Below are 70,801 nucleotides of genomic sequence, written 5' to 3'. Positions count from 1 at the left end.
ACCCTCTGCTCCAATGCTGAGATCCTCATCGCTAGCCCCACTCCAGAGCCTGCACCCCCCGCCGGAGCCCTCACATCACGGCGCCCCAACCCCCGAGCCTCTCACACTCCAAACCTTTCAGCCTCACCCCTGCCACACACCATCCATCAGAATAAAGTGCCCTCTAGTGAGCTAGATACCAACAGTGGTTCATAGTAATTATTCAGCAAGTATTTTAGAAGACCTAGGACATTATTGAAAATCATGACCTGACAAGAGACAATTAATGGAGAGAAGCAGCCAGATTAATTCCATACATTGGATTGGTTGTGACTTATTTGCCTGATTTGAAAAGAGACCAAACTGACCTGAGTCTCCTTGGTGTCGATAGCCCCCTGCTCAGCCAATCAGCACTGAGACTCTGAGGGGCGGGCGGCTGAGGGGTCTCACCAGATGTCCCAAAGGACGGCCCAGGACACCATCAGAGGGGATCACTCTCAGACCCAGACCCACCTCTTGGTGAGGACCTCCCGCAATGAGAGCAATACCCCTCCCCTGCCCGCACTCCAGACCCGTCCTCCTAGGTAGAGGAGGAAGCTGGAAAAGGGAAAAAAGAAGCAAGAGAAGAGGAGAAAGGAAGGAGGAAAGAGGAAAAGATAAACCAAAAAGGATACACCCCAATGTCCCCAGGGATTCCAATCATCAAAACCTAGGGAGGAAATCAAATTCTGCCACCTGAAGCCAGTGCTGTCTGGGCCTAGAATGCTGCCTGTGCCAGGTGGATCAGACTGAACAGGTTCCAAACGTCTCTGAGCCTCTTACCTTCTCAAAGGGAAGTTTCTTTTCAGCACAATCCATGGTAGGAAAGGAGAAAACTCCACAGTCTTTCCTCCTCATGCTCACATCCATGAATCTGAATTCTCTCTCAGCCCTCGAGGAGAGACCTCCCGAAGGAGACTTGCGGCAGCAGAGCTGGGGGCTCTCAGAGACAGACCTGGCCCTGCACCTCTGTCCTGCCGGCTGATGTCGGGGTCTCTCTCTCTCTGAGGTCACCCCCTCCCCACCACCTTTGCCCAATAGGCCGCGGTCCTGCAAAAGGCCTTTGTGATGTCACTGCCACACACACCCCTCCCCTCAAAGCTGATGTCCTGCCCCTGGCCAGACTCGTTGGGTCTTTGAGTTGTTTCCCCTGGATCTGGGGTTGCCAACTTTCTGACCCAACAAAACTGAACACCCTCATCCCGCCCCTTCGCAGAGGTCCCAGCCCGCTCAATCCATCTCCCTCCGTCGCTCGCTGTCCCCCACGCTCACTCACTCGCTCCTTTTCATCGGGCTGAGGAGGGCTGGGGAGGGTCCCTTTTCAACTGGCTGTTGTCGGGACAGACCTGGGAAGGAGGCTGCCTGCCAAACACCTTTGAGAGGTGCCGTCACTCCCTGTCAGAAAATCATCTCCCGCCTTCACTTCAGTGATGGCTTCAATTGTTCCTTATCCCGGCAGAGCCGGAGGATTGAAAGCAGCAACATCAAACCCCTGTGCAGCTAGCAGGAATGGACACACACACTCCCTTGTATCTCAACAGATATTTAGTTTCACTCTTGGTAAACTACAAGGCTAAAGGGACGGGCGGTGGCACCACATCTAAGGAATGAAACACAACACAATCATCATCCTTATGCCCATCGGTGCCTCTTGATTCTTCCTTTGTCTCTCTCTGACCACCGTCGCCCTCTGTCGGTTCACTGAGAGTGCCACACTCACTGCTTCCGACACACAAAGACTCACACACACATCTTGCATGCAAAACCTCACCAAGGAGTCAGATGCACCTGCTGGTTCCCTGCACCCCTGTTCTACAGAATCCAATCCCAGGAAAGCTTGTCAGGCCCACAGCTGGTGGGGAGTCCTGGGCTGGAGGATTTAACCTACAGTGACGGCACTGAGGAAAGATGCTGAACGAGTGCAAGTTAAACATTGGGAGCTCCGCTCCAGTCCCCTCACAGCTCAGTCCATCTCTCCAGGAAAGGGGCACATCTGAATTCGCAGCTGACACAGTCTACCTGAGTAGTTCTTGTTTACACCCAGTCAGCTCTGAGGCCTGTTTCGCACACTGGGTTTGAGGAGACCGTCAGAACTGACTCTCTGCAATAGCAAAAGCAGGAGGCCGTGTTACATTGATTCTGCCCCAGCACAGACAGACAACGAGGGAAATGGTCTGTGTTGGAGGGTGGGGCTCCCTGCCCTTGGCTAAAGACCAGCACCTCCCTTTTCCCTTTGTCACTCGTGAAGCTTTCTTCAGCAGCGAGCCCTAGAGCTCAGTTGCTGGAGCGCTGCGTTGTCACTGGCGCTCGGGGAGCTGCACCATCACTGGGCTCTTCTGCCAGCAAGTCCAACGAAAGGACTGATTTCCTATGTAGCCTGCTCCGGGACCGTCAAAAGGATCTTGTCCCATTCTTCTTCATGGAAGGCCATCTTGTAGCCTGCAACAACATCCATGGTGTGATGGCAGCCCTCAACATCGTTCACAGTCCACATGAGTGGAGACTGTTCGTTGATTCATCGAAGACGAGTCTTAAAGATGTTTTACTGCATAATGGCAATGTTTTGCCATCAATTCCACTTGGTCATGCAGTCCATATGAAGGAAACCTATGACAACATGAAACAACAACATGAAACCTCTCTGAGGCTCTTCTCTGCTCCACAGGACTTCTGTCTTCTCACCAATTAGCAGGGGAAGGGAAAACCCCTGAGGCTCCTCCTCGCGCTCACAGGCGTGACCCTGTATTCTCTCTCACCCTCAAGGGGAGACCTTGAGAAGGAGACTCCCTGCAGCAAAGCCATTTCCACCCTGCAGCCTCTTTACCTGCCCCTGCTCATAGACTCTCTGTGAGGTCACCGCCCCAACCTCCTTTGACCAATCAGCCCAGCTCCTGTAAAGGCTAGTGTGATGTCACCGCCCTGGACAGCCCCTTTGCATCTTTGAGCTGCTCCTGCTGTGTCACACCCACCCCCACTCACTCAGTGTTACTTCTGGACACGAAGCAGGTGACACATGAAAACATCAGAGGCTGCTCAATGGCCCATACTTAGTTTTGCAGAGATTTGTAGACATTAAGGCAGTAAAGACCTTTGGATCATAGAATCATAGGACTGGAAGGACCCTAAGAGGTCATCGAGTCCAGTCGCCTGCACTCAAGGCAAGACTAAGTATTATATAGATCATCTCTGACAGGGCTTTGTCTAACCTGTTCTTAAAAATCTCCAAGGATGGAGAGTCAACAACCTCCTAGGCAATTTATTCCACTGCTTAACCACCCTGACTCTTAGCAAGTTTTTCCTAATGTCTAACCTAAACCTCCCTTGCTGTAATTTAAGCCTCTTGATTCTTGTCCTATCATGAGAGGTTAAGGAGAATAATTTTCTCCCGCCTCCTTGTAACAACCTTTTAGGTACTTGAAAACTGTAATGTCCCCTCTCAGTCTTCTCTTCTCCAGACTTAACAAATCCAATTCTTTCAATCTTCCTCATAGGTCATGTTTTCTAGACTTTCATCATTCTTGTTGCTCTTCTCTGACTTTCTCAATTTCTCTGCATCTTTCCAAAAATGTGATGCCCAGAACTGTACACAAGAATCCAGTGGAGGCCTAATCAGCACGGACCTAGGCTGGGGAGACCTACAGAAGGAGACTCTCTGCAGCAAAGCCCGGGGTCTCTGAGATGGCCCCAGCCCTGCAGCCTGTCCTACCTGGCTGTTGTCATGACGCCTGTGAGGTCACCGCCTCCCAACCTCCTTTCACCAATCAGCTGAGGTGCTGCACAAGGCCCTTGTGATGTCACCGCCTCACCCACCCCTGCCCTGCAGGGCTAATGTCCTGCCCCTGGCCAGCCCCTTTGCATGTTTGAGCTGCTTTCCTGTGACACCCCACGCACTCAGGGTTAGTGCTGGGGATCAAGCAGGCAGCACATGGAAACCTCAGAGGCTCTCAATGTGCCACACTCAGTTTTGCTGAGATTTGGAGACTAAGGCCACAAGAGACACTTAGATCATCTCATCTGACCCCTCTGCACAGCCCAGGCCTCCTGTATGGCACTCTAGCAAGTTTTGGACCAAAGCAGACTCCACAAAGGCACCTCATCAAGGGATGGATGGAGAAAGCACCACTTCCCTTGGTGGTCTGGAGGAAATTGATGCTGTCAGGGGCAGGGAATTCACCCCAAGGCCACGCTTGGGAGTCTGTATCATAACACGCATGCACAACAGCACTGCACAAAGTTTGTACACGTCACCTTAACTCTGATGGTTCCTAATGTTTAAAGGCCCCAGGTGCAACTTGAGCTGGGGTACCGCTGAGCCTCTGTCTCCCAGCCTGGGCTCCCTCTCACACAGCTGCTGGGAGAAGATGCATCTCGCTCCCAGCCCTGCACTCACACAAACCTTTGCACAGGCAGGGACACACCCAGCTGCAGGGACTAGGAAGCTTCTCCCCAGCTCCCCAGCCTAGGTCCCCGGTGCTGCAGTGTCTTGCCCTGGCCAAAAGCCTGACGGGATCAGTTTATTCCCCAGTCTGCTCCTCCCTCCAAGTGGAGAGGATCATGCACCAGTCTCTGGTCCTGAGCAGGTGCCCCAAGCACATCTAGCAAAACACAGAGTTTTAGGGGGAAATAGAACACACATTGATTAACTACGCAAAGATAGGCTTGAAGGGATTGTAAGCAATGAGCGTACAGCTCAATGCAGGTTAGCCAAGAACTGACCCAAAAGAACCCTCTGCTTTGGCCCCAGCGGCAGATCTGGCCCAGAGCTGAGGGCAGGTGCTTCCCTGGGGCTGTGAGAGCTGAAGCTCCAGACTCACTTTCCTGCTCAGCCCCAGCCCTTTCCCCAGGTCTCTCCTCACCGGCAGGCTCCGGCTCAGGGGCTGGCTCCAGCCACCGCAAAGAGTCTGAACCCTCCCGCCCCGCAGAGCTGGGCACAAAGGGGCTAATGCAGATCTCTCCCCATACAGACCCAGCTGGGGCAGCAGCAGCAGCCCAGGCACCCACCGACCCCAGCAGCTGATTTGTGCAGCCCCCAGACTCCCAATGTCCTGCACCGGACACACCCGCCGGGCTCACAGCTCCTCCCCACCCTCCCAGGGTGTGATGGGCTCATGCAGGAGTCTGACTCCTACCAGCTCAGTTCAACTCTCCGTGGGACCACCTGGTACCCTGTTGGCTTGTGGCCAAGCCCTGGAATCTCTGCTTCTTTCTCTGGAGTTGTGCAAGAGTAAGTCTTTCCCCTCCTGCCGGTGAGTTGATCCCACTGGAGCCAGGCCTCAGTCTGGCCGGCTTGACGCAATGGCCGCAATGGGCCGGGCCCTAGAACTTGACACCCTGTGTGACGTTATTGATATAAATGGGGACCATATAGAACATGGGTTGCAACCAAGGTCCTGTAGTGGCACCAAATCTTAGGTAAAGGGGGTCATATAAGGTGTCTAAGACCAGGTTATGGGTTGCTGGTTATGATTATGCTGTCTGTGTGCATGTGTCATTTTTAGTTGAAGTTATGTATATTGGCTCTATACTGTCTGTATTTCAAGTTGGTGATGTGCTTCTGGGTGATATCCCAGACAAGTTGGTGTCAGCTCTGCTTAGCCTGCTTGATGGCTCATTAAGGACCATCAGCTACACAATTGACCCATGGAGAGAAGGCAGACACGCCTTATGACTCAGCGAAGTATGCAGGGACTGGCCCATGTGACTCCAGACTCCATTTTGCTGTAATTTTCCACAGTGGGGACAAAGAGATTCTTACACCTGGAAAAGCCTATATAAGGCGGATGCATCATCTCCATCTTGTCTTCAACCCTGCTAACCTCTGGAGAGACTTTGCTACAAGCTGAAGCTCTGCACAAAGGACTGAGGACCCATCCAAGCGGGTGATGTACTCCAGAGACTTGATTTGAACCTGCAGTTTACTCCATCACTGCTGCAAGCCTGAACTAAGAACTTTGCCATTACTGTATGTAATTGATTCCATTTAACCAATTCTAACTCTCATCTCTATCTTTTTCCCTTTGTAAATAAACCTTTAGATTTTAGATTCTAAAGGATTGGCAACAGAGTGATTTGTGGGTAAGATCTGACGTGTATATTGACCTGGGTCTGGGGCTTGGTCCTTTGGGATCAAGAGAACCTTTTTATTTTATAGGGGTGTTGGTTTTCATAACCATTCATCCCCAGGACGAGTGCACTGGGTGGTGATACTGGGAAACTGGAGTGTCTAAGGAAATTGCTTGGGTGACTTGTGGTTAGCCAGTGGGTGAAACCAAAGTCCTTTTTGTCCGGCTGGTTTGGTTTGCCTTAGAGGTGGAAAAACCCCAGCCTAGGGCTGTGACTGTCCTGTTTGAGTAATTGGTCCTGATTTGGCACTCTCAGTTGGGTCCCGCCAGAATCGCTCCGTCACAGTGGCGTAGTCGTGCTTGGATCCACAGAACCAGGTCAATTAAGCTTTGGGTCAGAACCCCACGCTATCCAAATTCAAATTTTGGGTTTGAGAGTTTGGTTGGTTAAAGATCAGTGACCATGAGACAGAAAGCATCAGGAAAAGCAAGGAAACTGCAAGCCTTGAGAGACAGCCTGCAGTTTGAATATGAGCAAAACTGGCAGAAATTGAATGGAAGAGAAGGGAAGCCTTGGCCCAGCTGGAGAAAGAAGCTGCTAAGAGAGAAGAAAAGCTCGTAAGGGGCATCTGGAGCTGCTGGCTGCTGAGGAGGAAACTCGACAGATGCAGCAGGAAACTGCCAGACTTCAGCTCCAAGTCAAAAAAGCAAGGGAAGAACGGCAGAAACTGTATCCTCTTGAAAATCCAGTTTATAACTGTGTTGATATGTGGTGTCACTCTGGGCAGTTTTCTGTGTTTAACCAGTTTTGCTATGGCTGGGGAGAGGGGAGTTCTAACCTGGAGAGAAATATCTGTTTGTCTGTGCAAGAAAGCAGTGTGTCTGTAAATGAAGTTTCTGAATGTCTGTCTGATGTCTCAGAAGTAAATTCAGTTAGATCAAGAGCAGAAAGATCTCATTGGTGAGGAAAAATGTTTCTCAGAAGCAGATTAAAGTAGATGGTCAGGTTAAAGCCCTAACTGAGGAAGGAGAGGGTAGATTTGTGATGGGTAATGGATTGTTGGCTAGTACAGCTTGTAAAAGTGAACCTGAAATGAGTAAATGTGATTTGCTGGAAGTAGCTCAGTGTAGTGAAAAGCAGCAGCTTATCCATTGGGAGGGCAATGTGCCTGATAGGGAAAGTTTGGAGGAGCCTAGGCAGCCTTGTGAGCTGATGGCTTTGTCTAATCAGGAGTTTGGGAAGGGAGGGATAGTGGAAGATGAGTGTCCATATCCCTTACCTGTGTCCTGTGGGGAGAAATGTGACAGTGAAGGAATGTGCCTATGTCTGTCAGGGTATTGACTTGCCTTATGGAGGGAAGTTACCCCCAATCTCCAAGCAGTTGTTGGCGTGAACAGCCCTGTGTGCTGGGACAAGGGGAATGAGATCCCAAGCTGTGTGTCTGGTGAAAGAGAATGTGTCTCTGGCTCTTCGGTGTCTGTGGAGCAGACTAGAAGGGGCCTTTCAGCCTGTGATGGTTGAGGGTGATCTCAGTTGTCTCAGAGTTGGTTGTAAATACAGCTAAAGCCCAGGAAGGGAATGGTCCTGAGTTTGTGTCTGCTGGGGAGAATGGGCATACTGTGACTAGGTTGCATCCAGTTAGTGTCATAGCAAAATCCCAGAGAACAGACAATTTGGTGCGTGTAGTTTGCCAGTTGCTAATGTGTGGTTGGAAAAGGGTGTTGCAACTCTGTCTGATCAGAGGTGATACTCTCAGCCAGGGCACAAGGAGAGCATGAAGGTGATTTAATCTGTGTTACCTACTGACAGTTTGACAACTTGTAGCAAGAAGGAAAAGATTCCCTGAACTTGTTCCAGGCCAGGGAAAGGAGATTGTTTCTAACCTGTTATCTAGGAAGTCTATAAGTTTGGTTCCTGAGAAGGGATTGTGTAGGAAATCTGCCTGATGGGCCTAAGGTGATTATGAATGTAAGTAAGAACCAGAAAGAATCTGTGATTGCTCAGGAAAATGTTCCTTTAGAGCAAGCCCTAGGTAAAGCTTAGGGAAGGGCAGAATTTCTGTGAGGAGGTGAAATGCTGCTTAGAAAAGCTCCTGGGAAAGGAATCCTCATGGTAGCCTGTGCAAGCGGTTTACTGCAACTGAAGGGGTGTAAAAGTGATTTAATCAAGGAAGTTTCAGTTCCTAACAGCCAGAAATTTTCTGTTGTGAATGGATCCACTGACTTTCCTTTTGAGAGATCCAGTGTGGGCAGCTTTGGAAAGGTCTCAGATGGAGTAGGAGCTGTAACAAAGTTGAACAGCTCCTATAACCACGAGGCTGTGTGTGGCCAGCCTGTTGGGAAGACAATGGTGTTGGAACAGGACTGTCTCCATGCTGATTCTGTGAGTAAGCAGTCTGTGCTTTAGGTCTGAGGACAGATTCAGCTACTGGTGTTTCTGGAGCAGAACAGTTTTATGGCTGAATGCTTAAGGATGCAGGGGAGAGCAAGCCAGCTCTCACCCTCAGACCCTTTGGATTTGTGTGTGGTATCTCTGTAAGACAAAGTCCAGCCTTGGAATCCATAGCAGCTAAGGAGTTAAAAGCTAGTGTCTGTGTTAATGCAAATTACTTGGCTGGCAGGGGAGAAGAAAGACTTGCTAATAGCTGTTAGCACAGAGAGCCCACCCCATCAGCCAGTGAATTCTGTTAAGCAAGAGAAATCAGGGTCTCATCCTGCAGGACAAGAAGGAAAGAGAAGACTAGAATTTTGCAAAGGGAAGCCACAGGTTAACCCTAAAATGCCCAAACTCCAATGGTATTAAGTTGCAAGGGGTGTGCAGCATGACAAACATGATTGTAAATGGACACTTGCCAATGAATTTGTTGTTATTGCTAATGCTAATTTTTGTAACTAATGTATTTACTATATTGCCAGAGAACTGTAACAATGTACAATGTGCCTAATCTTTTGGAAAATCCATTGAACATAGTTGAAAGAAGATACATGGAAACACACTTTATGTTAAAGGGACCTTCATATACTGATGTTTCACAGTTAATGCCTGTAAACAGTATTGAAACTTTTCACAGGGAAAATACATTCCAGACCTGATGTGCTGCATATGAAAGGGGAAACTGAGGCACGCTACCATATTGCTTTCATGAAGCTGAAATGCCAAGATTCCTGTACTATGAACAACCTCAATATCTACATTGGTTTAATGTTAATTGGGTTCCAAACATTGGCCAAAGCTGGTATGGATAAAGTAGCTGTTTTCTTTAGCTCTTGGCAAAATCACATGAAACATACAGAACCATGCTGCAAAAAGTTAACCAAGTTATACCTTGAGTTTTGTAAAGAAATTCAATCAAGTGTTATTGAACATGACTTTGATAAACCATTTCTGTTATACGCTGGTACTGGCCTCTAGCCCAACACTAGCTGTAGTGAGACAGACCCAAGGAAAGGGGGTTTGGGATGCAGTCAGCGATGTTTGTGACATCCCTTCCTGTATCAATTTTGCGTTGGGGGTGTGACGTTATTGATATAAATTGGGACCATATAGAACATGGGTTGCAACCAAGGTCCTGTAGTGGCACCAAATCTTAGGTAAAGGGGTCATATAAGGTGTCTAAGACCAGGTTATGGGTTGCTGGTTATGATTATGCTGTCTGTGTGCATGTGTCATTTTAGTTGAAGTTATGTATATTGGCTCTATACTGTCTGTATTTCAAGTTGGTCATGTGCTTCTGGGTGATATCCCAGACAAGTTGGTGTCAGCTCTGCTTAGCCTGCTTGATGGCCCATTAAGGTCCATCAGCTACACAATTGACCCATGGAGACAAGGCAGACACGCCTTATGACTCAGCAAGTATGCAGGGACTGGCCCATGTGACTCCAGACTCCATTTTGCTGTAATTTTCCACAGTGGGGACAAAGAGGTTCTTACACCTGGAAAAGCCTATATAAGGCTGATGCATCATCTCCATCTTGTCTTCAACCCTGCTTCTTACCTCTGGAGAGACTTTGCTACAAGCTGAAGCTCTGCACAAAGGACTGAGGACCCATCCCAGCGGGGGATGTACTCCAGAGACTTGATTTGAACCTGCAGTTTACTCCATCACTGCTGCAAGCCTGAACTAAAACTTTGCCATTACTGTATGTAATTGATTCCATTTAACCAATTCTACCTCTCATCTCTATCTTTTCCTTTGTAAATAAACCTTTAGATTTTAGATTCTAAAGGATTGGCAACAGCGTGATTTGTGGGTAAGATCTGACGTGTATATTGACCTGGGTCTGGGGCTTGGTCCTTTGGGATCAAGAGAACCTTTTCTTTTATTGGGGTGTTGGTTTTCATAACCATTCATCCCCAGGACGAGTGCACTGGGTGGTGATACTGGGAAACTGGAGTGTCTAAGGAAATTGCTTGGGTGACTTGTGGTTAGCCAGTGGGGTGAACCCAAAGTCCTTTTTGTCCGGCTGGTTTGGTTTGCCTTAGAGGTGGAAACCCCAGCCTAGGGCTGTGACTGTCCTGTTTGAGCAATTGGTCCTGATTTGGCACTCTCAGTTGGGTCCCTTAGAATCGCTCCGTCACAGTGGCGTAGTCGTGCTTGGATCCACAGAACCAGGTCAATTAAGCTTTGGGTCAGAACCCCATGCTATCCAAATTCAAATTTTGGGTTTGAGAGTTTGGTTGGTTAAAGATCAGTGACCATGAGACAGAAAGCATCAGGAAAAGCAAGGAAACTGCAAGCCTTGAGAGACAGCCTGCAGTTTGAATATGAGCAAAAACTGGCAGAAATTCGAATGGAAGAGAAGGAAGCCTTGGCCCAGCTGGAGAAAGAAGCTGCTAAGAGAGAAGAAAAAGCTCGTAAGGAGCATCTGGAGCTGCTGGCTGCTGAGGAGGAAACTCTACAGATGCAGCAGGAAACTGCCAGACTTCAGCTCCAAGTCAAAAAAGCAAGGGAAGAACGGCAGAAACTGTATCCTCTTGAAAATCCAGTTTATAACTGTGTTGATATGTGGTGTCACTCTGGGCAGTTTTCTGTGTTTAACCAGTTTTGCTATGGCTGGGGAGAGGGGAGTTCTAACCTGGAGAGAAATATCTGTTTGTCTGTGCAAGAAAGCAGTGTGTCTGTAAATGAAGTTTCTGAATGTCTGTCTGATGTCTCAGAAGGAAATCTGAAGTTAGATCAAGAGCAGAAAGATCTCATTGGTGAGGAAAATGTTTCTCAGAAGCAGATTAAAGTAGATGGTCAGGTTAAAGCCCTAACTGATAACCATTTATCCCCAGGACGAGTGCACTGGTGGTGATACTGGGAGACTGGAGTGTCTAAGGAAATTGCTCGGGTGACTTGTGGTTAGCCAGTGGGGTGAGACCGATGTCCTTTTTGTCCGGCTAGTTTGGTTTGCCTTAGAGGTGGAAAAACCCCAGCCTAGGGCTGTGACTGCCCTGTTTGAGCAATTGGTCCTGATTTGGCACTCTCAGTTGGGTCCCGCCAGAATCGCTCCGTCACACCCCGGCTAGAGATGCTGCCGTCCTGTGGGGTGACCTGAGGGCTGCAATTCTCGCAGCTTCACCTGATGCCCACGGGTTTGGCCCTTGCACTTGCTGCCGCGCTTTGGCTCTTGCCCACACGGCGCGTAACGAAAGGAGGGCCAGGCCCAGGCTTGATAGCCAGGGACAGGCAGGAGGGAGGAAGAGCCCCAGGCTGGAGCCCAGCACAACTTCCTCCTCTGGGCCCCTCGAGCAGAGGCAGCTGGTGCTGACAGCGCCAAGGGAAGCTTAAAAGTCACAGAGCAACCGAGGGTGGGGCAAGAGGAGGGGAGGACCATGCCCACGTGTGGGCTGCAGACAGCCCCAAAGACACCACAGCCAGCCTGCTCCCTGGCACACCAGACACCCACTGAAAGGCACCCGCAGACCAGCATGGGGGCAGCTGCTGATGCTCTGTGGCCAACAGCAGAAGACGGTAGGAAAGCAGGGCCTGCCCCGCTGCGGGGGCCTCTTACCGTTCCCGCTCCAAGGTTGCTCATTTTGGCAGTGGGGCAGGAGATTTTACCCCAAGAGGCTTTTCCCCAGCTGGCGGGAAGCAGAGAAACACACAGGCTCCAAAGGTGGCATTTAGCAAGCCCCTCAGCGGCGGGACAGGCGCACACTTGGGAGAGGAAACTGCTCTGCACGCCAGCCTGGGTGTGTGCCCATTTCTCTGGCACATCAGGAATGGCAAAGGCTGGTCTGGAAGCCACTAAGGCTCACGCTCTAGCCTTTGGGACGCCCTACGCCCCAGGTCCATCCCGGGGCTCTAGCTGAAACCAGAGCATGGGCCTGAGAGGCCAAGAAGAGGCTCCAGTCCTGAAGAAAGCAGGAATTTCTGCACAAAGGGAAAACTAAGCCAGCACAACCATGGAGGGACTTGACCCCTCAACTGCCAAGTCCTTTGGAATCAGGAGAGAGGAGCAGGCCCAGGAAGCCCCGTCTCCAGCTGACCACAAGCACTGTGGGGCCAGGTGCTGGGAAAGCCAAGGGGAGCAGAGACAGCAGAGGAGAGAGAGGGAGAAGCAAAGGGTCCAAGTGTAAAGGGGGGCATGGTCCCTATATTGTGGCTCATTTTTCTGGCTTATACACACCCCCAGTGGAATGGGCCAGCTAGGATGTGAGTCCTCACTCCCACTCCCTTTACCCAGAGGCCTCCCTGACCTCAAGGACTCTCCTTCTACTCTGTGTGTGGCAAAGTCCTCGTAACCCTGGTAAGGCTGGGCCCAGGGTGTCTGGGGTTCAACCTCCAATCTTGTTGTGGTCACTACAACAGGGGCTAGGGTGTCCCCACTTTGGGGTTCTCTCTCTGCTCTGGCCGCTCCTGACCAGTGGAGCTGCTGCATCTGCACCTGGATCCAACCTCTAACCAGGATCCTAGATAATTTCAGCTACTACTGGCTGCGATGGGAATTGAGACAGCACAGCTAAAGGCTCCAAAGCACACGGGTTCACATTAAAACATGAACCAAGATTACTAACTACAGAAACCAGAAGTGAAGTGATATCAAACAGATCCAAGCAGATTACCTAGTAAATAAACAAAATTGCAAACAAAGCCTAAAAGACTAGGAAGATTGGGTCTGATTTAGCAAGTACTCACCCTGACTGATGACCCACACAGGCTTGCAGATGCTGAAGGCACAAGCTGCACTCGCTTTCCAGCTTGGGCTCCCCACCCCCGCGCCAAGTCATTTTCTTTCGGAGCTTCTCTCAGGTGTTCAGCAATGGGAGAGTATCCAACAACCGATGATGTCACTCCCTGCCATAGAGAGCTGTTCTATGTGGCTGATACTCGTTCTTCCAAACTTGGTTCCCAGCCCAGTTTGTGGAGAAACACGGGTACCCAAAATGGAGCTCAGTGTCATGTGGTCCGGTCACATGCCCTTGCCCACCTTGCCGAGCCCATGGCTCAGAGGCTGCCTGGAGCATTCTCCAGCAGGCTCACCAGCTCGGGGATAAGATTCTCCTAAGGCCTATTGTTTCCCCTGCTGGCCCTTCCCAACCAGCTGTCTACACTGGAAGCATCTTTCCTAGTGGCTGTCACCAGGTGTAACCACATTTGAAATTAAGATACAGAGTCAATATTCATAACTTCAGCTACCAAACTGATACATGCATACAGACAGGATTCTCATATTCAGCAAATCAGAACTTTGCCAATGATACCTTACACGACCCATCTTGTACTAAATGCATCATCATGACGATGAATCTGGGGTGTAGTATCAAAAGCAGGTTCTCTCTCCCTTCCCCCAGCAGGTTGGCAGGAAGGCCCAGCAGTTCAGCAGCCAGGGCTGTGGCAGGGAGGAGGGACTGACCAGGACTTCTCCTCTGCCTGGCCTTTGCTGAGACCAGGCAAAACCAGAGAGTCACTGATCAGCTCAGGGTCAGCTGCTGGTGGAACCTGCTCCCAGACATGGACAACTGGATATCTGGGAACCAAATGTGCCTGCTGCATGTGGGGATTAGGAAATGGACGTTTTACTATGGCCAGCCCTAGTCAGGGCACTGAGAGAATTTCCCTCCTGTGTGGAGGAGTCTCTGATGTCCAGTGTGGTGTTAGCTCCAAGGGAAGCATTTTCCACGCTAAGGACATCTGAGAGGCTCTTCCTGTGTGGCTCTGCTGATGCTTGATGCCATGTGAGCACCAAATGAAGCTTCCTCACATTCAAGCTCCTCCTCCTCCTCTGAATTATGTGATGGGGAATAATGTGAGCTCAGATTGAATCTTTTCCTGCATTTATTGAAGGTTCTCTTGTGTGGACTGTCTGGTGTGAAGCAAGGTTTGATCGTCAAATGAAACTTTGATGTTTATGAAGTTACGAGCTGGGAGCGTAACCCTTCTGCCCCTCTGAGTTGGCAGCAACAAGAGCCGGGTTCAGTATCCAGCAGTGCCGTTTCAATAATGCAATACAAAAACCAACTCGAGCCCCCATCCAGTGACCTGGGACAATTACATACTACACCCCCCGGGCGCCTCTAGGAGGCAATACTTCCTCTCGCAAGCACAGAGTCTGAGTGTAGCAAAATCCTTTTAATAAAGGAGGGAAACAATGTGGCATCATGTTGGGGAAACACCACAAAGAGGATTCATAACATAAACCATGAGCAAAAGACCCACCAAGTAAGTTTTGGCAGTGTCCTGTTCCCCTTTTCCCCTCAGGGTCTTAAGTCCAATCACCCCAAAGTCCAATAACCCAAACGTCTCTGTCTCTGGTCAGTGCCGCCCAGAGTTCAAAAGTTTATCAGCAGAGTTTTACTGCCCCCCCAGCCTGGGTGGAGATGGGGGGGCACACAGGGTGTTAAGAGGCGCCTTACGTGGTCCAAGGCTGACTGCCCTGCCTCTCCATGGGGTTCTGCTGCAGCCTTCACCACAAACAGCTCCACTCCACCAGCCGCTCTGTTTCTCCAGCCGACCCGTGAGCCGCTCCAACCGTCCCCGCAAACCACTCCCCTCCGCTCGCTCGCTGTTCCATGGGCTGCTCCAATCATTCTGCAACTTTGCAATATATCTTCAGGCTCCCCCACTAGTTAACACAGCACCCAGTAAGTTCAGCAAGTTTAGCTCATTTATTGATTTCAGCTTCTAATAGGGGAGCCCCAGTGCTGGTGCATAATTGGCCCAAAGTGAAGTCAGTTCAGCAGTCTCTAGCTAGATTCTTAACAGAATCAAACCCAGCTCTACTATTCAACAGTGGAGAGAGAAAAAGATGCAATTGGTGCTCTAGACTCTTAAAGAGGCCCCATCCCACCAGGTACACATGCTTGTCCCCTACCTCTATCAATTTCCTGGGTTTTGGAACCCATGTCCCTTGTCTAGTGAGTGTTACTTAGACGAAGGTGAGACCTTCTGTCATAAAACAGTTTCATAGTCCCTCATTCACATACTCAGGGTAACAACACTTTATTCCTCCTGCCCCAGTAACAGAGAAATTGGGGATCCCAGCTGTCAACGTGACCATTTTGGGTTGCCGTGGGCTCATGCTAGGCAGGGTGGGTGTGCCTATGCAAACATGATCAGCCCCTGAAATTCTGTTCCACACTCGCCATAATTCACCACCAGATGTCAGGGTAGAGCTCATCCTGACTCTGCTTACACAAGCATTCATGGGGTTTCTCTCTTGTGTGGATTCTCCCATGCTTAATGAGGCTTGAGCGCTGACTGAAACTGTTCCCACAGTCCAAGTATTTAGAGAGTTTCTTTCCCGTGTGGATTCTCCTGTGGCAAATAAGGCCTGAGTGCTGACTGAAGCTTTCCACACTCAAAGCATTGATAGGGTGGCTCTCCTGTGTGGATTCCCCCATGCTAAATAAGGCTTGCTCTCACTGAAACTTTTCCCACAGTCCAAACATTTAAAGAGTTTCTCTCCCGTGTGGATTCTCTTATGCTTAAGAAGGCTTGAGCGCTGACTGAAAGGGCTGATGGTGCACTGAAACTTTTCCCCACAATATATGGCCTCTCGCCTGTGTGGATTCTCCTGTGGCAAATAAGGCCTGAGAGCTGACTGAAGGTTTTCCTACAATTTATGCATTCAGAAGGTCTCTCTCCTGTGTGGATTCTCCCATGCTTTAGAAAAGCCAGACTGCCGACTGAAACTTTTCCCACACTCCGAGCATTTCTAGGGTTTCTTTTCTTTATGATTTGTCTGCTGGGCTGTGGTTTCCTGGGCACCATTGCCTCCTCTCCCACATTCAATGGATTCATCCACTTTCTTCCATGGGCTGTTTCCCAGCTTCCTCTCTGACCTGTGCCAATGACTCCAGGCTTTTCTCTGTTCCCAGCACTGGGAAAAGTTCCCTTCAGCTCCTCTCAGAAACCTCCCCCGCTGTTCCACTTCCTCAGGGCCTTCCTGCTGTGGATTCCTCCTCGTTCTCACTCATTGTCTCCTCACCTGCTGGGGAGAGAGGGAATCAGGCAGGAGTCAGTGCCTGGGAGGGTAGAAAGGACACAAAGGGAGTAGCAAAGAGGGAAAACACAACGCAATCACTGAAGGGGCTTATAGCACATTTGGGGATTTTCAGATTTTTCCTTCACTTGCCAGATAGTTTCTGTGTCAGTGTCACTGACTCCTCACCTGTGCAGGTGCCTCTTTGGGATGTTAATTTCCTCGGAGGCCTGGAGATCCAGGACGGAGGGCCAGCTCCAGGCATCAGCACAGCAAGCAGGTGCTTGGGGCGGCCAACGGAAAGGGGTGGCGCGTGTGGGGCTTTGGTGGCAATTCGGCGGTGGGTCCCTCAGTCCCTCTCGGAAGGAAAGACCTGCTGCCAAATTGCCACAGAAGAATAAAGCAGTGGTGGTAGAGCTGCCGCCGAATTGCCGCTGATCGCAGCTTATTTTTTCCCTATCGCTTGGGGCAGCAAAAACGCTGGAGCCAGGACCCACGGCTCCCCTGCTTCCAGCTGGGTAATCAGGGCAGGTTTGGGAATGGGGAGTCCTGCTCAGGGGGTGAAATCAGGTATGAGCACAGTGCACTGAGGACTGGGGCAGTATTTGTCACAAAGGGTGCGTCTTGAGTTTAGGGTTTGCTGGGGAGTTGTGGGATGTGAACAGATGGGAACGTGGTCACTGAGTCCCCGTGGGACAGGCTGATGTCTGGAGGGAACGGGAAGTTCTCACAGCGTTACTGGGAGCGTTCAGGGTGTGTGGGCTCTGGGGGACTTGCTGAGGCACACACAGCTCTGGTGTTAAACCCCTGCCTGTGTCTGAACCCCCAGAGGCCCCCCCACACCTGGAGCCAGTCCCAGGAAGGGAGGTGCGCAGAGATGCTGTGTGTGAGTGAGAATTAATGCAGAGAGGCTAAGACACTGCTCCTGCCCCCGCGACAGCTGGAGGGACGGGGATGAATTAGCATGTCCGTTAGGTCCATGACTCCCCTATCCCACTGGAGGGGGTTGGACGTGAACGCCTCTCTCACACTGGCGCTGCGGACTATGCGACCCATTCCTCTAATGTCACTGACCCGCTGCAGAAATGCAGACCCCGTGGCTTCACATAGCTGAGGGACAGGAACCCTTACCCAGCGAGGTCACAGTCCCATAGTTCTCCTGCAGGACGTCCCTGTAGAGGGCTCTCTGAGCGGGGTCCAGCAGAGCCCCCTGCCCCGTGGGGAAATACACAGCCACCTCCTCGAAGCTCACCGGCCCCTGAAATAACAGGTGCCCCCCACTCAGTGCCTGCTGCCCCAGCCACAGCCCCACCATTCATGGGGGAAGCAGCACAATAGGACGGGTCTGGGAAGGCCAGAGGAGCAGAATCCCACCCCACCCTGCCCAGAGTGGCCAGCAGGCTGCAGGGAACAGAGAGAAGGGGAGAGCTCCTTGTCCCTCCCAGCAGGCGGAGGAGGGCAGGGTCTTCCCATTTCCCACCCACCTGCTAGGCACAGGCTGAGGTGGGAGGCAGGGAACAGGGACAGGAATCCCAGCCCCTCCCTTTGTATTTCATCGCAGTCTCTGCCCGGGGCTTCAGGCTCCAGTGCTCTGCTCTGGTTTCCCAGCTGCCCAGGGGTGTTTCCAGCTTCAGAAATGGGGGAATGTTCACACACTCCCAATGGGTCTGTTCAAAACCAGGCCCTAGGCTGGGCATGTCCCAGCAGGTTTATCAGTCTCTGTCCCCCCCACCTCACCCTGAGTGTTTCCTGACTCTCCTCAACAACAACCCTCCCAGCAGCTCCCCCAAATCCCCTACCTCAGCTGGATGCACCACAGCCATTTCCCTGGCCCGGCTCCTGGGAAGATGGGACGCTCTGGAGAAAAACGGGGTCGTTATTCTGCAGCCTGTCAGGGTGAGAAGGGAAATTCGGGAGGTTTCTGAATTAGTGTTAGTCCATGTCACACCCGACCCCAGGCTCTGTCCCTGCAGACAGACACTCTAGACTCTGCCAGGCTGGGAGAAGCCTCAGTGACGCTATTACAGCACAGACCCGACCTCTCCCACCGGGACTAAACCCACCAGACGCTGTTACACTCTCCCAGGAACAGAGTTTCTGAGCCAAACGCCAGACAAGAGCAGAACCAAAGGAGCCACTTTGGGGGATCCCCCGACACTGTCCCCAGCAGCACATTTCCCCAGCAGTTGGGGCACCCGGCAGCGGCAGGACCGGGCTTTTCCTCTCCTGCCCCTCCCCTCTTCCAGGCAAGTCAGTCTGCCCGGGGGGGGGGGGCTGCAGGGCAAGGCTGGGTGCCCGGCACCTCCCTCCCCACTGATTGCTCCAGCTGCCCCTTCCAGGCTCCCCCCCCCTGCATGAGGAGCCGCTCACTGTCCTGCATTCCCGGGGGCGTTTCCTCCCCAGCAGCTACAGCCCCTGCTAACGGGGGGAGCCTGGGGGCGCTGGGGCAGCAGCTCTGCACCGCGCAGACACTCAGGGGCAGAGCAGGAGCCATTGCTGCAGAGTCACTTTCCAGCCTGGCCCCAGCACTTTCCCCGGATCTCTCTCATCACCTGCAGCCTCTGGCTCAGGAGCTGATGCCAGCACAGCCCAGGGCTGCCCCAGGGGGATAGTTCCAGAGCCAGGAGAAAGTCCCCCCTTGGCTGGGCAGAGCTGCTCTGGGATCACAGTGATGGTCTGTCCCAGCGCAGACCCCACTCGGCAGCAGCACCTGCTCAGCCCAGGCCCCCAGATCCCAGCAGAGGCAGCAGCATCTGCCCCAGGAAGCCCAGCGAGCTCCAGGGCTCCAGTATCCTGAGCTCAGAGAGAGACAGACACCGACTCCTCGGCCTGAGCAATGCCCAGAGCCTCTGCTGGGGGCAGCTAATGACCGAGCCTCCCTGCGCTGCCCCCGCAGCCCCCAGGGACAGTCAGGCCGATGCTGATCTCATTTCCCCTCTGGACCCATAGCGGAACCGGAGACCCAGTTCAACTCGGGATTTCGTACATAAACCAGAACCGAATCTCACCCCTGCATTTGTGTTACCGCGTGAACCAGAACTGAACCAAAAAAAGTGTGGGTGGGTGGGGGGTTGTTACTAGTTAAAATAAAGATTCAACATTTTTAAAGCAGACAGGGCTGGAGCCACTCCGCGCGGCTCTGTCCGGGATCCTGCCTGCCCACCGGCATGGGCTGTCCCCAGCCCCTTCGGCCGGGCTCCTCCGGCCCAGGGGCTGGCTGGCGGCGGGGTTAACTGGCAAGGTCTGGTTAACAAACCAGTAAACCCAGTACTTCCCGTTCTACCCCTCCCATATCCCCTTCCCCTCCTACCCCTTCCACATCCCTGGTCACCCTCCTGCCCCTCCGGCATCCCTGTTCCCCAGTTCCTGCCCCTCCTGCCCCTGCATCAATGTTCCCCAATTCCTGCCCCTCCCATATCCATGTTCCCCAATTCTTGCCCCTTCCCACATCCCTGGTCACCCCCAATGCCCTCTGGCTCAGAGCCCCTGCCTCTCTTCAACCCCCTTCCAACTCCCCAGCCCCGACTCCCCACATGTCGCTGCCCACCCCACCCCTCCCACTCCTGCAAACCCTGGGAGCTGCAGCAGCTTCCTCTGCCCGGGAGAGTCTCCGGGAATGGGGCAGCAGTGGGAATGTCCTCCCCTGCCTGCAGCCAGGGCTCGGGGCCCCAGCGGCAGCAGCCGAGGCCCGGAGGGCTGGCAAGGCAGCACCCACAATTCCTCCTGCTGCCGGGCTGGGCCCCGGGCTTGCTCCACCCGACACCTCCTGGGCCACCCCTGCTGTGCCACCCCAACCCCTCCCCACAACCTCCCATCTGGGGCTGCTGCTGCCCTTATTGCCTCCCACCCCAACAGCCAAAGCCAGGCCATTGCCCTGAGCCCCAGCCCGTCCCCTACAGCCTCCCGCTCCCAGTCTCCATCCCTGCAAGCCAACCACCCCTGCCATCAGGGGCTCTAGCAATGCCGCCCCAAGCACAGCAGCACGCCACAGTGGCGCTCTGCCGGTCGCCGGTCCCGCGGCCCGGTGGACCTCCTGCAGGAGCCGCCTGACGCCTCCCGGCGACCAGCAGAGCGCCCCGTGGCATGCCGCCCCAAGCAGGCGCTGGCGTGCTGGGGCCTGGAGCCGCCCCTGCCTGCCATCTCCTCCTCCCACAGCACAGCCCCAGCCATTCACCCATCCATCCCCGGCCCCCACAGCCCCTCCACCTCCCAGCTGTGCCACCCCAGCCCTCCCCACAACCCCAGCCAGCCTGGGTCCCCACCTCGCTGGGCACCACACCACCAGAGACGCCCCCATGGCGACCAAAAACTGTGGCACAGTGACACCCCACAACCCCCCCACCTTGCAGTGTTCCCTGGGGGGGGACATGCTGCTGCACCTCTTAGCCCCCCAGCCTTGCCACTGTCCCTTCCCCTATAGCCTCCCCCAAATCACTCCCAGTCCCCATCCGTGCCACCCCATCCCCTCTCACCGACAGCTCCATCGCCATCCCCTGCTCCCCACAGCCCCCGTCCCCACACCTCCCAGCTGTGCCATCCCTTGCCCAGGCCCAACCCTAACACCACCAGCCCCAGATAGACCTCTCCCTGCTGGTGCCACCACCAGAGATGCCCCAGGCCCAACCAACAACCGTGATATGGTGTCACCCCACTACCCTCCTCAGCCCCATGGGACTTCCCCACAACCCTCAGGCCCAGTGTGGCTCTACCACTCCACAATCCCTCACCGACTGTCCTCCTCTCCCCAAGCCAGGTGCAGCTGCCCCACCCAGCTGTGCCACCCCACATCCTCCCCACAGCCCCCACAACCCCACAGCCATTCTGTGTCCCCTGGGGCGGCCATGGTGCTCCCCTGCACTACCTCCCAGCCCAACACCCACAGCCAGGCCACTGACCCAAGCCCCCGATCCAAGTCCCCCATAGCCTCTCCCTCCCCCAGACCCCTCCCAGACCCAGTGCCCTTCCGTACAACCCAATCGCCTCCTGCCAACAACCCTCCTCTCACAGCACCAATCCCTCCCCTACCCTCCCACCGCCCCCCCCACACAGACCCCACCTCCCAGCTGTGCCCCCCTGCCCCCCAGCCAGACCACCAACCCTGTCAGACACCCTCCCTCGCTGGTGCACCAGGGTCTCCCCCAGACTGACAACAGCTATGAATTAAAACCCCACAGTGTTTGTTGGGGCTACTGGAGCCGTGGGATCGGCCTGGAGATGCTGAAATCTCACCCTTGCCTCTCTCCTCCTGCCTCCACCTCCGAGCCAGGCACTGGGCAGTTCAGTGGGAAGGGATGAACTGATGACAGTGGAGGAAAAAAATCAAAAACCAAAAGTGAAGCCAAAAGCGCAAGCCGGGCAGGCAAGGCAAATCGCAGGCTTCTGCCATAGACTAGTCCTCCCCGCTCCTCCAATAACCCACCCAAACCGCGACACCACAGACCCCACGTTCCTGGTGTAGCTCCACCTTCCAGTGGGGAAGTGGGGAACCAATTACTAACACACACAGCATATTCCTGAGGCGCAGTGCTGGGAGCTGGGGGGATCTGGTGGGCACCTCACTGTGGGATTCACGAGTGGCTCCGGGAGCATCCATGCAATCAAGCCGCTCCACATGCCGTTGTGCCGAGGGATAACAGCGCCTGGAGGGGTTGCTGCTGGTCACTAGCAGGGCATTGTGGGAGACAGCCCAGGCTGGAGAGGGTTCGGGGGCACAGCGGATCCCATCACAGCGTGTCCCCCCAGCACCCACAGGGAATATCGTGCCCCTAGGCGGAGCGTTTGGGCTTTGCTGTGATGTGTCACTTTCCAGCCTGTGCTCTGTCTCTTCTCCTGTGCACACCCATGTCAATCAGGCATTGCTCAGCTGGGCTCTGCAGAGACCGGACTGGCTACACCCCGTGACGGGACTGAGAGGGGGCAGTGCGGAGCGTCACAGGACCTGGTTTCAACGGCGAGAAAATGCAGGAACAACCGAATTGTTGTTTCACCCACGAAAGCTCATGCTGCAAAAATGTCTGTTAGTCTATAAGGTGCCACAGGATTCTTTGCTGCTTTTACAGGAACAACCCAGTGATCCACTAAGCGGAGTTAGGGGCCTGAACTCCCTGTACGATGCACGGGTGACACAGGCACCTTACAACACAACTCACAACCACCAGCTCCCCAGGCAGGGAGCCAGCCAAGCCCGCCCAGGGAGACACTGACAACGGGGAGGTGTCCTAGCCCTGCCCCTCTCTCACAGATAGGTCCTGTGCTCCCAGCACCCACCTGCCATGTGGGAGAGCCAGGTTCAATTCCCTCTGTCCAGCTGCAGAGAGTAGCTCAGGGACGTGAGTACCAAGCTCAGGGCAGACTGTTACACACCAGGGCACCCCCCATGGGGACTGGGAGCTTCCACCCCCCGAGAGCGAACTCCCCAGGCACACGAACAGCCTGAGCAGGGAGTCACAGACAGTCCCCTTGGGCACTCGGGGCTATCCTGCCACCTAGGCAAGTCTGCCTTTGGGCTAGATCTGTGCCTCAGGGAGGCCTGAGGCCACAGGCATGAGCTTGGGCTGCCAGCATCACCCCCGCCACTGTCCACAAGGGAGAAAGGATTTGAACCAGGGTCCCCCATGTTTCGGGTCAGTGCACGAAGCAGTGTGCCGTGGTGGGGCTCTGTCCAGCTCTCCCTTTGAAGGGGGTTCATTGGGGCTAACTAATGAGCGCGAGTGGGGCAGGGGGATCAGCTCCCCGGTGTGTCCTAATTCCTGCCTCTCAGCTGGGTGCCTGAACTACTGGACACTGTCATCCAAATACCATTGCTAGAAATAAACAATGAAAAGGTGCAGAACTCCAGGAGCTCAGGACAGGAGACTACCTCAGGCAATCAGAGCAGCAGATAAGACAAATCTTGAGCTACTCTGAGGCTCCAAGCAGACATGTTACCGAGACGGAAACTGGCCAGGAATTCTTTGAAACGGCGTAAACACGTCTAAAAGTATCAGTTTGCTTTATGATGAGGGGAGGGAGGTTTAAACTATTTCCCTGAATCACATCTCCCTTGGCAGCTCAGTCACCATTTCAGCTAGAGCAGAGCGGTGGAGCCTGGGCACTGGGCCACTCGGGGCCTTTAACACCACAGCCCTGGGGAGGGGGGGCTGAGATGGACCATCCTGCAAGGAACACGAGTCCTTCTACCATCCACCACACCCTAGTTTGGAACTGCTGCTGCTGGCTCACCCCATCTGTGGGGACTTCTATCCCCTCTGCCTCCCTCTAGCTGGGGGTTTTCCCTTCTGCACCTACTTGGCAGGGCAGCCCCCGTCTGAACCCCTGATCCTGTCCCAGTTTTGTCCATCTGCCCATCCTGCCCCTCCGATTCCCCCCTTCAGGGGGATTTTCCGGCCTTTGATTGCAGGGAGCAGATTCTGATGGCGCGTGAGGGCAGCAGCTTGCAGCTGTTACTGAGCATGTGAGAAGAGCATTAGAAGGGAAGACCGGCCAGACTGGGTCACACCAAAGCTCCATCTAGCCCAGTGTCCTGTCGGCCGATAGCAGCCGGTGCCAGGTGCCCCAGAGGGAATGAACAGACAGGATCATCCAGTGACCCACCCCCTGTCGCCCAATTCCCAGCTTCTGACAGACAGAGGTTAGGGGCACCATCCCTGCCCACCCTGGCCAACAGCCATTGATGGACCTGTCCTCCACAGAAACACAGAATCCTAGACAATGAGGGTTGGAAGAGACCCCAGGAGGTCATCCAGCCTAAGCCCCTGCTGAAAGCAGGACCACGAATCTCGCTAGTTTCCTTTTCATCACAGGACCCTGCTCAGGAACAGTGAAGTTGCAAGATCTAACAGGAAACAGCTTCAGTAAGAAGGGCAGCTCCTCTTCCTCCTCCCCTCCCGTGGGGACGAGCAGCCCCCCAACTGCCTCTCTGCCCCGGCCTCCTTCAACCCATTGCCCCTTCAGCCTCCCAACTGCCCCATCACCCCTTCAGCCTCCCACAACTGCCCCATCACCCCTTCAGCCTCCCCAACTGCCCCCATCACCCTCTTCAGCCTCCCACAACTGCCCCATCGCCCCTTCTGCCTCCCACAACTGCCCCCATCACCCTCTTCAGCCTCCCCAACTGCCCCATCACCCCTTCAGCCTCCCCAACTGCCCCCATCACCCCTTCAGCCTCCCACAACTGCCCCCATTGCCCCTTCTGCCTCCCACAACTGCCCCCATCACCCCTTCTGCCTCCCACAACTGCCCCGGTCCCTTCCCTCATTGGCCCCCTCAGCTTTCCCCTGCCCCCAGGCTCCTCCCCAGCTGCTCTTTCAGTCTCCCCTACATCCAACTGCCTCCTTCCGCCTCCCCCCAAAACCCTAACCCAGCTGCCTGTCCTGACCCCTTTAGCCTCCCTTCACCCCGACTGCCCCTTCCCCCCTCACACACTCCCCTCCCTCTGCCTCGCCCCAAGTTCCCGACTCCACCACTCGCAGATCCCCTTCCCCACAACCATCTGCTTCTCCATCATGGGGAACAGGGGCAGAAAATGCTTTTTAAAAAACCTTTTGCAAAGTAAAAAGTAAAACAAGCCAAGCAACCCCCTCCCTGGCTTTGTGCTGGGCGCCCAGCTGTGGGCTTGTGGCAGGTGTGTGTGTGTGGGGGGGGCTGTTCTGAGCACACTCCAGTCAGGGAAGGGGTGGAGTTGGCCAAAGGGGCAGGTTGAATCTTTAGCAGAGAATTCCTTTCTCCATTGTGTTAGCTAAGCGTTGCTGTTAAATGTCAGCCGACGGATGCAGCATTTGAAACAATCTGACTCTAAATCCCCTGCCCTCTCAGTTGCTGCAGTTCTCACACCCTCTGCTCTTGTGATGTCACCACATGACATGGTGTCTTCTTCCCAGAGCGTCTTGCAGATTAGACAGGACTTAAGTTTATGAGGTAAACACTGATGCATAACTTCTTCCCTTCCCGCTTTTGACTTAGGAAAAATAAATCCTGTTCCCTCGCCCTGCCCCAACCCGACCCAGCCCAGCCCCACAGTAGCTGCTGTGGCCAGGAGACACGTGCCCGCACCCCTGGCCCAGATCTGCTGTGGGGAGAGAGAGCTGGGAGTCCTCTCCCTGGGGCAACCTGCACCCCAAACCCCTCATTCCCAGCCCCACCCCAGAGCCCGCACCCCCTGCCAGAACTCTCACACCCCTGCACCCCCACCCTCTGCCCTAACCCCGAGACCCTCATCCCTAGCCCCACTCCAGAGCGTGCTCCCCAATTCGGATCCTCACCACCCCTTGCACCCCAACCTCTGCCCCACCAGAGCCCCCGCCACACTCCGAACCCTTCAGCCTGACCCCGCCACACACTGTCCATGTGCAGAATGAATTTTGTTATGTGCACCAATAGACAGGAAAGGTGTCACACCTCACCTCCATATTGGTCCACACAACACAATTCCTTCTGCACATGGGGACATAACAAATTAGAGGAAACACTGCTCCTGACTTTCAACCTACCTGTCACATCTTGAATTTCATACATTGACTGATCAGAAGAAAGTGCTCTCAAGTGAGCTACAGACCAACAGTGGTTCATTGTAATTATTCAGCAAGTATTTTAGAAAACCTAGAACATTAGAGGAAATCATGACCTGCCAAGAGACAATTAATGGAGAGAAGCAGCAAGATTAAGCCCGTACATTGGCTTGGTTGTGACTTATTTGCCTGATCTGAAAAAAGATCAAAAGGACCTGAGTCTCCTCACTGTCGATAGCCCCCTGCTCGGCCAATCAGCATTGAGACTCTGAGGGGCGAGAGGCTGAGGGTCTCACCAGATGTGCCAAAGGACGGCCCAGGTCACCATCAGAGGATCACCTCAGTTCCAGCCCCACCTCTTGGTGATGTTACCGAAATATTGGGTCCGTTTAGCTGAGAGCCAATAACAGCCTGACAGGGATAAGGAAAGATTGCTTTATTCTGCAGAAAAAAGGAGAGTTCTGTACTCAGGTACAAAGAACTCTGCTTCATACAAATTTTAGAAACTTTTTATACACTTTCAGACAAAGACCATGCCGTGTTAACACTTCATTGGTGGTTGCCAGACCCCGTGAAACCGTTATTTGGTTAGTGAAAACCAGTTTGGAGCTAGTTCCTTCTGCTTCAAGGCAGAGGAGGAAAGACAGTTTAAAAGTTCAGGTTACTGTGTACGTGAGGCTTTTCCTTTTTTTTACTGGCTGCCTGCTAGTTATTAAGAGGGGTCACCAGTAACTTTTACAGTCCCCGCTTCGGGCCTGACAAGCCCACATTGTCAGGCCCGTTACACAATTTGCGGTTTAATTGGAGGGAAAGGAGCTGTTTTTTTTTTTGGACAGCAGAGCTTTTGGTTATAGCATTATACAGATATTTTGCGCATTGAATTATTATTTAAATAACATATAAAAAGAAAAGGAGGAAAATAATTTATTTAACAATTGTTTGGAAGAGCCCCATAAACCATGACCCAAGGTTTGGGAGGAGGTTTTTAAAACTAAATGTGAGATTAAGAGATACAGCATGAAATACAACAGCAGCATTTTTAATAGCTTGTAAAATTTTTTTAATTAGGCCAGAATGATTAACATAAAAACAATATTTTTTTTATGCAAGCGCAAGCCCTTTTTATTTTAGCATTTATGGCATTTAGCACACGTTTATTTTGCAAAGCTATTTTTGCTATTTTATTAATTTTTTGTTGCAACTTTTGGAAAGCATTTATTGATGCATTAGCTGTTTTCTTAAGCTTTGCAGAAATATTTACTATTGCTTTTTTGAGCTTAGCTATTTTTAACCCAGGAATAAGTGCAGGGACAAAGGAATGGAATTCTGTTTGTTTGACAAGCTACCTTCCCCTTAAGGCCTCCGGACCTCCTGCAATGAGAGCAACCTCCTCCTGCCCACACTCCACACCCCTCCTTGGTAGAGGGAGGGAATCTGGGAAAAGAGGGGAAAGAAGCAAGAGAAGAGGAGAAAGGAGGGAGGAAAGAGGAAAAGGGAAACCAAAAAGGACAACCCCCAATGTCCCCAGGGATTCCAACCATCAAACCCTAGGTAGGAAATCAAATTCTGCCACCTGAAGCCAGTGTTTCCTGGGCCTAGAACGCTGCCTGCGCCAGGTGGATCAGACTGAACAGGTTCCAAACCTCTCTCAGCCTCTTACCTTGTCAAAGGGAAGTTTGTTTTCGGCACAGTCAGTGGCAGGAAAGGAGAAAACTCCACAGAGGTTCCTCCTCATGCTCACAGCCGTGAATCCTAATTCTCTCTCAGCCCTCGAGGAGAGACAACGCGAAGGAGACTTGCGGCAGCAAAGCCGGGGAGGGGGTCTCAAAGACTGGCCTGGTCCTGCACCTCTGTCCTGCCCGGCTGATGTCGGGGTCTCTCTGTGAGGTCACCTCCTCCCCACCACCTTTGCCCAATAGGCCGCGGTCCTGCAAAAGGCCTTTGTGATTTCACTGCCACACCCACCCTCCTCAAAGATGATGTCCTGCCCCTGGCCAGCCTGGATCTGGGGTTGCCAACTTTCTGACCCCACAAAACTGAACACCCTCATACCGCCCCTTCGCCGAGGTCCCGGCCCGCTCAATCCATCTCCCTCCGTCGCTCGCTCTCCCCCACGCTCACTCACTCGCTCGTTTTCACCAGGCTGAGGAGGGCTGGGGAGGGTCCCTTTTCAACCAAGTGTTGTCGGGACAGACCTGGGAAGGAGGCTGCCTGCCAAACACCTTTAAGAGGAGCCGTCCCTCCCTGTCAGAAAATAATCTCCCTCCTTCAGTTCAGTAACGGCCTGAATTGTTCCTTATCCCGGCCGAGCTGGAGGATTGAAAGCAGCAACATCAAACCCCTGTGCAGCTAGCAGGAATGGACACAGACACTGTCGGTTCAGTGACAGTGCCACACTCATTGCTTCCAACACACAAAGACTCACACACACACCTTGCACGCAAAACCTCACCAAGGAGTCAGATGCGCCTGCTGGTTCCCTGCACCCCTGCTGTACAGAATCCAATCCCAGGGAAAGATTGTCAGGCCCAGAGCTGGCTGGGAGCCCGGGGCTGGAGTATTTAACCTTCAGTGACGGCACTCGGAGGAAAGATGCGAACGAGTGCAAGTTAAACATTGGTAGCTCTGGTTCCAGCCCCTCACAGGTCAGTCCATCCCTCCAGGAAAGGGGCACATCTGAATTCCCAGCTGGCTCAGTCTAGCTGCGTAGTTCTTCTTTACACCCAGTCAGGTCTGAGGCCTGTTCCGCACCCTGTGTTTGAGGAGACCGTCATAACCGACTCTCTGCAATAGCAAAAGCAGGAGGCCGTGTTATTGCTCCTGCCCCAGCACAGACAGACAACGAGGGAAATGGTCCTTGTTGGAGGGTGGGGCTCCCTGCCCTTGGCCAAAGACCAGCACCTCCCTTTGCCCTTTGTCACTCATGAAGCTTTTCTTTCAGCAGCGAGCCCTAGAGCTCAGTTGCTGGAGCGCTGCGTTTGTCACTGACGGTCGGGGAGCTGCAACATCACTGGGCTCTTCTACCAGCAAGTCCAACGAAAGGACTGATTTCCTCATGTGACAATCCTGGGCTTGTCTGAGGGGGTATCCACACTGCACACTGAGCCTGTCTCTGTGTGGCCTGGCCTTGGTGACTTGTGTTGCCAAGCTGGTGTTTGAGCATCCAGGCTGCAGTGGAGACTCAGGCCTCAGGCTGTGTCCTTCCTACCGCAGTAAGTCGTCCTAACTGATGCTGCTCCAGCCACATGACTAACACAGCTGGATTCGACGTAGCTTAGGTCGACTTACTGCTGTGTCTACGCTGTGCTGGGCCGACGGGAGACTTACCTTACTCCTGTCGTTCCCAGGGTACTCCCAGAGTCACCCAAAGAGCGCTCCGCTGTCAATTTAGTGGGTCTTCACTAGACCCCCCACTAAATCGACCCTGGTGCATCGATCGCAGCAGACAGCCTCACAGCTGTGCTGCGCATCCACCCTGCACTGCTCAGCCCCGAGTCAGAAATTCAGCTCCTGTGGGGTGTGTCACCCTGCTCAGCTGAAGATGCTCCCCGAGTCCCCAGTGATTTCTGCGATAACTTGTCTCCAGCCTGTTTGGGTCCATACGCTTCCCACGGGGAGGCTGTGCGTGGTCTAGTGACAAGCTCTGGTTGCTCAGGCCTGTCAGGGAAGGCGAGCTCCGGGAACATTGAGACTCCAGAGATCCTCAGTGGAAGCACAGGCGGTGGGTATAATAGTGGGGAAGCCTCCTGGCACAGCTGCCGCCAACCAGGCCCCGGATGCCTGGGCCCCAGTGCCCAGCCTGTGCTCCATCTCTTCCTGTATCTGCTTCCCACTTCTCCCAACCCCATCTGCCCACTGCTGCCTGGCTGAGTCCCCTCTCCTCCACTGCACCCCCGTCTCTGGGGTCCCTGCTGCTCACCGTGTGCCTCCTCTTCTCCACCCCCCACCCCCCCGCTGGGTCAGTCCTGGGGCCGATTTATTCAACATCTTCATAAATGATCTGGATGATGGGATGGATTGCACCCTCAGCAAGTTCGCACATGACCCTAAGCTGGGGGGAGGGGTAGATATGCTGGAGGGTAGGGATAGGGTCCAGAGTGACCTACACAAATTACAGGATTGGGCCAAAAAAAATCTGATGAGGTTCAAGAAGGACAAGTGCAGAGTCCTGCACTTAGGACAGAAGAATCCCATGCACTGCTAAAGACTGGAGACCGACTGGCTAGGCGGCAGTTCTGCAGAAAGTGACGTGAGGATTACAGTGGATGCTAACTCATATCAAGCTTCTCAGTGTGCCCTTGTTGCCAAGAAGGCTAACGGCATATTGGGCTGCATTAGTAGGAGCATTGCCGGCAGCTCGAGGGAGGTGATGTTTTCCCCTCTATTCAACACTGATGAGGCCAAATCTGGAGTATTGTGTCCCGTTTTGGGCCCCCCCACTACAGAAAGGATGTGGAAAAATTGGAGACAGTCCAGCAGAGGGCAAGGAAAATGATTAGGGGGTTGGGGCAGATGATGTATGAGGAGAGGCTGAGGGAACTGGGCTTATTTAGTTTACAGAGGAGAAGAGTGAGGCGGGATTTGATAGCAGCCTTCAACTACCTGAAGGGAGGTTCCAAAGAGAATGGAGCTTGGCTGTGCTCAGTGGTGGCAGATGACAGAACAAGGAGCTATGATCTCAAGTTGCAGTGGGGGAGGTCTAGGTTGGATATTAGGAAACACTATTTCACTAGGAGGGTGGTGAAGCACTGGAATGGGTTCCCTAGGGAGGTGGTGGAATCTCCATCCTTAGAGGTTTTTAAGGCCCAGCTCGACAAAGCCCTGGCTGGGATGATTTAGTTGGTGTTGGTCCTGCCATGAGCAGGGGGTTGGACTGGATGACCTCCTGAGGTCCCTTCCAACCCTCATCTTCTATGAGTCTATCAGTCCTTTGTCCATCCCCTCAGTAGGCACCAACTTCCCCTCTGGCCAGTGGTGCTCAACTACGCTCTGCCCCAGGCCCCTCCCCCACTCCACCTCTTCCCCAAAGCACCGCCCCCCCGTTTCCCTGGTCTGCCCCGCGGCCCCCCCCAATCAACCCTTTCCTCTGCCCCCTCTCTTCCTAACCCTGTTCCACCCTCGCCCCACTTCTATCCCACCCCTTCCCACAACCCTCACCCCGCCTCTTCTCCATCTCCTCCCCCATGTATACCATCTCCCCCTCCACCCCGACCCTCCTGGAGCATCCTGAATTCCATGAAAGAGCTGTTTTGTGGTGGGCAGGAATTGCTGGGAGGGAGCAGGAGGAGTTGCTCACTGGGGCCACTTGCATGCGAGACGCACTGCAGGCAGGCAGAGCTTGGCTGCCAGTGGGTGCTAAGCACCCACTAATTTTTCCTTGTGGGTGCTTCACGCCCAGAGCACCCGTGCAATTGGAGTCTATAATCCCCCTCCTCCAAATCAAAATTCCTAGAGATTTTGGGTGAGTCTCTCGCTGTTGTTAAGGTTATGAACTCTTCTGTGTCCGTGTCTCTCTGGGTGCATGTCCAGGGGTGTTTATGGTTAAGTTTATTGTGATGTCACGTATCCCAACTGCAAAGAATGTTCTGCTTCAGCATTCTTGCCCTGCCTTCAGTCTGCCAACTGGCTTGGTTGACAACGGCTGGTGACCCAAGGAGCTGCTGATAGACGCGGACTAGCCATCTCTCAACAACTTCTTGAATCAGCTATTTCCACAGGTGTTCGAAAGAAGATGAGTTTTTACAGAAGGTAATTCCCAGATTCTGTTCCTGCTCCTTAGATCGCACATGACAGGTTGGTGCCTCCTTCTCCTAGCCCGGGGTGGCCAACCTGTGGCTCCGGAGACGCATGCGGCTCTTCAGAGGTTACTATGCAGCTCCTTGCATAGGCGCTGACTCCCAGGCTGGAGCTACAGATGCTGATGTTCCAATACGCTGTGGGGTGCTCACTGCTTAACCCCCGGCTCTGCCCCAGCTCCTGCCACCACCCCACCCTTCCCCAAGGCCCCTAGCCCCGAGCCTGCCATGCCTTGATCCTCCCTCCCCACCACAGCCTCCTGCGCACTGCCAAACAGCTGATTGCAGCGGGCGGGAGGAGTGGGAGGAGGGGGAGGCGCTGATTGGGGGGGCTGCCGGTGGGAGGGAGATGCCGGGGGCTGGGGCGGTAGTGGATGAGGGCTGCTGACATATGACTGTGGCTCTTTGGCAATGTTCACTGGTAAATTCTGGCTCCTTCTCAGGCTCAGGTCGGCCACCCGCGTCCTAGGGACTGGTGGGGGCCAGGGCTGCAACAGTCAGGTCTCAACGTTCCATTTTGATTTGAACGTCGGCATCTTTCAGCTCCCTCCTGCGCCAGCCTCTCACCTTCTCTGGAGGCAGATTTCCACTGTTTTATCTTTCAGCAGACGAGTGGGGGTGAATTTCCAGGGTATCACCTAAAGGGAAGATAACAAAACTGGTGTAGAATTTAGACTGATATCTCCATAAATAGTATTTCCTCTGGAGTTGCCCCAATGCACTCCTTGCCTTCCCGTTGGGAATAGAAACCTTTTGTCTCATGTAATGATTGTCTAATGTAGGTGTATTGTTCATTCCCTCTGGGGCACTGGCTACTGTCTGAACACAGGATAATGGGCTAGATGGACCTTTGGTTGGACCCAGGATGGGTGGTCTTGGGTTGGTTATGTTCTCGGTTGTATGAACCAGTCCTGGCTATTAGAGGAGCAGATGGCTTCAAAAGACCGGTCTCCTGGACCTGTGAATCCTGGGCAAACTAATTCCCTTCCTTTAGAGAATGACAGAAAACCCATTTCCTCCTTCTTTCTATTCCAGGCTTCATTCCTTTTTCCAAAGACTCATCTCTAGGGAGCACAGAGAGATCCATGTGCACAAAGTGCTTGTCCAACCTGTAGCAATGGAGGCATGCTCTGACTTTAGCCAGCAAGAACAGGCCTTGCCAGAGAAGCCCCAGAGAAGGAAATGTTCATGGTCCATCCTGTCAGGCATGAAAAGACTCTGTGTCTGTAGCCAATCTGACACCTCGATGGCAGACAGGGATGAGGAGAGAACAATTTCCTCACAAAGAAGGTGGAGGCACTTGTCCCGGAAGAAGATAGCAGCTGAGAACCAGGTGGAGTCAGAGGAGGTGAAGCTGCAGGAGGATCCAGGGAAAGTTGAACTGGATCCTACAGGTGAGGATTCAATCCACATGGTTAGCGAGGAGCATGTGAGGAATACTCACACCAGTCACCCTACAAGCCTTACACATCAGGGCCTTCTCACGGGACAGCGATGGGGACCAGGGCCGGCTCTGGCTTTTTTGCCACCCCAAGCAAAAAAAAAAAAAAAATTGTGCAGAGGCCGAAGTGGCGATGGGGTTGGGGGGAACAAACCTGCCAGCCAGCGGAAACAGCAAAGGGGGGAAACCAACCTGCCAGCCAGCCGGAGCATCAAAGGGGGTCGGAAACCTGCCGGTCGGAGCAACAAGGGGGCACAAAACAAACCGGCCGGCCGGAGCAGCGAAGTGGGGAACCAACCTCCTGGCCGGAGCAGCAAAGGGGGGTGGGAAACCTGCTGGCGGTCGGAGGACGAAGGGGCGGGGAGGGATGAATCAAACCTGCTGGCTGGAGCAGTGAAGGGGGCGTGAAACAAACCTGCCGGTCGGAGCGACGAGGGGGGGGGCGTGAAACAAACCGCCCAGCCGGCCGGAGCAGTGAAGGGGGGTGAACAAACCTGCCGGCCATAGCAGCAAAGGAGGGAGCAGCAGGAAACCTGCCGGCCGGTCGGAGCAGCGGGGCGGGGTGTGCGAACAAACCGCCCAGCCGGCCGGAGCAGTGAAGGGGAGTGAACAAACCTGCCGGACATAGCAGCAAAGGAGGGAGCAGCAGGAAACCTGCCGGCCGGTCAGAGCAGCGGGGGGCGGGGGTGTGTGCGAAACAAACCGCCCAGCCGGCTGGAGCAGTGAAGGGGGGTGAACAAACCTGCCGGACATAGCAGCAAAGGAGGGAGCAGCAGGAAACCTGCCGGCCGGTCGGAGCAGCGGGGGGCGGGGGTGTGTGCGAAACAAACCGCCCAGCCAGCTGAAGCACCGAAGGAAGAAAAATAAAAACCAAAAAGAAAAAATACCTGCGGGCGACGGGAACACGGGTGCAGGGGACTCGAGCCCTGCAGACCCGGGCAGCGGAGTGCACACTCCAGCTAGCGTGGGGGGTGGAGACAAGGGGGGCGGCCAGGGCTTCCTTAAGTGGGGTGCTCGCGCTGCCTGCTGGGAGGGCTCCACGCCGCTCCGGTGGGCGGGCTGCTGGGCTTGCTGCAGACCTGGCACCGCTCCCAGCAGCTCCCCTCCTCTGCGCTGCCACAAACCAAAAAGAAAAAAACCTGCCGAGGCAGCGGAAGCAGCAAAGCCCCCAAAATGGGATTGGACGGACGGCCGCCCCTTGGAATCTGCCGCCCCAAGCACCAGCTTGCTCGGCTGGTGCCTGAAGCCGGCCCTGATGGGTACCTCAGACTCTGGAATCCATTTAGTGCCAGATCCTTTTGGCGAGGGTGGCCGAGGTCCATCTCTGAGGTGGGGAGAGCTGAGTTTGTCAGGTCACCCCCCCTCTGGGGGTCTGGCGCTGTGGGGTGGGGAGTACTAACATTGCTCCGAGCTGTAAGGAGAACAGAGAGGCTGGACGTTGTAGGAAATCATTTCTTGTCTCCTGGATCGGGTCCATTTCATCAGTAAAATGCTCCAGAGGTCCCAGCTGGGAACCGTACCAGAGCTGAGCCATTACTTCTTGGGGGGTTAAATGCAAATGAGGCCCGTTGCCCATCACTGACAGGGAAGGTGTGCAAGGGGAGGGGACAAGTAGAAAACACCATGGAAAAGAAACTTGCCCCCAGGTCCGAGGAAGCCTCGTGGGGTAAAAGCCCCCAGCAAAGATCCATGAGATCGGAGTTCTCTGCTTAGCTGCCAACAACCTTCAGTCTGACCCTGGGCAATTCACTTCAGGGCTCTGGGCCCGACCTCCATCCTCTGTAAAGCAGGGATACTACATGGAAAAGGGAAATGTTACGAATGTTTCTTTCTGCTCCAGGGACGAAGAAGGAGGCGTCGGAGTCGCAGGGGAAGTGGGAAAAAGGGAGCCCAGAAGAGCAGGAAGAAGAGCGCACTCCCACCCCCTCATTACCAAGCAGCTCCCATATGACCATGGTAATGACGCTTTGTGACTGTGCTATTGGAAAGCCTCCTGCTGGGTGTATTAATATCTCCCGGAGCTGGGATCTCTGACAGGAGACCTACCTGCCCCTTGCTCAGGGAGCTGAAAGGAAACACTCTTCAAGTGTGATCGACTCCAGCCAGTGTTTACGAGTTTCTCTGGGTTGCTTGAACGAGGCCCAGGTTGACAAAGGGGTTCAGGCACCTCAGGAAGTTCAGAGGTGCTTAGTGGGATTCGCAGAAGTGCCTGACTCAGGTGCCTGATTCTGATGCACTCTCCATGGGACACAGGCACTGCTGAAAATCCTACCAGGCCCCTCCTGCACTTGTAGGGGTAACCCACACACCTGCTGGGTGGGGTGTTCTGGCCCGTCTAGTGGCACCAGGACCACTTAGAGACAGAGATCAAAGGAGTCTGCTCTAGAGCCTTAGCTAACAGCCCATTGGGTTTTAGCTCCGGGAGAGGCTCCTGCACTAAACTCCAGAAATCCCAGGTTGGATCCTCTGCCAGGAGTATCTATGCGAGTGTGTCGCTCTGGTGTGCTCTACTGCATCCTCAGCTGCTGGCGTCCAGGACAGACGGGCTAATCCAGCCACGCAGGCCAGCTGCAGTAACACTCAGGAGGTGCCTGAGACACCAGGGCAAAGGCCTTCAGCACCCCAGGCCCTGGGTTTAGGTGACCCTGGAACCAGCCCCCCTGCAGTAACATTGTGCCCAGTGAGTTCTGACCCACGGGGGGCTGGCCCCAGAGGCCCACAGTTTGGGATTCTCCTCAGCCAGGCAGACTTGCTCCTTCAGTCGAAGCTACTTTCTGTCCTGCCGGCGATTCCTGCCTGTTTTGTGGCAGCACCACACGCTGCAGGGTGGGGAAGGAAGAGGCATTTCCGCTTGGGCCCTGTTCTCAGTCCTTTCCTCGCAGACACTGTGGGCTGCTAGAGTTGCTGAGCCAATCTGCTCAGGTGCTCGGGGTGGGATGGGACATGGGGCAGGTTCTGCAGTGACCCCTCGGCTGCACTCAACAAGCAACTTGACTGGGCTTTGCAGGCCATTGAGGCTTTCTCAGCAAAAGCTGGGCTTCCTGGGGGGAGGGGCTAGAGAGGGAGGAAATGGGGGTGCCCTTGGGGTCCCAGCACCGGCTGAGAGGCTCCCATCTCTTCTCAGGCAGGGGGGAGGGGGAAGCGTATGAAAGACTGAGGAAACCTCGGCACCTGTTGAGGTTTGTTAAGAAAAGGGCTCAGCCGGAGTCTCCACGCTCACGGGGCGCTGCCAGCCTCCCGCCGGGACAGACTGTTCCAGGGCAGCTGAGCGATGGAAATACTCAGTCCCGACAGGCTCTGTCCCTCTTCACTGCAGACCCCCGGGGAGCAGCTTCCCTCAGCCCAGCTCCAAGCCCTGCTGATGAGAGCCGTGAAGGGTCTGACGACACCCACCCTGGAGCGATTTCAAGCCACCGAGGAAGAGCTGAGGACCATCGTGTCTCTACACGGAGACAAGATGGAGAGAGTAAGAGACTCCCGCCGTGGGGCAGGGGGATGCTGCGCAGAGAGGGGGAGGGGAGAATTTCCTCTCCTAGGAAACTGTTCCTGGGACACACGGGCATGGTGCTGTGAAGGGTGGCTGAGCCCCTTTCCCTTCATCGCTTGGCCGCGGGGATCCGCGGCGTGAGGTGTTTGACCTGTTCTCTGCCCGCTGGAGCTCTGACACGTCCCTGAGGACAGCCCAGCCCCACTGAAGGGGAGCGATAGCCCCAGCCCTGGCAGCGCAGCACTTACCTAGTCTGCCCAGGGGCCTCCATATTGGGCTCCAGGAGCAGACGTGGTTTCCTCAGACATGCTGTGGGGCCTTGTTTTTCCAGCTGAAGGATCAGGAGGAATTTGGCTTTGCACTTTTCTCTCTGTCTCTCCCTAGCTCTGATCCTGCTGCCCATCCCCACAGGATCTGAGTGCCTCCCCCGTGAATTAGACTGGCCTAGGGAGGTTTCTGGCAGACTTCATTTCTACATCCCCTGGGTAGGAGGCTCTCAGAGTCATTATTCCCCCTGATTAATGAAGCTCCACCGCCCTCCTGGGAGGTAGGAATTCAACCCATTTGACACCTGGGGAAACTGAAGCCCAGAGAGCTCCTTGATTTGCCCAAGCCTGCGCAGGTGGGGTTATCGAGAAAGGAATCAGGGTTCACGTTCCCTACAGTCCTTTAACTGTTGCCTTCAATCGCTCGGCCTGGAAATAGGTGACATTCCTGCCCTTCCCCAGATACCGCCTGCCCATGGCGCCTAAGTGCAGACTTATTCCCTTCCTGGGCTTTGGCTTTCCTGGAAACTCGGAGACTCATAAACAAACAGAATCTTGAGCCTGAGCTTCCTCCCCAAACCTGCCTGTTCCTGGGGTTTCCTGCAGGTCGTCCCTGTCTCTGTCCGAGTTCCCTGTTTCCAGCAGGTCCCAGCGGGAAGATAACAAATGGCCCCTCAATCAGCAGATTGATTTGTGCAGGGCTCTAACTCCTGCTAGCAGAACAGGGCACCAGAATCCAGCCACCCGGGTTGTAGCTCCTGCTCCTTGTTCGAGAGAGGAAAGAGCAATGACCAGTTCCTCATGGAAGAGCCCTAGGGGGCGGCTTGTCCCTTTCGGGTCTGTCTACCTTGTGCTGCAAACTCTGCAGCAGGAGCTGGAAAGCCTGGCCCTATGGACGTGGGCTCCCAGGGCTGGCACTGTGGGGCCAAACGGCAACGCAGCCTCTTCTGGGCTAGGGCTGGAACTGGAGCTCTGAAGCCTGGGGAGGAGGGGGCTTCAGAGCCCGGCTCCAGCCCAAGTCTCCAGGTCTGCACTGCTGTTCCCAGTGCCATAGCCTGAGCCCGAGGTTAGAGAGCCGGCTTTGAGATTGGTTACGGCAGGTTTTAAAATCCCGCAGTGTAGAGGTTCTCCTTAGGGCTGGGGCCTGGAGCTGGCTAGCCCCGTCCAACTAGCCCTGCCTGCCATCTCTGGGATGGGCTCTGGGGTACATCAGTGGAACCAGCTGGGTCTGGAGCAGCGCTTCTCTACCTGGGACATCCTCAGGGCCAAACAGGTGGTATTGGACGTGCCCCACACAGCACATATGGGGCCCACAATGGAAACTGGGTTGAGAAGCACGGGCCTGGAGGAACTGATTGTGCTAGAAAGATCAGCAGGAAGCTGCAGAGATGGAGGAAAGGCTCCTGCAGGGAAGCCCTTGAGAGCAGGCTGAGAGCAGTTTGCTAAGGCAGGGAAGGCCCTGGGATAGCAGGGGAGTTTGGGCTGTGCCCACGGTAAGGTTTGGGGGAAGTCTTTTGTGTGTGTTTCTGAGCTTTAAGGTACTAAACCAGACCTCAGGAAGGCTGGGGTTCCTGGACTTATCAAAGCCTCTTTCTTCAGATTATGGAGGAGCCAAGATGGGCAACCGAGGTGAGAGGTGGCTTGCAGGGCTGCCAGGAGAGGTTACCTGGGAGGTTGCCACTCATGGATAAATCCATCCCTCAACTTTCTGGCATTCTTCCAGGTTGGAGACGTTGTGGGACGTATCTTAATCTGGCTGGACAACGTCTGTCATCCCAGAGCCAGAAAAGCAGCACTGAGGGCCACGGCCTTGCTGGCTCGTTCCCACCCCCAGGACGTGGTTCTGAGCTGTGTGGCGCACACGCTGTCCTCGGACAGGTAGGGAGCTGCTCTGTTATCACCTCAGGCCATTATTTCTCTTCCTGCTCCTACCGACAGGCCACAGTCCGGGAAGGGTCCGTCGGGCTCACGCAGTTGGAGGGAGTTTCCTGCTGTGCAGAGAGCTGTCCAGGCTCACCAAGAGGAGATGCCCAGGCCCAGCCACTGAGGAGCCAACCCTCCTCCTGCACTCCCCAGGATGGAGACTGTCCTGATTGCTATGGGTCACCCCACTTCCTCTCCCATCCAGTACAGGGCCAATAAATGACTCCACATCCCTGGGTCATGAGGTCTGGCTGCTCCCTATTGTGTGAGAGAAGGCAGAGATGGAAAAGGTCCATGAGGTCCATCTGTCCGTCCGCTGGGGACCAGTGCAGGATTGTTACCTGCAGTCAGATCCCTAGTTATTCCATGGCTGAGGAAGTGGTGAAAAAATGCACTCATCCTTATGGCGCTGCGCAGCAGAGGTAAATCTCTTCAGACAGAAAGTTCCAGACCTAATTGTTGCAAACTAAATAAATAAATAAATGATCCACACATGACCAGAGCGTAAATGCAGTGCAGCCTGCCTGAGTCTGCAGACAGCCGGCAAGAACAGCTCTGAGAGGGGTGAGTGCCTCTTTTCATCTCAATACGTTGTGAACCCTGAGTCCTGCTGGTTATTGCCGATCACTTTGCAGAGTCATCCAGCTGAGGTGTTTATAATACAGTCTCCATGTGCCTAGGGGCCGTGAAACCCAACTGGACCCTCGCCAGAGGTCAAAACTCCTCTTTCCTCAGCATCCTCTGCAATGCAGTTCTGCACTGACCATAGACAAATCTGTGTCACATGGGAGAGAGAATTGAAGAGCAGCATGAAAGAAACTGAATTTCTTACCCAGTTCCGTTACCAGAGGAATACAGTGTTGGTTTTCATATTGATTTGAGTGTTTGATTTGTAAACCTTTCAGGTTTGAATTCCTTGAAGCAGCCCCAGTGCTTTCCAGGGTCTGTGCTCAGAAGCTATAGAAACTCGGCAGCGTTGGCACAGAATTTCAGTCAAGCTTCCTGAAGACCTTAAATCCAGGCCATTTGCTCTTGGTTTGTCCAACCTAGTTCTCAGTGTCCCCAGGGCTTGACCACCATGTCCGACCTTCCTCACCAAACTTGGAAGTTAAATGACTGGAAGCTTTTTGGATCTGTCTGCAGTCTTCCTGTGCGGATGCCTGGGGGGACCAGGAGCGGTTAGATCAGCAAGAATGGAGAGAAGAGAGGAGGGGGATTTCAGTACTAGTTTCCTTCCAGCTCTGTCACACTGGGCAGTACAATCTCCTCTGAACCCTCTCCTATCAGGGCATGTTCTGAGTCAGTGTCTGACCCGTCCACCACACTGCAGTAGGATTCAGCTGCTAAGAGACACTTGGCCAAATGCTGGGTCTCAGTTACACCCCCAAATAGCCAGAGGAACTGCACTGAGGTCAGGCAAGTTCCTCGGGACTGAGCCTAGCGTAACAGAGCAGAATGTTGCACAGTCTGGTGGTCACACTGTGCTGGTCACTCGGTGGTCAGATCATGGTCACTGTCCTGGAAACAGCGGTGCTAGCTTCAGGAACAACAACCCATTAGGGGAAAGGAATAAATACAACCTTCTCTGACGGGACTTGCCCTGCCTCAGCCTCCCTGCACCAATCGGTGTCTCCTCTCTCAGACGCCTTTCCTGCCCACTTTCCAAGCCTCTCCCTGGGGAGGGCAAGAGGTGGCCAAGCAGGGAAGGTCTGACTTCTCTTTCTGAATCTGCAGATGTGCCATTGAGCTGTGGAAGGCCCTGGGGGAAGAACCACAGCTCCCCAGGGAGGTGCTGCAGCAGCTGCTGGACAAGCTCCAGCAGAGACACCGGGAGGAGAAGAGCGGCAATGTGTCTCTGGCTGTAAGTGAGGTTTGAGATGTCACTTTGAGAACCCGCAAGCGCGGGGAGGATAGTGCATCTGTGTGTGTCTGTGAGCTTCACCCCTTCTTAGCTTCAGGCCACGGCTCCACTACACAATGAAGCCGACCTGCGTAACCTCGGCATACAGCCGCCACAGCAATTCTATCCCTTGTGTGTGTCTGCACTTTGCGGCTTGTGTCGGCAGTGCACGTCCTCACCAGAAGCGCTCGTCTCGATTGTACGGTCAGGGTGGGGCATTGTGGGAAGGCTCCTGAAAGCCAGTTGACGTACGCGACGTTGTGTCTACACTGACACTGCATCGACCTGGACTCTCTGCCACTTGTGGAGGTGGAGTTATGAATTTGGCACCAAGGGGCAGTTCTGCCAATGGGAAGGAAATTCCATAGTTAGGGTGATGCTGGGTGAGGGGCCTTGCATTGACATAACTCTGTAATGCAGACCAGGCCTTAGTGTGTCCTGGCCACCTCCTAGCAAACCAAAGAGGTGTAAATAAAGCTTCACCCAGGAAAAGTTACTGATCTGAAGCGGTTTATCTGCTGGTGCCCTGGCTCTGTTTGCCGCTCTAGGTGGCTCTTTAGTGAGCAGGTGCAGTTCGAGTGTCTCTTGGAAGTATCCAGGTTTCTGGCTCTCTAAATTGTGACTAGAAATCTTCCCAGCATGGGATCATGAGATGTCCAGTACTTTTGACTGGGCCAGAAACACTGGGTCTACAAGAACAGATCTCCTCAGGATGGTTTCAGCCCGTGCAGTCATGGCTGGAAACCCAAAGCACAGAGTCTGCACCATTAAGCGAAATAATGGGGAATAACATCATCCAGACTCCTCTGACCTTTCCGTAGGGCTCCATCCTGCTTCCGTTCCAGGAATGGGTGAAGGTTCAGGACCCTCCAAATGTCTCCTCCCCTCTCAGGAGCCAATCCTCTTTGTAATAGGCTGGGAGGAAATGAGACCGAGAAAAGGACAATAGCGAATGGCAATGGGGCAGGTGGCAGATTGGGCTAGTGGAGTGAAATTCTTTCCCCTCCAGGCAATGAGGACCATTTACGAGGTCCTTTCCTATGGGGATACTGAGAAGCCATCCTGGAAATGTATCCCCAGATGCTCATCCTCTGCGTCAGGCAAGTGCAGTATGTGATGGATCTGCACTTGCCAGGGACCTACATGGCCAGCACGACATCCAGCCCCGAGGAGGGATCCAGCTGCCTCAACCCCCTAAGGTAATGACTGAAAGGAAAAGGAAGAACAGATGTGCTCTGCTAAACACATGTAGGCTGTTCATGGCCATCATTTGTTCGGGTGCTATAGTTAGCCCAGGCTCGCTTACACCAACTAAGGATCTGGCCCCACATGCCCGCTTGAGTCCTGTTACCTGTCACAGTAAAGAATCAAGTATTCAACCGCATTGAGTGATGACATCAACCATCTTAAGAAGCTACAGTGTCACTAACTGGTTACAAACTCAATGAAACTGCAGTGTCGACAGGGCCCATTGGGCAGGGGAGCACCATGATATCACACTGGATCTATCCTCGGGGAGGCTAGCTCCTGCTGTCCATGCTGTGTGTGCCAGGCGTGTGCAGCTTTGCCATGATTGGGGCTGATCTCGTTGCCTGACACTGGTATTTTTTGTCTTTAGCACGTCGGTGGAGGCTGTGAAGACTCTTTTTTCCATGCCCGGATACTGGAAGGAATTTGCCAGCATCCAATTTCAGCAGGGTTGGGACATGATAGCCTCACGATATTACTACTCGCAGGGTGTTGGCGTGATTGCAAGGTAGGAGCCCAAAGTTTCCTCTTCAGTGGGTCTCTCTTGGGAATGGGATTTCCGTGTGAAATGTTCCTCTGTTCCAGGCTGCCATCTCAGCCCAGCAACTAGAGAGGAACTCTCTCTCCCCCTTGATAACCACAAGGGACTTTCTGCTCCATGTTCCAGAGCCATGATCGAGTTTGAGAACCCTCAGCTCCCTGCCGTCTTCAGAGAGGCCGTCACCACTGTTCAAAGGGAGAAGGAGGAGGAGCAGAGAAATATCGCCATAACTTTCTGCACTGAGGTGAGATTCATTAGTTGACAGGAGAGCAGCTCAGGCCAGTAAGCTCTGGGCACATTGTCAGCAGCTCAGCAGCCTTCCAGCCAGCTAGCTCCTCTCCGCACATGGATGGTGGTGGGGCATGGCACAGAGAGGAGGGAGAGACAGGGTGAGATCGCTCCTGGCTGGATGTACCTAGGTGGGATCCTGTGACAAGAGGAGATGTTTCTCCGGTGCCCCAAGGCCATGCTTCTCTCCTCACCTTTTCCTGGGGTTCTGCTTTTCTTCTGCCCCAGGGGTCTCTCCATGGCACTCAGTGGGGCCTGGAGATTCCCCTTTCCCTGGGGGTTTATTTGTGACTTGTGCATTAGTCTAAGTTCTGGGAATGAGCCAACTGAAAGAGCAGCAACTGGCTCCCTACACACCGGAGACGTTGTATGGGAGTAAGTGGCCATTTGGTAAAGATGAGTGTCCAGGGGACAGACCCCACAGGAAGACCTCTGCTCCTCAACCCGATGTTGATTTGGCTCTTTCCAGTTTCTCCAGAGTCCTTCCATTGAGACAATACTGACAAAATCAGAGCTCCAGGCACAGCTCATGGAATGGACCCAAGATAAAAACCCCATTGTACGTCGGCTCAGTCTGCGAGGCCTTGGCAGTATTGTGCTCCAGCCAGAAAAGGTGAGGGGCGTGGATTGCCTGGGGGACCGAGGAAGCCGATGTTCATCGAATCGCTCAGCAATGAGAGCGAGATCCCCACACAAGCCTTGTTGTTTAACGCACAGCACTCGAATGTTGGAGGTGCTTTACTGAGCAAATCAAGGCACGACGTGGTCCCTGCTCCCGTGAGCTGACCCCTGATTGCAGATGTGATGCAGTGGGGGAGGCGGGTGAGCAAAGACAAAGGTTACAGTGAGCAGCTGGCAGAGAGTGACAGGAGAATGACTTTGTGCCCCATTGGGCGGCTGTGCCAGCCGTGGTGTCTCATAGGTGGGAGTGGGATGGGCCAGCATATGCCCCAGGCTGTCATCCAGGGTAGTAATGAGCTGCCTTCTCCATTGCTGCAGGTGCACTCGTTACGGGCCCAGCTGCCAGCGATCATGGACATGTTCTGTGACACGGATAGAGGGCGTGTCATGGGAGCCATGCATCAAGCTGCAGACATCATCTACCTCCTGGATGGGGAGGCTTGGCTCCATCTCCCAGGACATTGCAGTCAGCCTTCGCCCCTTCATTGATGACGTAAGGCTGGGAAACACAGGAGAACCCCATTCCCCCCGCCTGTCTCTGGTGCCCTTGTCTCTCTCTTCCCATCCCCTTCCCTCCCACCCCTCTGCCCTGCCATGAAGCCTCCAAGGGGTGCCCTGCCATGGGTGGGGAATCTCCTGCTCAGCCACCTCCTGTCAGAGCTCTTCTCCGCAAACCTCAGCATCAGCGCCATGCTCCCAGCCCTGCTGCCGCCTGGCCTCGGGAGAGGGGTCCTGGCACTGGGCAGATGACCAGCTGTCTGGAGAACACCGGCCCCAAAGAGGTGGAGATTCCCAGCAGGAAAGAGGTGGGTCGGGAATCTCCCGGCTCTCAGGGGCACCAAGGAGCAAAAGAACTGCTGTGTTTTGTAGCAGCACCTCCTGTAAGGCTCCAGCAGCTGCTCCTCCCTTCCCAGACCAGTCTCCAGCAGCCTTCCCTCCCTCTCCCCTAAGCTTCTAGGGTCTAGGATTCTGTGCTCTCCAGACAGAAATTGTGTCTAGGACACCATGGGGCTGCACTGCCCTGCACAGTGTCTCAGGCCTTGTTCTACACAAGATGTCTATGGCGCTGGCCTGGTGGCCTCACTGCTCCCGCGACCCAAGTCAGTTAACACGGGGGAACCGGAGCAGCGTGGATTATGACTCTGTCACGTTATGCTCTGATCCTGCCTGGCTTTAACCGGGCTTCCCACTCCCTGTGTGTCATTGCCAGGAGAGGGACAGCGTGCGCTCCGTTGCCATTTTACTGCTTGGCAACGTGGTGAGCAGCGTGAAGGACCCGGACAAACCCATCGTGCAGCAGAAGATGATCCACTGCTTGCTCCCGCTCCTGCTGCACCTTGAAGACCGGGATGAGAGTGTGACACTGGTAAGTGCCACGGTCATTATTTCCTTAAGAGTAAAGAGCCAGAATCTCCTGGGGCCCCCACTCCATTAATGGCCAGAGCCCCTTGCCCAAGCAGAGTCTTCTCCTCCCTGCTTCACTCCATGCTGGAGCCCAGTGCCTCATCCATACTCACAGCACACAGCACAATTGGGAAGAAAAGCCTTCTTCTGGGAAAGAGCCCTGACCCTCTCCTGCAAAGACGGGCCTCAGGCCTTTGGGCTGCTGCATCCAAAGGTTCATAACAAGAGGCAGCAAAAGAAAAGGGAGCACAGATCTGTAAGAGCCCCTTCAGTTCAGGGAGCTGATATCTGCCCACAGCCTTCTGGAAAGTGGGTGCAGCTGCCCTGACTTCTTCCCTGGAGCTCCTGAGAGAACTTCTCCAGGTCCCAGCTTCCCAGAATTCACCGGACGTTGCCCTCTGTTGTTGGGCCAACTGGGATGTGGAGGGAAGCCTGATCTGGCGGCCCTTTGGTCCGACTCTTTGGGATCCCAAAGCTGACTCACGCTCTCATGCAGTCTCTTTGCACCTAAGGACTGAGCTGTGGAGATCTCTTATGAATCTTTCCAGGGCCGTCCATAGAGGGGCACAGGACCTGGGACAACACCCCCTACTCTGCCCTAAGCCACAGCCCCACTCCATCCCTTCCCCCAAGTGCCACCCCACCTCTTCCCACCCCTGCTCCGCCCCCTGCCCCATCCCTATTCCTCCCCGCCCCCCAAAGCCCCACCCCCTCATTTCCCAAACGACGCTGGGCGCTGGCGAGGTGGGGCATAGCATAGTGGGACCGGGAGTACTGCGCCTGGCCCCAGCATGGCCCACGTCCTGCGTCCCCCTGAAGTGCGGGGCCCCCCAAAGCGCAGGGCCCTGGTCAACCGCTCCAAACCATCCAAAGACAGGACGGCTCTGGCTCGCTCCAGCCAATTCCCTCTTCTGAGCACACTCCTGTGTACAACAAATGACAGGAATCTCCTCCACTAGCAGGAAAAGCAGGAGAACAAGTGACGGGGAAGGCTCCATGTCCCCCAGACTGTCCCTCTCTCAGTGAGAACCCTCTTGGTCTCACCTTCTCTTGCAGAGATGCAAACTGACGCTCTTCCGCTGCGCAGTGTTTCTCAGGTGGGCTCATTTGAAGACGCTGTTCCGCAGCATGGCCTGGGATGGCTCCACACAGCTCCGGAAGTGTGCCTGGAAGTGCTTGTAGGTGAATTCCTTGTGCCTTCAGAGTGGTGAATGGGGACTTGAGGGAGACCTTTTTAACCCCACACCCTGAGTACCCATCCGCTTCCATCGGGTGGCAGGACTCTATTCCAGGCTCTCTGCTGGTTCATTTCTGCAGGAGTTACAATCCCTTCACATTTTTGAAATTTTTCTCCTGAACTGTTAGACCTGCAAACTTTCTGAAAACAAAAGCTGAGGTTCTGGAGAACACAACAGTAACTCCAGAGAGGTGCTGCTATGGCGTATGGGCTCATACTGGCTGTTGCCATGCCCTGGCTCTATGCTTTGGCTTCCCTGGACTAGTCCCTGTGGGAAGAACATGTCATTTGTATATTGTGCGTTTCTTCCTTCTTTCTTCCTAGATGCAGAACAACAAGAGCCACATCCCCAAATTCCTGTTCCACGCCTTAGAATACCTGGAAAGCTCACAGACAACAATCAGACATTCTGCAGCCCTGTTCATTGGTAAGCAGAGCGACTTCACTTGAGCTTTTTTGACCTGCTTCCTTCAAAGCCCTTTTCTAGACTGCTGCTCTGTTCCCTCTCACAGCACCAGAATCTTAAAACTGTGTGTGTGTGTGTGTGTGTGTGTGTGTGTGACAGAGAGAGAGAGAGAGAGAGAGATTAACATGACTTCCAAGATGAGTGGAGCAACTTAGCTGTATCGATCGCACCAACTTCCCCTGCCCACAACTCCTCTTTGGCTGCGCCTTGGGGAAACCAGCATGATGTGAATTCAATCTCCTTTGGAAATCAGTCTCTCAGTGACTTCTAGGCTTCTGATGCTTTATCTAATGTGCTTTGTGAACAGATGTAAGGAATGTATTTAATTTCCCAAGGGCTGTCTTGGGAGAATGGCTGCATCTTTCGCAGTTTTAAGCAAAGGATTTGAAAAGTTATGAGATTCATTGTCTGTCTAGGAAATACTATCCACCATTACTGTGACTTGTTGTCTGAAACAGTGACTGAAGATGGCATCTCCCGTCTGTATGAAGGTAAGGAAATACCTCTGTGTGTTTGTGCCTCTGTGGGAAGTACAGGGATGCAGCACAGGGCCTGAAAACAGTTTGAATGTGTCCCTCTCTGTCTAAGGACAGTGTTTAAGGAAGAAGGATGATCACGTGAGCTTTGATCGAGGTGCCACAATATGTGTACGGGAGCAGGGAAATTCCATCCCTAGCTCCTAGAATAGACGTAGCCTTAGAACTGTGTGGGGAGACTGTCTTCATAGAGGTCAGAACATTGACAGAATTGAAAAGGGCTGTTGTTATTATTAAGGGTGGTGGTGGTGATGATGACAATTACCCTCTGTAGGGAAAGATTCATCACTTGCCCTCCCTGTAATGGAGAGATTTCAGGCCAGGGAACCACTCATATCTTGGTTATCAGCTCATAGGAAATTCCCTGAGTGCACATTGGGAACATCTTTCCCTGTGACCTCTTAAGGAACGAAGGCCCAGGGCCACATAGGATTTCAGTAGATGTTGTTAGGAGTCTAAATTCCTATGCGGATCTGTGCGTAAATGTTGGATGATTTAACACCTCTGCTTTTCTGTTCCATCCCAAGCAGAGTTGCTCCCACCTGCCTGTGTTTTAGCGTGTGGACGTGCGTATGCTGGGGAGGGGAAGTTACGCACGGAATGGGGTCTCCTCTCTGTCCAGGGCTATTTTGGGAGTAGCTGAGTTGCTGTTTCTGCCTGCAGACTCTTGGGTAGCTAATAGCATGTGGCAATGGCCATCTGAAGGGGAGGTTTCTAGGCACCAGTCACATCAGCACCATGGGGCTTCCAACCTGTTTCCTCTTTGTTTCAGCTTTTCAGGAAGTGCCTTTGACATGTGACAGGACCACAGGGCACATCCTCAATAGACATTACAAATGGCTGCAGAAGCTTGGAAATCTCGTGTCGGGTTCCGCATTCGACTAGGGAACCGGGACCGACACAGAAGACCTCTTTGTCCTGCTATGGTACGTACAACAGCGTCTTTGGAACAGGGACTGAACAACGAGGTGGATATTGGCAGATGACAGACAATTGTGTAGGTCAGTGAGGCGTAGAGAAGACTTTGAAGAAGTTGAAAGGGATCTAATAAAGCCATGTGACGGGGCAGCACAATGGCAGATGAAAACCAGAGCTGACAAAGTCAGGGCCATACGCATGGAAAGCCCGGAGGTGAACAACTCCTACATATCGCTGGTGTCGGACATCAGAGCATGGACGGTTGGGCCCAGTGGCTGGAGCCGGGGTGGTGGGGCCTAGTGGAGGTCGAGCCGAGGGTTGGAGCTGGAGTGAGGAGCAGCTAGGGGCAGGGCCAGGGTGGGATTAATGATTCGCAGCCAACAGGAGCTGTAGGGGGCGGAGCCTACAGGCAAGAGCAGCTCATAGAGTATCACTAGCAGGGTTGGAAGGGACCTCAGGAGGTCATCTAGTCCAACCCCCTCCTCAACGCAGGACCGATCCCCAACTAAATCCCCAAATGGCCGGGGGGGGGAGAGGAACGGCAGTGCGCTGAGCCGCCGCCCCACCCCACCCCAGCCAGGCAGAGCCGGCCCGGCTGAACGCAGCACACAGGGGCTTTAGCGGCTGTACCACGGGGCCCCCTTAGCCCTACTCCTTTCATGAGTGCATCACTGCCCCACTTCTGCCCCAGCCCCACACACGGTTACAGGGCAGAACCCTGTAGCTGAACTCTGAAATCTCTCTCACTGTAATGAAGTTACTGCAGAGTCAGGACAACCCCACCTTTGGGCTCCATGTCTGACATCTCTCCCCACTGCACAGAGCCCTACATTCACAGAGCTTCTCGCATGTGATTCCCTCAGTCATCAGAGCCAGGCGGAGAGAGGAGAAAGTCTCCCAGACTCCCTCTATCCATTGCCAGCCCACAGGGTAGCGGAGGTTGTGGGGGGTTGGGTGCTCTCTTACGCAATGCCAGCTCTCAGGAAGTTACAAAGGAGCATTAGCAAAGTGTGGTGGTTTTGTGCTGTGGAAAACTACCCTGCTGGAAGGTTTTGTTCTTCTGATTTGTGTTCCTGCCCTTTCTCCCTCTTACAGACATCTAGAGGCTAACAGGAGCCAACCGAGCCCACCACTGATCACATCTCTTGGGAGACGGCAAAGCAGCTGCTGCATGGGAAGGAGGAGAGAAAAGAGGCAGAGCAGGATGTGCCGGGTGCACCAGTCACACATAACCTCACAGTCTGGCAGGAGGCGGCGGAAGCCAAGCCCCTCCCCAGCCCTGCCGGACATGCTACAACTGGAGCACCAGTGTGAAAGGGAGCAGCTCAGCTCGGTCTAGGCAGATGCCGAAAATGGAGGATGCACATTGTAGGCTCCAGTCCAGAAGCAGCTGATGCCCCTGACTGCAGAGCCCCGAGGTGCCGAGACCCAACCCCATCCCCGGGTGCCTGCAGACGTGCAAGGGAGCTCGGAGTCTCTGGGAGATTCCACGCCGGGAGCCCAGAGACCCCAGCCCATGGCCTAGAGACATCTCGTAGGAAGTAACCTGGGAGAACTAGCCATCGCCATGGTGACTGACGTCAGATGTTCTGGCTGGATCCCCACTGACTCAGTGCCGAACACATTGGCCATGGACAAGGCCCTGGGGTCGGACCCGGGAGTAACAAGGGCCTGTGTCCCCTACCCGGCCACCATCCATCCTTGGGTGGCAGCCCACCTCCCCAATGTGCCACTAGACTGCACAACCCCAAGAGGAGGGGCGGCCATCTTGTCTCTGAACTCTCAGCCAGACAGCCCTGTGCTGAAGGGCAGCGATATTGACTCTGCCCGTTGGGCCACACAGCACTGAGGGAGAGAGCAGCCATATTGTCTGGAGCCATCGGGCCACACAGGCGTGAGAGACAGGATAGCGGCACGGACACTGGTCTCTGGGCCACACAGCCCTGCCGGAGAGGGAGGGCGGCCGCACGGACTCTGGTCGTTGGGCCACGCAGCCCCGACAGAGAGGGAGGGCGGACGCACGCACGCGGGTCGCTCGACCCACAGCCCCGATGGGCGGGCGGCCGACGGACTCTGGTCGTTGGGCCACAGCCCCGACGGAGAGGCGGCCGCACGGACTCTGGTCGTTGGGACACACGGCCCCGACGGAGCGGGCGGCCGACGGACTCTGGTCGTTGTCACACGGCCCCGACGGAGAGGGCGGCCGCACGGACTCTGGTCGTTGGGCCACGCAGCCCCGACGGAGAGGGCGGCCGCACGGACTCTGGTCGTTGGGCCACACAGCCCCGACGGAGAGGGCGGCCGCACGGACTCTGGTCGTTGGGCCACACAGCCCCGCCGGAGAGGGCGGCCGCACGGACTCTGGTCGTTGGGCCACACAGCCCCGACGGAGAGGGCGGCTGTACGGACTCTGGTCTCTGGCCCCACAGCCCCGCCGGAGAGGGCGGCCGCACGGATTCTGTTCTCTGGGCCACAGCCCGACGGAGAGGGCGGCCACACGGACTCTGGTCCTTGGGCCCCACAGCCCCGACGGAGAGGGCGGCCACACGGACTCTGGTCGTTGGGCCACGCAGCCCCGACGGAGCGGGCGGCCACACGGACTCTGGTCATTGGGCCCCACAGCCCCGACGGAGCGGGCAGCCACACGGACTCTGGTCTCTGGGCCACACAGCCCTGAGGGGGAGGGCGGCCGCACGGACTCTGGTCGTTGGGCCACACAGCCCTGAGGGGGAGGGCAGCCATTTTGACTGTGGCCATTAGGTCAAACCACACTGAGGCTAAGGGCAGTTATTTGGTTCCAGCCAAGGGACCTCGCCCCTTCACCCCTAAGGCATCACTCGTCTGTCACCAGGAGAATGACCCCATGACATAAGACTTTCGGGGTCAAGATGCAAACGTGAGCAGAAGCAAGGAGTGGCATGTGACCCCTCTAAGAGCTCCTCCCACTCCTCCCCCAATCTGGGGGTATTTTATCGCCATCGATCTACCTCAGGAATGGATCTGAGCAACGGGGGAAAGTTCTGGGGCAGAGTGACCCATCCGGAAGTGGGTCATGTAACCCCTCCAAGAACTCACCCCAGTTGGGGTGGGCCTCATCCCCTTAGGACCAACCAGAGAGGGGATTTCACCAGATAGGTGAAAGTGCCATGGTGGGGTGACCTGCCCATAAGAGGGGCCCATCACCCCTCCATGAAATCCCCCCACCGTCCTCTGCTAATCAGTCAGGGTTTCACACTCATCCCTTAGGCCATCCCAGAAGGGAAACGTACCGATCAGAATAGGCAGTGCCCGAAGGCCTAGGCCAGAAGCCGCCGATCTCCGGAGCTCCATGTTTGCGTGACTGGCAGCATCGTCCTGGAAGTCGCAACCCAACACTGCGGGGAAGAGGCCGTCTCGTTCCAAGGATGTGTTTTGCAGAAATCATGGCCTCGACCTTCGGGCTATATCTGTTCTGATTGGTACATGTTTCCCTTCTGTGATGGCCCAAGGTGGGTTGAAACCGTCGCCAATTGGTAGAGGGTGGTGTGAGGGCTTTTTAGATGGCCCATGTGATCCTGTTGCGGGCAGGTCACTCCGCCACATTACTTCCGTGTTTGGTCAAATCCTCTCGGGTGGTCCTACAGGGCTGACACCCACTTCAATTGGTAGAGGACAGGGGAGGAGTTCTCAGAGGATACACAACCCCTTCTGGATGGGTCACCCTGTCCCAGAACATCCCCTGATCGGTCAAATCCAGTCTCCAGGTTGTAAAATGCTAGTTGCCCTGCCAAATTTTAGTAAAGAAGGGAAGAAAGGCATGTACCTTTATGTTATCTATAAGGTGTCCATCTTGGACTTGGGAAAGAATGTGGTGACCTTTTCCCATGTGCTCTATTATTTTGGGTGGGGAAGCACACTCCCACGCACGGATTGAATCCGTAGATAGGGTCTAACATCCAGGCAGAGACGACGCAAAGAGGGATAGGGAGGGGTTTTAGTTAGGTCTACTCACCCGTTCCTATGTCCCTCATCGAAGTCCGTCCCTGATGTCCAATGTCAAGAGAGCAGCAGCCATCCACCACTGTCCTTGCAAGAGAAGAGAGAGAACATCAACATTACCTCAGGGGTGTAACTGTTTGGGAGAGTGGAGCATTTCCAGAGTTAAAGTTTTGTTAATCTGCCCTTCTCTGTCCTATCCTAGCCCTTTTCCCCATAGGAAATAAAGTCTTGTTTGTGTGGTTACCACTGCGTGTCCTTTTTTTCTTGTGCTAAGGGAAGCTACGATAGATGGGCTTTACAAAGGGGACTATGTGGGAAGAATTTACTGTAAGATTCCCATGTCTTCTGAATGGGGTTTGGGTCCTGCCCTCTTTAAAGGAAGGAAAAATCCTTACAGGTGATCCCACGGGGTGAAACCCACTGTGATTACTTAGTCATCTGTCCTATTCACCACGATGTTTGTGACCCTGTGTATCACAGGAAGTAGCCCATGGGGCATTATAAATCCTCTGATTTCAAATGGACACTCGTGGATGAAGAAGGACAACTTTCAAATCCAGTGTGCACCGAGATTGTATGGACACTGAACGTATTGAGTACAATGCTCTTATCTTTCATCTGTTCATTAAACAAGGCCAAAGGAGCAGGGTTGGGAGGCTGGGCATTGACTTCCCAGGATCATTCCTCTCCTAGTGATTCCCATTACAAATCTCCAGTCAAGGATGGGTAAGAATGGTGTCCCTAGCCTCTGTTCGTCAGAGGATGGAGATGGATGGCAGGAGAGAGATCACTTGATCATTGCCTGTTAGGTTCACTCCCTCAGGGGCACCTGGCATTGGCCACTGTCGGTAGACAGATACTGGGCTAGATGGACCTTTGGTCTGACCCGGTACGGCCTTTCTTATGTTCTTATGTATGGACAAACCCTAATGTCCTCAGTGATTCTAAGGGACAAGATGCCAGGTTTGGAATAAAATTCTGCCTCCTTAAGATCATGTTTTCCATGAATTCAACTGTCACCAGATGGATCAGACTGAACAGTTTCAAACCTCGAGGAGGCTCTTACCTTCTAAACAGGGTCGGCTGTTATCAAGTAAAATCACTAAAAGGGAAGGAGAAAACTCGAAAGAGGTTCCTCCTGGCGCTCAGGTACGTGAACCCCAATATTCCCCCAGTCCTCAAAGAGAGACCTGGAGAAGGAGACTTGCTGAAGCAAAGCCACAGGGTCTCTGAGGTTTCCCTGGCCCCTCGCCCCTGTCCTGCCTGGCTGATGTCAGCATCTCTCTGTGAGGTCACCACCTCCCCACCACCTTTGGCCAATAGTCTGAGCCCCTGCAAAAGGCCTTTGTGATGTCACTGCCACACCCCTCCCTTGCTGGGCTAATGTCCTGCCCCTGGCCAGGCACTTTGAAGGTTTGAGCTACTCCCTGTGGATCACCCCACTCAAGGAGCATTCGTTCTAGGAAGCAAGCCGGCTAGACAGGAAAACGTCAGACGCTGCTGCTCCCAATGCTACATTCAGTTCTAAATAAATTAGTCCACTTTATTGCCAGAAGAGACCATTAGAGCATCTAATCTGACCCCTGCATATCACAGGCCTCCTGTATGACACACTAGCTACTTTTGGGGTAAACACATTCCAGAAAGGCATCCAGTCATCATGAAATGACGTCACGAGACGGAGAATCCACCACTTTCCTTGGTAGCTTGTTCCTGTGGTGAATCATCCTCGCTGTTGAATATTTGTGCCTTAATTGTAATATGAATTTGTCTCTTTTCACCTTAGGACCCGGCGAGGTGGGAGTGTGCCAGACCTTGGGCTGCAGCCCAAGCCGGAACTTCTACATGACAATTAAACAGCCCCACAGCCTGAGCCGTGTGGGCCCAAGTCAGTGGTACGGGCCAGCCACCGGTGTGTAACAAGTTTGCGTGGAGAATTTGCGGCAAAACTGGGAACTGAACCCAGATTGTTTCAATTCTTGCCTCCCCCCTTAACCGCAAGCCCAGCGTGTGTGTGTACAGCATTGTTTTGGTCTGTGTTTGCCTTGCATTGGCTTCCAAGGAGGCTGTGGAATTTCCTTCATTGGAGGTTTTTAAGACCATGTTAGAGATACGCCAGTCTGCGAATGTCTAGGGATACTTGGTCCTGCCTCAGCACAGCGGGCTGGAGTAGATGACTTCTCAAGATCCCTTCCAGGCCTACATTGAAATAATTCTCTTTTTTGCTGCGTCATGTTCTACGCTGAGCTGTTTTGCATGGTGCCATTTGGAACTGTGATCGCACCATGTTGTGTAGCAGTTTTATGGTGAATTGTTTTGCCTCAGCTTGTTTTCCATTGTGTACTTTTGTCGTAGGATGTCATAGTTCGCATCGTGTTGCTTTCTTTTCCTTTGTATTGTCATTTTATGCTGTGGAGTGTAGGTTGTGTTTTTTTTCCCCCTGAATTTGCCTGACATTATGTTGTGGTGAGTTTTATTCTGTATGTTGTGTTTTTATATGTATATATTGCATCGCATCCTAGAAATGTAGGGCTAGATAGGACCTCAAGATGTCATCAAGTCCAGCTTTCTCTGCTGAGGCAGGACCAAGTATATGTAGATTATCTATGACAGAGCTTTGTCCTATTTGTTCTTTAAAACTTCCAGGGAAAGAGACTCCCCAGCCCCCTTGTAAGACTGTTCCAGAGCTGAACTGCCTTAGCTCTGGGGACACCCACACAGATTTTAGTGGTGAGCAGCTCTGGAGAGAGAGGAGACCCCAGTGAGTGGGCAGTTGGATAAAGAGACTAAAGTTGGGAGGAGAAACATTGACGTGTCCAAGGTCACCCAGGCTGTCTGTGACCGAGCTAGAAATAGGTTCTAGTGCCACCGTACTGCTGTTTCTGAAGGTCTCTGCCACACTGCTGTTTTAGGCACTGGTGCAAACCCTTAGTGTAGACAGAATTTACACTAGTGCACTCTGGCACTGGTGCACCATGTCCCAGTTTGAAGGTTTGGGGTGGGGAGAGGGGCTGTGACCTCCCTGAGGCCTGAGGCTCACTGAACAGTGCAGATGGTAACGGAGGGGCAGCAGTGAGTACTGGAGGTATGAGCCAGGAGCACAGCCCCACAGGACTGGACACTGACTTCTCCTGACCCAGGGGACACACCCCCAGCGAGGTGGTTTGTCCATGGATGTGCAGGCTGTCTTGGCAGAGCAGCTCATTTGCAATCTCTGCACAGCTCTTCCTACAGTGTGCACTGGGGACCTTTCCAAGCTGCGAGTGACGGGGCTCGGGAGTTAACAGGATCTGTTCCTGGCTCTGTCATGGACCTGTTTAGTGACCTTGGGGAAGTCACAGCTCCTCTCTTTGTAACACTGTCTTCAGTGACTCGAGAGCACTAGCACCAGCCTCATGCAGACTGGTGAGAAGCAGGGCACAAACCCCAAATTGGGTGTGAGGTCTGTATGGAGATTTCACCAACCAAGTATCCAGTGTAAACGCTTCAGGCATTGTAACAGCATTAACATGGAATCACAGACAGTCCTCTTGGGTGATACATATATCTCACCACACAGGTGAGCTCACCTTTGTGACAGGTGGTCCCTTACTCCAGGGGTTCCCAACCTTTTCTTTCTGAGCCTCCCACCCCCACCCCCACACACGCTATAATAACGACACTGCCCATGTGGGCCACAAGACCTGGTTTTCTGCATTTAAAATCCAGGGCTGGCGTTAGGGGTAGCAAGCAGGGCAACTGCCTGCGGCCCCATGCCACATGGGCCCCCGAAAGCTACATTGCTTAGGCTTTGGCTTCAGCCCTGGTGATGGGGCTCAGGGCCCTGGACTTCAGCCCCATGCGCTGGGACTTCAGCTTTCTGCCCTGGGACTCAGTGAGTCTAATGCCGGCTTTGCTTGGCAGCCCCCTGAAAGCTGCTCACGTCCCCCCAGGGGGGCCCTGGTTGAGAACCACTGCCTTACAGCACGAATCACAGCAATGTTCAAGTTACTGCCAGTCCCAAAGGACCCGTCACTTCCTTAGGTCATCTTAGATCTTCCAACAAAGACACTTGTAGCCAGTCCTGTCATAACCTGTATTAAGACTTATTTAAAAGGAAACGAGAGTTGTTAACAAAGTTAAAGCAGGTAATCCTATAGATGCAGATGAGTTGCAGTCTTAAATTTCAAAGGTAATAGAAGCTTCTGTAATAAGCAAGCTCTACATATTCTTTAGGACTAACCCAGGCTAAGCAGCTGGGGATCTCTTGCTTATGCCTAGAAACTTCCCGCAGAGTCCAGGCAGCATACAGACAATCAGTTCCTTCTCTATGGGGTTTTTCATCCCTTCCTACCATGTGCTCTGAGCAGCAAACTCAGCTAATGGGAAGTGAAGAGCACAACAACAGTCTTGTGTCTTTGTTAACATCCCATAATAGTCTCTCTGGTGTTGATGGACCTTTCCTGCCAGGCATTCTGTTGCCAATCAGCACTTCACATAGGTAAAGTCTCTCTCCTGTCTGGTGATTTACAGAGCCACAGAGGCTCACAATGCAACTAGTCAGATGTTAACTCAGGCAGCAACTTACAAGCATTCGATAAAGTCTAAACACAAAACACATTCTTATGTTCACAGTCTGTATGAGGAGTATCTACTCATTTGGACTCACTGGGAGCCACAGAAAGAAACAAGGTGTGCTGAGGCAAGAAGGCCCAGTCTCAGAGCCCCCAGGGTCACGCTTCCCAAAAGCTAAAACTAGGCCCAGCCCATGAAAGGGGCACTCCCAGGAGAGACTGTGTAAAGGCTGGAGCATCAAATAACTTAGTTAATCTGAGAGAGCTGCCTTGGGGACAATGACAGGGAGACTCCCCAGAGTGACTTCTTTGATTCTGCTCATCTCTGGCCTTTGGTTCATAGAATCACAGAACTGGAAGGGACCTTGAGAGGTAGCTAGTCCAGTCCCCTGCACTCAAGGCAGGATGAAGTATTATCTAGACCAGGAGTGGCCAACCTGAGCCTGAGAAAGAGCCAGAATTTACCAATATACATTGCTAAAGAATCATCAGCTCCCACCCCCTGCTCCCAGTGCCTCCCACCCATGGGAAGCCACACTAATCAGCACCCCCCCTCCTCGCACTCCCGATCAGCTGCTCATGCTATGCAAGACACTCGGTGGGGGGGACGGGGGGGATGGAGCGTGGGCACTGCAGGCTCAGGGAAGGCGTGGAGTGGGGGCAGGGCCTGTAGCTGAGTAGTGAGCACACCCAGCACATTGGAAAGTTGGTGCCTGTAGCACCAGCCCCGGAGTTGGTGCCTGTACAAGGAGCCGCGTATTAAATTCTAAAGAGCCACATGTTGGCCACCCCTGATCTAGACCATCCCTGAGAGGTATTTGTCCAGCCTGCTCTTAAAAATCCCCAATGATGGAGATTCCACAACCTCCCTAGGCAATTTATTCCAGTGCTTAACCACCCTGACAGGGAGTTTTTCCTAATGTCCAACCTAAACCTTTCTTGCTGCAATTTAAGCCCATTGCTTCTTGTCCTGTCCTCAGAGGTTAAGAACAATGTTTCTCCTTCCTCCTTGAAATGAACTTTTATGTACTTGAAAGCTGATCATATCTTCTCCTGACTAAACAAACACAATTTTTTCAGTCTTCCCTCATAGGTGATGTTTTCTAGACCTTTAATCATTTTTATTGCTCTTCTCTGGACTTTCTCCAATTTTTCCACATCTTTCCTGAAATGTGGCACCCAGAACTGGACACATTACTCCAGTTGAGGCCTAATCAGTGCAGAGTAGAGCGGAAGAATTACTCTCATGTCTTGTTACATACTCACTGCTACTACATCTCATTATACTTGTTTTTTTTTTTTTGCAACAGTGTAACACTGTTATTTAGCTTGTGATCCACTGTGACTCTCCAGATCCGTTTCTGCTGTGCTCCTTCCTAGGCAGTCATTTCTGTCCTGTCATGTGTGTGTGCAACTATCCTTTCTAAGTGGAGATTTGGGTTTTCTCTCCTCATTGAATTTCTATATTCTCCAGTTTGTCCAGATCAATTTGAATTGTAATTTAGCCTCCAAAAGCACTTGCAGCCCCCCCCCCCCAGCTTGGTATCATCTACAAACTGTATAAATGTAACAGAGTGACTCTGCTACTGGGAGGGTTTCACTATGTCTAGGAGGGTTACACCCTGGTGGGAGGGGGCTAGGCCTGTACTGGAATAAGGTCATTTTGTGCTACACAGTGTGGCAGAACCTAGAATGTCCATTACCAGGGAAAAATGCTGGGGGGAATTGACATGTGGAAAGGACAGAAACCCTGTCTGAATTCTCTCACATTGCCCTTCTTGCCCTGGCAGGCTACAGAATAATGTCCACCTTTCACCCTAAATCATCCCCTCCTCCCAGCTGGAAGGAAATGTCTGCAATGGAGCTGGCTCAGGTAAGGGATTATCAGGGAGCTGGTGGTGGGTTCTGCTTGGAGGGAGAGGAGAAGTAAATGAATAGGAGGGTGGGAACTGCTAGAGGTAGTGGGAGGCAGGAACTGTCTAGGGTGTGGATTGGGAGGAAAGGATGTGACAAACCTGCTGAGACTTGTGTACTCTAGGGTGTGATGGGCTGTCACCCCGGGGGTGCAGTCTGGGGGGCTTCTGGGAAACACTGTCCCTCTAACCCTCAAACTGGGTTGGCCCTTCTCACACTGCCAGCCTCTCCAGGCCCTGTTATTACCCAACAGGACAGCAGGTGGCACCACGCATCCAACTAAGCTACCTGAGTGCTTTACCTAAGCCACTCAAAGACAGATAGAAGACAAAAGCCAATTTCCCAGCCATAAGTGGTAGCAAACAGATCAAAGCAGATTACTTAACAAATAACCAAAAACTCAAACTAAGCTTAACATACTATCTGGATAGAATTTGAATAGCAGTTTCTCACCCTGACTGATGATACAAGCAGTCCACCAAGTTTCCATACACAAGCTAAAAATCCCTTTACCCTGGGACCAGCAGTTCCCCCAGTTCAGTCTTTCTTCCTCAGGTGTTTCCAGGAGTTCTCTTGTGTGGGGAATGAGGCCAAGAAATGATGTCACACTCCACCTTATGTAGCTTTTCCATATTGCGGGAACCATTTGTTCCAAACTTGTTTCCCAGTCCAGTTTGTGGAAAAATACAGGTACCAAAATGGAGTTTGTTGTCATGTGGTCTGCTCACATGCCCTAGCATGCCCTGCTGAGTCATAGTAGCCATGGCTCATAGGCCAGCTGAAAAATTCACAAGAGGGCTAAGCTCTTCCACGGTCCATTGTCTTTCTTGATGAGCCATGAACACTGTCTGGCTTCTTTGTTGTACCTGAAAGGCTTGTTGTGAGTGTTACCCAGAGTAAACACATTTGAAATACAGATACAGAGTCAATATCCATAACTTCAGTTACAGACATGATACATGCACACAAATAGGACAGTCATATTCAACAAATCATAACTTTTCCAATGACACTGAACATGATGCATCTTGCACAAAATGCAACATAATTATGTTCTAATCATTTTATAATCATACCACTATGCTGAATGTGTGGTGTAGTGTCAGGGCCTAATTTCAAGGCACAGGAGTTGGGAATGGAACTTCCACTCTTTGTGGAACAGGAAATAACCCTCCAGCCAGGGCTGGAAAAACTTCCCGGACTCCCAGTGCTGGAGCCTGAATCTTCTGACACTTCATTAGTTACCACGAACCCCAATCTTTGTGGCAACTGCAAACTTTATCAATGATGATTTTATATTCTCTTCCAGGTCATTGATAAGAATGTTAAATAGCGCAGGGCCAAGAACCAATCCTTGTGGGAACCCCCTAGAAAGAAATCTACTCAAGCATGGTTCCCCATTTACAATCATAGTTTTTAATCTATTTAATGTATGCTGTGTTTATTTTGTATCTTTCTAGTTTTCTAGTCAAAATGTTGTGCTGAACCAAGTCATATGCCTTACAGAAGTCTAGGTAATGTTTTCACCTCTTAGCTCATCAATACTATTAGCTGCAATCAAACTTTTGATCTCACCCAATAAGGATATCCAGTTAGTTTGATTGGATCTGTTGTCTCTGAACCTTTGTTAATTGGTACTAATTATATTACCCTCCTTTACCTCTTTATTAATTAAATCCATATTCGCTGCTCTATTATCTTGCCCAGTATCGGACTAACACTCTTGTAATTAGCTGGGTCATCTCTTTTACACTTTTAAATATTGGCACAGCATTAGCTTTTTTCCAGTCTTCTGGAATTTCCCCATTGGTCCAAGTCCTAATTAAAATCAACATTAACAGTCCTCCACCAGGTCTTTCAAAACTCTTAATACAAGTTATCTGGACCTGCTTATTTAAACATGTCTAACTGTAATAGCTGCTGTTTAACATCCTCGTGAGTTATTGTTGGGATGGAAAGACTGTCGTTGTCAGCGTCTTATATGATTACATCATCTGTTTTTCTCCAACTCCAGGAGTGAAATATTTATTGAACACTATTACCTCTTCTGTATTATTTTTGATAATTCTGCCATTTCCATCTAGTAATTTACCACTACCATTGTTAGGGATTAATTTTGTACTTAATATACTTTTTTAAAACTTCCTTCTCATTTTCATTAAGTGGTCATTGATTTCTGATAGCTTCCCTTACCAATTTTCTACAATTCTGACTTTCTAACTTATATTCTTTACTGTTGACTTCCCCTTTCTTCCATATATTTTCTTTGGAGATTCCTACCAGGAAGCCACCAGCAGGGTCCAGAGACAGCCCCATCTCCTATATCAAGCCCTGGCTAGTAGCTATGTGATAAATGTGATGACTCTGCCTCTGTCTGTCAGCTGGGAGACACAAAGGTTCTCTCTTTCCACCCTCTGATGCCTCCTGGCTGCTCTAAGCAAGGTAGGGTGGGACTCTGTTAACATGTGCCTCCTGGAGCTTCCATTTACCTGGTGCTGCTGTTCCGTGAATAGTGGGGTTGTGAGTGGGGCAGCAGGTACTGAGTGTTGGACTCTTGCTCTTTCAGGGGCCGGTGACCTTCGAGGAGGTGGCTGTGTATTTCACTAGGGAAGAGTGGGTTCTGCTGGACCCCACTCAGAGAGCCCTCTACAGGGATGTCATGCAGGAGAACTATGAGATGGTGGTCTTGCTGGGTAAGGAGTCCTGTCGCCTGGGTTTTTAGAAGCTGTGGGGTCTCTAAAGAACCTGAGTAGTAATAACAGTATACCTTTATTCATCATACAAGTTTTGCAGGTTTTCTTGCTCCCCTTTTTTTGCCTTATCTCCCACATGGTAGTATCATTTTTGGACATGTGCCTTTTTGGTGCCGTCAGTCATTTTAAAATTGGATTTAATATATCCTTATTGGCTATATTATACACTGTAGATTAAATGCCTTTTCCTCATTTTAAGAGGAAAATATGCCTCCTGTAGAATTCTAAATTGAGAAAATATGTGTATGACTCATGCATGATTTGTGTGACAGTGAGATGAGCTCTTTTAGGAGAGCGTGTAATGTTGCCATTCAGGATCCCATGGGTGAAGGGATAAGAGAGCCGTGGGAGGGGCGGAGAAGTGGGGGGAGTAGGTAATTCTGGGGTGCCAGGACAGGGGGAGGGTGTGTGCAGGGTTAGAGCTAAGCAGCAGCAGGGAGGTAGGAGGTAGTGAGAGATGAGGAGAAAATACAAGAAGCTCCCAAGGTGCCGGGAAGTGGTGCCGGCTGAGAGTAATGGGAAGAAGGGGAGGGGAGCGTGGAGGAAGGGCACCCGGGAAGTGGGCTGGGTGGGTCATTGGGAGGGAGGAGAGGTTTGGGAATCTAGAGCTGTGGGGGATCCCAGACCTTTAACCCTCAATCCCTACTGAAGCCTTGTTGCTTTAGAGCCTACACTCCAGTTTTATTTCTGTTCAGTTTTTTACATTTTTCCCCCCAAATATCATTATTTTAACATTTGACCTCCCTCTCCCACTCATAACCCCTCTCCCCATATAACCTCCCCATGTCTATGCTCAGTGACCCTGGCCACTGATCCTGAGTCCTTGCTGCATTCCTCCCTGTGACGATGCGGTTCTGGCGGGACCCAGCGGAGAGTGCCAAATCAGGACCAATTGCTCAAACAGGGCAGTCACAGCCCTAGGCTGGGGTTTTTCCACCTCTAAGGCAAACCAAACCAGCCAGACAAAGAGGACTTTGGTTTCACCCCACTGGCTAACCACAAGTCACACAAGCAATTCCCTTAGACACTCCAGTCTCCCAGTATCAGCACCAGTGCTACTCGTCCTGGGGATGAATGGTTATGAAAACCAACACCCCAATAAAAGAAAACGGTTCTCTCTATCCCAAAGGACCAAGCCCCAGACCCAGGTCAATATACACATCAGATCTTACCCACAAATCACGCTCTTGCCAATCCTTTAGAATCTAAAATCTAAAGGTTTATTCATGAAGGAAAAAAGGTAGAGATGAGAACTAGAATTGGTTAAATGGAATCAATTACATACAGTAATGGCAAAGTTCTTAGTTCAGGCTTGTAGCAGTGATGGCATAAACTGCAGGTTCAAATCAAGTCTCTGGAGTACATCCCCCGCTGGGATGGGTCATCAGTCCTTTGTGCAGAGCTTCAGTTTGTAGCAAAGCCCTCCAGAGGTAAGAAGCAGGATTGTAGACCAGATGGAGATGAGGCATCAGCCTTAGATAGGTGTAACTGGTTGGGACTCACCCCCACGGCGCCTCCTGCTGGTGACTCTGGGAATTAGCTCATTCCAGTGGAGCACCTCCTCCTGGTGGTGTCCCGTCCGTTGTTCTGTCCTCTGTTATCTCTGGACCCACGTTGCTGCGTGCTCGGTGGCGTCCTCTTCGAGGCCACTGCCCTCCGGCAGTGCCCCTTAGTCCTTCTCGCGCCTTCCGGGGGTCAGTGCTCAGTGGTCTCACACCCCAGTCACTATGTGCAATCGCCCTCTGAGTCTAATCCCTCCTGTCAGGGATCTGGCGTAGCAAGATGGCCGCTCCCTACAGCCAATGGCTGGGTGCACTGCAAAGGGGGGGACCCAGGCCCGCCCTCTACTCTGGGTCCCGGCCCAGGGACCTCTGGCGTCAGCCTCGCTGTCCTTCTCTCCCCTTCTGCTGTCTGTTTCCTGGGCCGCTTCCCTACGGCCCCTTGCACCCGCTAGGCCCTTCCCTTCAGGGCCTGCAGCCTGGCAGGCTACGGGTTCAAGCTCCTAGCCTCCCGAGCATGGCCAGCACTGCGCTGTCCGCGTGCTAGTCTCCGCCCTTGAGACTGACCTTCCCCTGTCGAAGGCCTGGGACAGACTGACTGCTCCTGCTCTGGGCAGCCTTTATATACCCCTGAGCCTGGCCCTGATTGGCTGTCTCTAATCTGGGCCCTGATTGGCTCTCAATAAGCCCCTCTCTGATTGGCTCACTGTCTGCACAGGCGCCCTGGCCTGCCGCAGCCCACTCTCACAGGGAGTGGGGCAATTCTCCCCACTACAATAGGCTTTTCCAGGTGTAAGAACCTCTTTGTCCTTACTGTGGAAAATTACAGCAAAATGGAGTCTGGAGTCACATGGGCCAGTCCCTGCATACTTTGCTGAGTCACAAGGCGTGTCTGCCTTCTCTCCATGGGTCAATTGTGTAGCTGATGGTCCTTAATGGGCCATCAAGCAAGCTGGGCAGAGCTAACACCAACTTGTCTGGGATGTTTCCCAGAAGCACAGCACCAACTTGAAATACAGACAGTATAGAGCCAATATACATAACTTCAACTAAAATGACACATGCACACAGACAGCATAATCATAACCAGCCACCCATAACCTGGTCTTAGACACCTTATATGACCCCCTTTATCTAAGATTTGGTGCCACTACAGGACCTTGGTTGCAAACCATGTTCTATATGGTCCCAGTTTATACCAATAACGTCACACTCCCTCCCATAGCAGGGCCGCTACCCAGGCACAAATGGGCACTTTGTTGATGATGTCACTGGGTGGTTGTGTAGCCCGTACAATTGTTACACCTATAAGATTACATATTCAAGCCCTTCACACCACTCAGGCTTATCTCTATACACCCATACAGTCTGTTCCCAGTGTTCCCTTCCCAGCTCTGATGCTGCAGAGCATTTACCCCGTCCTCCTTCCCAGCCTTGCCTGTGTCCCTGTTCCTGTTCCCCACTTAATAAACATGATTCCAATTTCCCTTCCCCTCCTGTTTGACCCCAGTTTATAGAGTCATATTCTCAGCTACACCTAGCACGATTGATTGTACAGAAGAGAGAAACAATTAGAGAACCAGACAGATAAACAACAGAAAAGTGAGGGCCATGAAGATAGAACAATACAGAAATGAGAGTTTCGCAGTCAGAGCCATTGATAAGTGATTTCTTGCCAGACAGGATGCTGTCAAACTAAGTTTCTTTTATCCACCTTAAGATCTGTTTCTTTATCTGGTGGTGATGGGCATCATACAGACAGGATCGTCTTCCTAACAGCCTAATAGCACCTTATTTCAGTGTGACTGGTTTGGGATGAGAGGATGTGACCCTTCGCTTCCCAGCTAATGGCTGCCCCTGCTGCTTAGCCAAAGTCCTTAGCCTAAGAAAAAGGCCTCAGACTATCCTAGTCAGGGCCGGCTCTGGCTTTTGCCGCTCAAGCAAAAAAAAATGGAGGGTGGGGCCACCGAGCTGCAGGGAAAAACAAAAACAAAAACAACGGGGCCAGAGTGGCAACGGAGAGTGCCAAATCAGGACCAATTGCTCAAACACCACCTCCGCGCCGCCTGCCGGGAGGGCTCCGAGCTGCAGCTGCTCCGGTTGGCAGGGAGGGAAGGACGCGGGCTGCCCTGCCGGGCTCGCTGCAGGGCGCTGCGGGGCAGCCAGAGCAGCAGAAAAAAACCCCGTCAGTGCCGCCCTAGGATTGGGCGGATGCCGCCCCCTAGAATCTGCCGCCCCAACCACCAGCTTGCTCAGCTGTGCCTGGAGCCGGCCCTGATCCTAGTGAGAGAAGACCCATACACAGGCAGACTGAGATTTTCATTCTTTGTTTTCATACTCCTGTAACTAGTTAAGTGATAAAAAACAATTGTAAGTTCTTAATGTATAGGCTTTACAGGCAGGCCTGAATATCTCTATTCTAACAGAGGATTCGACCCCTTCCTCCATTCTGTGTTTGTCTTTTCTATTTAGATTGTAATTCTTCAGGGCATGGGCCATCTACTATTCTGCGTTTGTACTGTGCCTAGCACAATGGGGACCCCCTGTTAGTTGGTCCCTAGGCACTGAGGTAATGAATGTGATTTAGAATAATTACTCTCCTGCCACATTGAGCCAAGGAAGCTGGCCCTGGGATGTTACTGCTTAAAAGGAGATTGGCTTAAAACCATGGACTATTATTTGTGAAAAGTATCCCACAAATTCCACTGACCTCCCTTGATTTCTTTGCCTTGAGTAGAGTTTCCAGTTTCCAAACCTGATGTGATCTCGCAGCTGGAATGAGGGGAAGAGCCGTGGGTCCCAGGTCTCCAGGGCTCTGAGAAAGAAGTGCCCCTGAGAGCTGCCTGCACAGGTGGGGAATTGGTTAAACCAACTCGAAAACTGTCCAGGAAACATTTGGGATGCCCTACAAAGACCTTGTGAGCTCTCCAAGTTCAGGATTGTTCCCTGCAGATGTGGCATCATTAGATAGATGTCACTTACAGCATCCCACCTATCCTGACTGTCAACTGGCAGCAGGTCCCCCCCAATCTCGCTTTCCCTGAGAGTTCTGGTGAGATGCAGACCAAAACTGATCCCTTCCATTCTCCTCTGGGGAGAGGTTTGGGAAAATCTCCAACATATATTTTGGTTGGTTCATCCCTTTTTCCATTCCTATCTCTGAGATTTCCTTTCTCTCAGGCACAGAGAGTGACCTATGTCTCATTCTCTCTGTCTCCCATCAGGTGACAGGATGGTGAGTGATAACAAGGAGGAGAAACCCCAGCAGGAAGATGCTGAGCCAATAGAACCACATGGGACATTATCAGGAAGATCGAAAGGGAATGTTTCCTGGAGTTGTGCACTCCCAGAAAAAGCAAAAGCAAAGCCTGTGAGACTCAGCAGAGGCCAGAGGAAAACTTCAGTAGCCACACAGACCTTATTACAAGTGAGAGAATCAACTTGGAAGACACACATTACACATGCCATGAGTGTGGGAAACACTTCAATTGGAGCTCACACCTTATCACACATCGTAGAATCCACACAGGAGAGAAACCTTATGGATGCTCTGAGTGTGGGAAATGCTTCACTCATAGTTCAACCTCATTTCACATCAGAGAATCCACACAGGAGAAGCCCTACACATGCTTTGAGTGTGGAAAAAGCTTCAATCAGAGCTCACACCTTATCAGATATCAGAGAATCCACACAGGAGAGACGCCCTACACATGCTCTGCATGCGGGAAAAGCTTCACTCAGAACTCTACCCTGATCGCACCTCAGAGAATCCACTGTGGAGAGACCCTACACATGATCTGAGTGTAGGAAAAGCTTCAGTCAGAGCACAAACCTTATTAAACATCAGAAAATCCACATGGGAGAGAACTGTAATAAATGCCTTGATTAGGGCTGGCCAAAGGTTGAGGGGGAGTTTTTTTGTTGTTTTTATCGCATTTGCTCATTCCTGCATTGTGGTCTTTGCTCCATCTTCACTGTGGTCTCTCAGCTCCCACACATGAGTTACCTGCTTCTGCATTTTGCAGCTCACCCTTCATTGGGGTCAGTCCTGTGATCTTTTCTATCAACTCCTTTCCTTTTGAGTCGTAGGAGTGTGTGTCCCTCCAGCCAGGAATGTTCATCAGCTCCAGGTGAGAGAGAGGTTTGATCCCAACAAGCTACACTGAGGCAAAAACTACCTGTGCCTTCCATCCACTAGGGCTGTACATGGCATTGGCTGCTCAAGTTAGTGATCTTGGTGTAAAAAGACAATTATAGTTGTAGTGCAGATGCAGCTGCAGCCCAGGTGCAGTGGTTGGCATTAGCTTTCCCTTTGACCTGACCTAAACTCCATCACTTTTCCTAGTCTAAACAAACCCTGAGCATCACGGTTATACTGTTCCCCCATTTCAAACCAAGTGTTAGTCATCGAGTTCCCCCTTTGGAAACCAATTGTTTCATTCCCAGTTGCTCTGATGTTGCTTCAGGTTGTGCTGGAGAGCAGATATTTTTATTATCATTTTCCTCACTTAAAATATATTGAACTATAACAAAGAGCAGGAACAGGGCAGGGATAGGGGAAAATGTCATTTCACCCTTTGTAACAACAGAAGAAGTTAGTGTAAGTCAGAGGGATTCCCTTATTCCCGATCACCATTCCAATCCTCCATTTGTTCAATTGGTTAGGTCACTATTTTTTCTAAAGGGCTGAGAAGAGGATTCCTTAGTAAATGACTTGGAAGGAAGCAAAATACCCATGGATTTCACTACCAAAGTCGTTGTGGCCCAGGCCCTGCAAGAGTCGCTCCTGAAGATATCTCCTTCCTAATCAGCTGCTTATTGCCTATTATTTGGGAAATACAATCCATATTGAGGTAGGGATGGGAAAAATGGAAATGACATTTGTCTTCAGCTCACCCTGGAGGTGCTGCAAATGTGTAGAAAATGGAAGGTGTGTTGAATGTGATATAGCTGCAGAAAGATGCCTGTTTTTAATAGAGACCTGACATTTGGTGTCTTACAGGGATTCTAAGCTGCATCTGAATTTAGTCCCTAATTTAAATCTGTGCCTCCAGATTAAAGAAATAAAAGGGCATAGTTGGGGGAGTTGTACCTCACTATCACTACTGATCTGTTGTGCAGTTGGTGAAGAATTCTACGCCAGAGAAGTATAAAATTACTCCAAGCAAGGTCACAGATTTGACAAGAACTCGGGTAGAAATTGCAGGTACTGGTGGTTGATTTTCACCCCGAGATGGAAGCTATGGTGACCTGTGGCCCAGGTAAACTCTTTTTAGACCCCTGCTCCCTAGTTAAGTGGCCTTGGTCACACTCCTAAAGGACACCATGATTAAATTGGGAACAACTGTCCTTTACCATTTCAATCCAAAGTTTCATGAAGCGTAGAGAGAAACAGCTGATTCCTTCAGAGCCATTCCATGCCTATGGATCCCAATCTGGCTGCCTTGTTGGACAAAAGCACTTCCATGCTGGGAAAACAATGGTAGCCAATAAGGGAATGTATCGGATTCGAAGTTCAGACTGCAGGATACTTGAATGCTGAGTCCAGAGTCTGTGGTTTAGTCCAGGACTGCACAACTCGTAAAGCGGCAAGGGCAATAGTACTCCAAAGAAAACAGCTGAGGGCCAAAACCCCCCTGGCTCCACTGAAACCCCCCAGTGCCACCCAGCCCCACAAAACACCACCCCAAGCACTGTCCGCCCTGTGGAAACAAACCCTCCTTCCCCAACACCACCCCGCCAAAACAGCAGTATTGAATGTTGGTAATAAGTTATAGCAGGCCCCTAAGGTAGTATAACGAAGGTAAAAGAAAACTCTCTTTTTGCTAGAAGTAGAATAAGATCTTCCCCCCACTTTGTAGTCAATTATGCTATTGAATGAATGAGGTGTGAATGTGGAAGGCAACACCCCCAGACAGCTGCAACCCTCGGAGAGGATGGGAGCCAGACCAGATCAGTAGAACAGGTCAGCCACTGACTCACTACTCGCCTTCTCAGCCTCCCACCCCCCGCTCACCTTCTCAACCCCCTTCCCCACCGCCAGCTCACCTGCCCACCCACCAATTCCTGCCCGCTCACCTCCTCAGTCCCCCAGCTCACCTCAGCTCTCCCCTCCCCGGCTCGCATACTCATCCCCTGCCACTGCCCGCCTGCTCTCCTCCTCAGCCTCCCACCCCCCTGGCCAGGGATGAGCTACCAAAATCTTAACAACCAGTTCCCTCCTCACCCCAGGGGGTTGTGTCCCCCCGGGACTCCTGCGCCTATCCAACCCCCTGCGTTCCTTTTATGCCCCCCCTCTGGATCCCACCCCATCCACTGCCCTTCCCTGTCCTCTGACTGCCCCCTGTCACCCCATCCAACCCCTCCTCATTCCTGATGGCCCCCCTGGGACCTTTGCCCCATTCAACCACCCCTTCTCCCTGTCCCCTGACCACCTCTGGAACCCCTGCCCCTGATGGTTCGCGCGGGACGCCTGGGAGGACTGAGAAGCAAATGGCGCCTTCACACTAAGGCCCAGGGTGGCAGAGGGAGGTAGGTGAGCTGGGGTGGAGCGGTTCCCCTGTGCACCCCCCGGGTTACCTGCTGTGGTGCGGGCGGCCCCCCTGACCCAGCTCACTTTGTCTCTGTCTCCACCTTACTGGGCCTGAGCGCGAAGCTGCCACACCGCTTCTCTTCCCTCCAAGGCTTCCTGCGCGAACAGCTGATTCACGGAAGCGGGGTGGGACATTCAGGGGAGTAGGTGGAGCGGAGGTGAGCTGGGGTCAGCCACTGGCTCACCTGTCCCCCCGCCACTGCCAACCCCCGCAGCCCCCACCCACCCGCGATTGTGTCATACAGGAGGCCGGTGATATTCAGGGGGCAGATTAGATGCTCTAATGGTCTCTTCTAGCCATAAAGTCGACTAATTTCTAAAAAACTGAGTGTAGCATTGGGAGCAGCATCTGATGTTTTACTGTCTACCCGGCTTGCTTCCTAGAACGAATGCTCCTTGAGTGGGGTGATCCACAGGGAGTAGCTCAAACCTCCAAAGTGCCTGGCCAGGGGCAGGACATTAGCCCAGCAAGGGAGGGGTGTGGCAGTGACATCACAAAGGCCTTTTGCAGGGGCTCAGACTATTGGCCAAAGGTGGTTGGGAGGTGGTGACCTCACAGAGAGATGCTGACATCAGCCAGGCAGGACAGGGGCGAGGGGCCAGGGAAACCTCAGAGACCCTGTGGCTTTGCTTCAGCAAGTCTCCTTCTCCAGGTCTCTCTTTGAGGACTGGGGGAATATTGGGGTTCACGTACCTGAGCGCCAGGAGGAACCTCTTTTGAGTTTTCTCCTTCCCTTTTAGTGATTTTACTTGAAAACAGCCGACCCTGTTTAGAAGGTAAGAGCCTCCTCGAGGTGTGAAACTGTTCAGTCTGATCCATCTGGTGACAGTTGAATTCATGGAAAACATGATCTTAAGGAGGCAGAATTTTATTCCAAACCTGGGATCTTGTCCCTTAGAATCACTGAGGACATTAGGGTTTGTCCTTTTTGTTTCACCTTTTCCTCCATCCATCCCTCCTTTCTCTTCCTCCCTTGCTTCTTTTGTCCTTTCTCCAGTTCCCCTCCTAACACCAGGAGAGGGTGTGTGTGTGTGTGTGTGTGTGTGTGTGTGTGTGTGTGTGTGTGTGAGTGTGTGTTGCGGGGGAGTGCTCGGCAGCTCTCACTGTGGGAGGTCCACCCCAAACTGTGGAGCTGCAGTAGTGCTGGGGCAGTGATCCCTGCCAGTGACCTGGGCCATCCTTTGAGCTCTCTGGTGAGACCCCTCAGCCTTCCATCCTCAGTCTCTACCCTGATTGTCTGAGCAGGGGGTTAATGACAAGGAGGAGACTCAAGGCCTTTTTGTTCTCTTTTAAGACCAAGTAAATAAGTCATAACCACTTATATGTTTGATGGATTTTGCTGCTTCTCTGCATTAATGAGGCAAGTATAAAGCCTCATTCAAAG

The 70,801-nt window shown here is 52.8% G+C and overlaps 3 long non-coding RNA genes across 3 annotated transcripts; all 3 read left to right on the top strand.

The window, feature by feature from the left end:
* Window positions 1-42,779: 42,779 nt before the first annotated feature.
* Window positions 42,780-44,006, top strand: LOC120386560. Its single transcript, XR_005589778.1, has 3 exons — window positions 42,780-42,841; window positions 43,355-43,498; window positions 43,885-44,006. It is a non-coding gene; the product is annotated as an uncharacterized LOC120386560 (long non-coding RNA).
* Window positions 44,004-46,157, top strand: LOC120386559. Its single transcript, XR_005589777.1, has 3 exons — window positions 44,004-44,059; window positions 44,777-44,932; window positions 46,027-46,157. It is a non-coding gene; the product is annotated as an uncharacterized LOC120386559 (long non-coding RNA).
* A 425-nt stretch (window positions 46,158-46,582) lies between these two features.
* On the top strand, window positions 46,583-49,341 carry LOC120386883. Its single transcript, XR_005589957.1, has 4 exons — window positions 46,583-46,634; window positions 47,090-47,164; window positions 47,982-48,135; window positions 49,223-49,341. It is a non-coding gene; the product is annotated as an uncharacterized LOC120386883 (long non-coding RNA).
* The last annotated feature ends 21,460 nt before the right edge of the window (window positions 49,342-70,801 follow it).

The sequence above is a fragment of the Mauremys reevesii genome, linkage group 19 (assembly GCF_016161935.1).
Source record: "Mauremys reevesii isolate NIE-2019 linkage group 19, ASM1616193v1, whole genome shotgun sequence".
NCBI lineage: Eukaryota > Metazoa > Chordata > Testudines > Geoemydidae > Mauremys > Mauremys reevesii.
Note: the sequence above shows the minus strand (reverse complement) of the source record. Positions and strands in the feature narration are given on the sequence as shown.